The sequence below is a fragment of the Camelina sativa genome, chromosome 9 (genome assembly GCF_030686135.1).
Source record: "Camelina sativa cultivar CO46 ecotype springtype chromosome 9, ASM3068613v1".
In the NCBI taxonomy this organism is placed as follows: domain Eukaryota; kingdom Viridiplantae; phylum Streptophyta; class Magnoliopsida; order Brassicales; family Brassicaceae; genus Camelina; species Camelina sativa.
This window is the reverse complement of record NC_141888.1, coordinates 7,597,200-7,669,288: the sequence shown is the minus strand read 5'-3', so window position 1 is coordinate 7,669,288 and position 72,089 is coordinate 7,597,200. Positions and strand designations below refer to the sequence as shown.

Below are 72,089 nucleotides of genomic sequence, written 5' to 3'. Positions count from 1 at the left end.
AAACCTCTCCTAAGACTTGAAAACCAAAAGAGAAAAGGGTGAAAGAGAAAAGAAGAAGTTAAAGGGTAGCACTAGGATCATTTGGGTTTAGATTGATAGGATAAACACTTTGGGTACCTTTGGGTAGACAAGGTTTTGTTCTTGTATGTGTCTAAGTGTTCTTACCTTTAGCATTCTTCTAAAGCTCAATCCATTTTATGAGAGAACCTTGATATTGACAAGCCCCACTCTAAAAAAAGACCATCATTGTCTCAAAACCTTCATCTCCAAGCCAAATGAGTTTTAAGCATTGCATAGAATTGATTCATGTTCTTGATTAATGAATGTTAAAAGAAATGGTTGATTTGAATGCATATGGATATCCTAGGCTCAAATCAGTAAAGGTTGTGATATGCTTGTCTAAAGTCTTTAAGTACAGCTCATTGAACTTGCATCATAGTACTAGTAACTTGGACATTGATTCTAGATGGTCTATTTGCAAGTTTTAGGAGCTGAGATCCCACTTTCAAACCTCACCTACCTTCTTATGTCTTGTTTATTTGCTTGAGGGCAAGCAAAGACTAAGTTTGGGGGTGTTGATCTTCATATATTTTACCATGTTTTCCCTTAGTTTATTCACATCTTTTGCATCTTTTGCTAGCCATTTTCACCATTATTGCATAGCTTTAGAACTAATCATGCATTAGAGTTTAGTTGCATTGCATTTGCATCTTTTCATGCATAATCAGGTGATTTTGGAGCTTAAGGAGCATGGAAGCAATGCTGAGGAGAAGTGAAGCAATAATGAAGGAAAAGTAAGAGAGTTAAGGCTGAAGAACCAAGATCCAGAGTCCAACTCGACCGCACACTCGACCAGACACTCGACCGTGTGCTGAGGAGGACTCGACCGAGTGGAGGATGCACGAGAGAAGCCAGCTCGACCTGCCACTCGACCGAGCACAGGTCGAGTTGACCAAGCCGTTGACTATTTTGTCTTTTAGTATTTTTAGGGCTTCCACTTCCTCTCCTATATAAAGCCTTGTACCTGCAGCCACCAAAGGAGTCCAGCTTTTTAGATATTCTCTAAACCTAGTTTTTACCCTTTTGGGAATTCTTCCTTTTGCACTTTTATTTTTCTTAGATCTTGTACTTGTTTTTAAGGGGAAAAGACTGAATTCTTCATTATTGTTGGTTCCATAACTTTCTTAATATTGAGAATTCGAGTTTGATTCTTTCTCCAATATTATAGATCTTTGTTTCATCTTTCTAATGATGCAAGTTTCGTATTTTTCTGGGTTTTTGACTTTGTTCATCATGTGTTCTTGTTAGTAGTTCTCTAGGATCTTGAGGATGGGTTAGGCTGGATTGATCTTGTGGTTTGTTTGATTTGGTCAAGCTTGATTGTTGTAGATCTCTTCTAGGCTAGATGTTCTTAATGCTGATCCTATATCTGAGAAGGTAGGATTTGATTTCAAGCATCTTAGCATCACACCAATGTTTAAGAAGCATAGATAAGGCTAGATCTAGAGCTTACCATTAGGCTTGCTAAGAGATTAGAGGTCTTGTTTGGTTTGAGATGTATTGCTTAATGCCAGCTTGTGTAGACTCTTTACTATGTGAGAACAAGTCTAGAGATGCATAGGTTTTATTGTTTCTTGCCATGAGAGTGGATGAAACTTGTCTTAGATTTATATGTCTAGAGATTAGCTCAAAGTTTACTTGAGATTTGTTGACCAAGCTAGATAACCACAATGATTAGTTCAGCCCATGAATCCCTCCTCAGGACCTTCTTTGTTTATTGATTTTTAAGTCTTAATCGTGTTGCTTGCTTGTTGTTTGATTCGTTTCTGTATTGCTCTGTTTTTATTGTGTTGCTCTGTTTTTGCGTTTAGTTCAGCTCGACCCTGCACTCGATCTACACTCGATCGAGTGCTTGCTCGAGTTCTTCCCCAGAACTTTGGTTTATGATTTGTAGTTGTCCTGTCTTATCTCTAGTCTCATTCTATTTGCATTTCTGTTGCATTTACTTATTGTCCTGTTCATTATTGTCTTGCATTAGTTTATTTATTGTAGTTTCTATTTCTGTTCTAGCTTCATATAAGTCATAATCATTCTGTTCCATTTACATTTAGCATCTAGTTCTTGTAGTTTTACTTTCTGCGTTTTGCATTTTCATCATAGGATTGTTAGTGATAAACAACCATTACATTTGGCTTGACTTAGTCTCATATGCATGTCTTAATTGTTCACAAACACTCAGATAGGATTGACACCTCTTATACTCCAACTGCATAAGGGGAATTGAATCACCTTACCATCCATTCATTCATATCTCACCATTGCATACATTCATCATCATTCACCACCATAAGAAAAACCTTGTTTCATGAGCTGAGGATTAAGCTCTCCACCTTTAGACAAGGACCTGTTGAATCATACAAAGCTGTTTGGGTAAGGTTCGAAGCATACTAGAGAGATTGTCCGCATAATGGGTTCTCAGAGGTGCAGTTGATTAGTATCTTCTTCAGTGGTATTGATTGGAGGTATCAGATGGCTTTGGATGCTGCTAGTAATGGGAACTTCAAGACAAAGTACCCAGATGATGCTGAAAAGTTGATAGAAAGGCTAGCATCTAGCAACAGTACTAAGAATGCGGACCTAGAGCGGAAAAGAGCACATGAACGCCATGATTCAAATCAGTTTGCTGCAGTGAATGCTAAGTTGGATACAGTGCATAATCTTCTTGTGGGAAAGAAGTCTGTCCATTTTGCTGAAGATGTCGAGACTTTTGAGCCAAAGCCAGAGATTACAGAAGAAGATGTCAACTATGTGTATGGAGCTGGGTATCAAAATCAGAAATTTGTTCAGAAGAATTTATTCACAGTAAATCCAAACAACAACTTTACTAGGAACAATAGTTCTTCTTCTTACCAACCCCTCCCTCCACACAATTCAGAGAGCAAGATGGAATCAATGATTGGACAGATTTTGGAAGGTCAGCAGAAGTTAACAGTGGACTTCAATGGGAAGATTGATTCTGTATACACTGAGCTAACTGGGAAGTTCGATGCATTAAACATTCATTGATAACTCTCTAATATACTTTAAGTATCCTTTTTGTCCATATTTTGCATTTTTTATACCCTTACCTTAGCATTTTTAGGTCATTAACTGTAGGATTTCGCATTTACTCCATTTAGGGTGTTGCATTCTTGCATTTGCATATTTTGGATGAAAACAGGTGCTTTAGTGCCTAAAATGGGGAGAAACAAGGACAAATCCGAGCATGTACCCGAAGGAGCCATCGAGCAGGAAAAACAGTCCGAACCCCAACCCGATCAAGGAGGATCCAAGAGCAGGAAGAACAACCCGAAGATCTACCCGAGGAGTAACCCGACCTCATCCTCGTGCACCCCATCGAGTAGACCCTCGGACAGGACTGGGAAGCTAGCTCAAAGGGGTTTCCATATATAAATCCCCCCTCTTCTTCCTCTCGCCCTAGCACGCCGCAGACCCTCAAACCAGAGAGCGAGAGCTTCTGAGAGAGATCTAGAGCGACTCAAACATTTTTTTGCTTTTGTTAGGATTTATTTTACATCATTTTGTTATCTCTTTAGATTTCTACTTTGTACTCTTTATTCTCTACTCTATCTTTTAATTCAATGCAATCTTTGTTTATCTGTTTTTCTATGTTTTCTGCAATGATTTCCGAGTAGTGAAGTAAAGTTTCTAGGGATAGGATAGATGATTTTGTGTTCTTGATCGGTTAGGATGTCTTAGATTGATTGTTTCTGTTTTATAAATTCCCTTCTAGATTGGTGTTCTTAATGCTATCAATAAACCGAGAGGGTGAGATTAGATCTAAAGTGTTTTACCACCAAGAGGTGTAGATGAAATGCTTGAATCAATCGATGCTAGAGTTTTACCTACTTAGCCTAAGAGATTAGATGAGTAAGGGGTTTATTGACAATAATGAGTCGGTTCATATTGCCTGCTTGGTCATGTTTCTCCATCGAGAGTTGGGTAGGGGAGTGATCAAGGTTGATTGTTTCTATCACGATAGTGTTTTAACAAGGTTTTAGAGATTCATTGTCTAGGGAATATTTGGTTGAGGCATGTAAGACATTTGTATAGGTCAGGAACACTTAGGAGTCGTTTACCCCATCATTAGAAGCTTTCGTATTTTAATTGTTTGCATTTTCATTCCTTAATCGATCCATTACCCGAACAGGTACACGATCACCTGCTTCGAGTAACCCTTTGAGCTGTTCATACTCATCTTGCTTACTCGATCACCCCACCCGATCCTGTACTCGAATGCATCGAGTGGTTAGGTCGTGTGGTTTCTTGTTTATATTCTTTTCTTTTATTATTTTAGGATTGTTAGACAAAATCCCCTTTATTGCTTGGCTTGACTTGCTTGCTTCTGATTGTATCATATCTGCTAGCATAACAACCATTTGGATTGATAACCCTTTGTACTACAACTGCATAGGGAATTGATATCCTGGGTGAAAATCCTGTTATCAATTTGGCGTTCTTGCCATTTGGTTGAATTTAATTTGCTACGTTTATGATTTCAGCACTTGCTAGATCAAGTTCTCTTATCTACATTGGTTCGGCATCTGACTTTTTTGCTTTCGTGTTTGTTTGTTTTGCATTTCAGGTACAACCCGAGCACCCACCCGACCTGTCACTCGATCACCTGGATCGGGTTGACCTTCGTGTACTCACTTGGTCACGTGCTTGTGCATGCAAACACGATCCAAGGGTAGCCAACACTTGAGTCCTTTCATCGACAACATCGACAGACCAAGGTTACTCCATCCATAACAAGTTCAACAACCGCAACCAGCAACAATTGAGGAGACAATGAACGGTCCACCAGCTCCTCAAGCAAGGACCAACATAGGAGCAGGGGATGCTTCATCTACTCATACTCAAAGGAATGGCATTGTGCCACCTGCTGTCCATAACAACAATTTTGAGATAAAGAGTAGTCTCATCCAGATAATACAAAGCAACAAGTTTCATGGATTGCCAATGGAGGACCCATTGGACCATCTGGATGAGTTTGATAGGCTCTGTAGCCTCACCAAGATAAATGGAGTTAGTGAGGATGGATTCAAACTCCGGTTGTTCCCATTTTCTTTGGGAGACAAGGCACATATCTGGGAGAAATCACTCCCCAAAGAGTCCATCACCACTTGGGAAGTGTGCAAGAAGGCGTTTCTAGCCAAGTTATTCTCCAACTCCAGAACTGCAAGGCTGCGAAATGACATCTCCGGCTTTGTTCAGAAAACAATGAGACGTTCAGTGAAGCTTGTGAATGTTTCAAGGGATACACTACAAGATGCCCTCATCATGGCTTCAACAATGCTTCATTGCTAAGTACACTTTACAGAGGAGTGGTCCCTAAGATACGGATGTTGCTGGACATCGCAAGCAATGGAAACTTCCTTAACAAGGAAGTCGATGAAGGTTGGGATCTAATGGAGAATTTGGCTCAATCTGATGGACATTATAATGAGGAGTACGATTGCACTGTGCGATCTACTGAAGAGGAAGATGCCAAGTACAAGAGGGACATGAAAGCCCTCAATGACAAGCTAGATAGGCTCCTCAACCAGCAGCAACATGTTCATGCAATCTCAGAGGAGGAGCAGTTTTTACAACAAGATGGGGAGACTGTTCAGCTAGAGGATGTGAATTACATCAACAACCAAAGAGGTTACAACAAGGGGTACAACAACTACAAGCAGAATCTGAATCTGTCATACCCTAACCCGAATGTCGTTAATCCTCAAGACCAAATCTACCCATCAGCATTTCAAGGGAACCAGGTCCAGCAAAAGCCTTTTGTCCAATACAATCAAGGTTATGCTCCTAAGCAGCAGTACTCTGGCAATTACCACCAACCCATTGCACCACCTGGATTCCAACAACAACAAGGACTGCAGAACCAATCCCAAAAAGCTGACCTACACGACCTAATTCAGCAGATGATTCAAAATCAGGCATCAACTGCTATGGACACCGCAAAACGGTTTGCGGAGATGAGCAACAAGATCGATTCTGGATACAATGACTTGACTGCAAAGTATGATTCGCTCAACACTAAGCTGAGGTACCTAGAGGGCCACCACAACAACCAACCAGCTCCAAAGATCAACCAGCTTCTAGGTAAAGCTGTTCAGAACCCAAAGGATTATGCCACTGTCCAAGTCATTTTCCTTGATGATGATTATGAGGATTACCTCACTGAGGACAGTGATGTTAAAGATGGGGAGGATATGGATCACTATGGGATAAATGAGGCCAAGTACTACATATCCGAGTATGAACCCGAGCCTCTACCCGATGAGGCTGATTGAGTTGATGATCGAGCAATGGTTCGAGAATCACAAACCAAAGAACCACCGGAGGCAGAACCCGATGATACACCCGATGATGGTAATTGGATGATACATCGAGTAGATGTTCAGATTACAGATCAACCTCAACTGCCTGTAACATCAGAAGGGGAACTAGAGGAAAGGTTCAATGCTGCTCTTGACATCCAGTTAGAGGCGCTTGCAGAGCATATGGCCAAGCGAAAAGCTCCACCTCCTAAGCTCTTACCACCACACGAACTTCAAGAGGAAATCACCAAGGAGGCAGCTCAGCTGGATATTGAGGTGAAGGAAGTTGTCAAGGAGATTGGGTATGAAATTCTCAGGAGTGGAGTGTGCTTATATCCTGAGCTGCGAATCAAGGAGAAATTGGAGGATCCTGGCTCTTTTACTTTGCCATGCTCGATAGGACTTCGGATTTTAAAAATTGCTTGTGCTATCTGGGAGCTTCAGTCAGCATCATGCCACTGTCAGTTGCCAACAAGATGGATTTCAACAGTTTTAAACCGAGTAGTCTGTATTTGGTTTTAGCTGATAGAACAATCAGACATCCGATTGGGATCCTGGAAAATTTGTCTCTCAGGATTGGAAGAGTGGAAGTCCCTACTGATTTTATGATCTTTGATATGGATAAGGAACCAGACGACCCACTGATCCTAGTGAGACCATTCTTGGCAACAGTAGGATCAATGATTGAGGTGAAACAAGACAAGATCAGAATTGAGCATGGGGAGCATTTCAAGATGGAGTTTGATGTCAAGAAATGAATTAAAAGCCCAACCATTGATGGTCAAGTTTTTTCCACTAAGACAAAGCAGAGAAAAGTAACGCATCTTGAAGAAGTCAACACTACACTTGCTGTGAAACCTGGACAAGACTTGAAAAATCCATTGAATCAGCCTGCTACAGTGGAAATGATTTCAAAACCTTTCCCTCATAAATCCCATGTTTAAAGAGCATGAAGAGTCAAGCTTAATGACTTAAAACAAGCTCACTTGGGAGAAAGTCCCAAAGATATCCTTTATTTTATTTTAAATTCTTATTTATTTATTTTATCTTATTTTCTACTTTTGCATATTTACATTTATAAAAAAAAAAAAAAAGAGAAAAGTGAATAAACAAAATTTTGGGGAACCTGAGGCTCTACCCGAATCCGTACCCGACGTGCCTGATCGTGTTTCTACTCGGGTTGCGAGTGGAGTCCAAATTCCATAAACCCTAGCCCACTCTCGGAGAAGCCCAAGAAGACAACCCTCTCTATGTAAGGAGACTCGACCTCACAACCTCATAAGTTTCCTCAAAACCCTAAAACTCTTTATCTTCCAAACTTTTTTTCTCTACCTAGAAGTCGAGTTTTTCAATCTTTGTGGACTAACCCTATTGATCTCGGCTTAGTCTCTGTGTTTACTTTCAAGGATTCGATAATGGCTCCAAAGATGAAAACCTACCAAAAGAAGGGAAGCAAATCAACCTCCGCGGCTTCTAGAAACGGAGGTGACGCTGTGGAACCTCGCGAATCTCAAGGAAGAGGAGACATTCCGCATTCCGAACCGCTGGCTGGACGTTTCGCATCTCCAACCCGATGCTCAACCCGATCCCTCACTCGATCCTGTGCTCGAGCAACCGATCGTGCAGACCTCCGAGTTTGCTCACCAATCCCGGTGGAGAGTGCTGTTTGCCGATCTCCTCGACGTAGGGACATGTCTACGTCCGAGAGAACTATTAGCGACCCTATGGAGGTCTATTCTGATGTTGGAGGAGGAGAGCCGGAGGAGATCCAAACGTCACGGTTGAGGAGCAGAGCTGTTGTTGCAAGAGGGAAGAGACCAGCCTCTGAAAAGGCTGAGAAGGTAGCTGAGAGAGCAGCTGAGGAAGAGGATCAAGACACAGAGGAGGAGAACCGTGAGCGAGAGGAGGAGCACAGAGAACACACATGCCTGGCTTTGCGGAGGCTTAAGCAGAAAGAGGTGGAGCCTCTGGCCAAGCTCTTCAAGATTTTCCACAAGATGAGTTTTGTTGGTACCCGCTATCCTCACCGAGAAACGATGAAGCAGTTGGACATCGCTAGAGATGTCTAGTTCCTATTCGACATGTGCCACATGGGCCAGATGAGGCGAGCCAACCTCGAGGCTTATGAGGAGGAGACGGTTCACTTTCTCTCTACGCTGCAGTTACACTATTTTGAAGATCATCCGACCCTACTACCCGATGGGGGTATTGGGTTCATCACATTCTCCGTGCGAAACAAGGAGTACCGGCTAACGTTGAAGGAGATGGAGAAGTTGTATGGTTTCAAGGCTGGGAGTGGAGAAGGCATGGAGGTGAGCAAGGAGGAGATGAAGTCCCTTTGGCTGACAATAGGCGACAAGCTCTCCTACAAGTCTACTAGCTCAAAGTCTGCTCAAACAAGGAGCCCTGTTTTGAGGTATTTTCACAAGTCCCTCGCCTGCACTCTTTTTGCTAGAAACGAGACTGGGAATGTGAATGATCATGAGCTCCAGCTGCTAGACGTTACCTTGTGTGGAGTTTTAGACAATGTAGGGGATGGTACACCGCTAGTTGGAGATGTTGCGGATACTAGCATGGTCTTTGTGCTGCTCGATCAGTTCCTTTACCTCAAGTCATGGGCGATGAAAACTGAGAGAAGAGAGGGAGCTGGAGAGATCTCCATAGGAGGACTGGTTACACCAATTTTGGTGGCTTGCGATGTGCCTTTGAAAGGAGTAGTACATGACCCGAGATGGCTGGACATCGACTACCTCGTGCTGGCAAGATTCTTGGCCTATGAGAGGCCAAACGACATGATGCTCTTCAATTTTGTCCATGCAACTGCCGGAGCCGCCCAAATTATCCTGCCCAATGTCGTGTGCACCAAGGTCTGGTTGGGGGACAACATCGACTTTACACCACCTCAGGAGGAGCTATACAACTCGGAGGGGGAATCCGAGGCAGAAGAGAGAGAGCCGACTGGGCAAGCACAGGGAGACAACTCGGAAGATTACGACTTTGAGGAGTATGTCTGCTCACAAAAGCAACATATTGGGGTGAGAGAAGCTCACAAGAGGATCGGATGGCTGAAGAGGATGAACAAGTTTCTGGTTAGGAAGGTGAAGGATCTTAGCGGATCAGTGAAGGCGATGGGAGGTCAGATCAAGGAGCTGCAAGACAAGGCAAGCTGTGCCTCAGCTCCCACCTCGGCATATGCACCAACATGGATGGGGAGGAGCGGACCGCTAGGAGGAATTCGAGGACTGACACCTCTAGAGCCTCATAGAGCATCGTCTTACGAGTCCCAACCAGAGGAGGATGTCACCAGACCCGACAGACCGCGGAGAAGCCACTTAGATGCCTATCTGATGCTTAACCCAATGGTGTACACGATGCCTTATCCGATGCACCCATTGAGCACACATTCAGGTGAGTACTCGGGTCCATTCTCACCGACCTATCTGATGCCGTATTCAATGTACCCTGCGAGTGGCTTAATGGGTGATCACTCCGGACCTCTCCCACCATACCCATCGTACTATCTGATGCCCTACCCGATGAGCTACGCAATGCCGTACCCGATCAACCCCTCGGATGCTTGTCTGAGCAAGTTGTCCGTGCATATCACCGAGCTCTCTGATGAGCGAATCCCAGCACCTGCTGAAGCTGGTGCGACCCTGGCTACACGTTGGCGAGTATGGAGGCTGCTACAACCTCCTTCTTCACCAACCCATGAGGTACCACATTCATCCAACCTTTGTAAATAACATTGCATTTAGTTTCATTTCATTTTGTGTGATTCTTGGATTCTTTTTCAGACTTTTATTTACACAGAGGCTGTGTAATTTAAGTTTGGGAGAGGGTCCTAGAATGTATATAACATTGTGTTTTATTTTCTTATTTTCCTATTTCAAATTTTTGCATTCTAGTTTTATTCATTTGAGTTTGCATCTATGTGCATTGAAAAAACCCAACAAAAATTTGAAAAAAAAAAAAAGAGTGTTCATGTAGTTGCATTTACATATTAGGATTGAGTCTAGATTGCTTCATATAGGATTGTTGCATATGCATTTTAGGGGACAATGATTAAAACTACCTTGTTGAAAGTCAAACCTTAGGATCGAAGCTATAGCCCTTAATCACAGTTCATTGTTGCTAGATCAATCTTTGGAAAAAAATGAAAAATCTTAGTTCAGAACCTTGTGTCTTTTGAATGCTTCCTCCACTTGCTTAAACATTGAATCATCTCTATATTATTTGACTTAATCTGAACTTAAATTGTCTTGCCTATGAAATTTGAATACTTGCTCATGGTAACTCTAAACTCGGGTTAGCACTCCATTTTTACCAATCTTTTCGTTTAACCCGATTTGTTTTTCCTACCCAAACCTTTCTTTCAAACCTCGTTGTGAATTGTTGAGTGAGGCCTTTTCATTGTGCTATAGGTTGTGAAACCTTGAGAGTGTTGAGAACGACAAAGAACTGACTCTTGATTTTGCTAAGTTAGAATCATTTGGACTAGCTAATAGAATCGGTTTTGAAAGATAGGTGGTTAGCATGTTTATTTGGGGTTGGGTTGAGAAAAAAAAAAGTCCCTAAGGTTCAGTTCAATTAGCTCTAAGTAAAAAAAAAAAAAAAAGAGAAAAAGATCTTGCTAGTCTCCTAGATTGAAAGAAAGAAAAAAACATATATACATATTAGGAGTTTAGCAAAGAAAAAGAAAAAAAAAGGAGAGCTAGATGTTTAAAGTTTAGACCTTAAGGATTACAAACAAAAAGAGTTAAAATCAAGGTTGTGCGTAGTTTTATTCTAGTGGGTTTGATAAAAAAAAAAAAAAAAAAAAAAAGATGAATGAGAAAAGGGTAGATTATCAATAGTTAAGCTTTGTATGCCCAAATTGTTCTCAATCTTAGATAGTTTTCACAATTGTCTAGCATTCCTTCTTTTGAGAGAAAACCACCCAAAGAATTTGTTTGAAACCACCTTACCAAAAAGCCTTACCCTTGAAACCGATTGAGCTTGATACACCTTCCATTTGCAAGAATTCGCCAAACACTTAAATGAATGTGAAAGAGATGTTCTTTGGAATTGCAAGTCTTTACTTTTAGTTGGAGGTTGAACTAGATCGATGCATGGTAATAAGCATAAGAAAATATTTGTAAGTATGTTGATTGATCTTAGCACCATTAAACTATCTTTAAGGACTATAGCTTGAATCCTTCGCTTAGCACATAAAGGTTATGAGTCTCCATTTTTTAACTCATCCTCCTACTTCCTTGCTAGAGGACTAGCAAGATTTAAGTTTGGAGGTCAGATAACTCTCTAATTTACATGTTTTAATCATCTTTTTTTGTCCATATTTTGCATTGTTTATACCCTTACCTTAGCATTTTTAGGTCATTAACTGTAGGATTTTGCATTTAGGCCATTTAGGGTGTTGCATTCTTGCATTTGCATACTTTGGATGAAAACAAGTGCTTTAGAGCCTAAAATAGGGAGAAACAAGGACAAATCCGAGCATGTACCCAAAGGAGCCATCGAGCAGGAAGAACAGTCTGAACCCCAACCCGATCGAGGAGGATCCAAGAGCAGGAAGAACAACCCGAAGATCTACCCGAGGAGTAACCCGACCTCATCCTCGTGCACCCCATCGAGTAGACCCTCGAGCAGGACTGGGAAGCTAGGTCAAAGGGGTTTCCATATATAAACCCCCCTCTTTTTCCTCTCGCCCTAGCATGTCGCAGACCCTCAAACCAGAGAGCGAGAGCTTATGAGAGAGATCTAGAGCGACTCAAAAAATTTTCCACTTTTGTTAGGATTTATTTTACATCTTTTGTTATCTCTTTAGATTTCTACTTTGTACTCTTTATTCTCTACTCTATCTTTTAATTCAATGCAATCTTTCTTTATCTGTTTTTCTATGTTTTCTGCAATGATTTCCGAGTAGTGAAGTAAAGTTTCTAAGGATGGGATAGATGATTTTGTGTTCTTGATCGATTAGGATGTCTTAGATTGATTGTTTATGTGTTATAAATTCCCTTCTAGATTGGTGTTCTTAATGCTATCAATATACCGAGAGGGTGAGATTAGATCTTAGGTGTTTTACCACCAAGAGGTGTAGATGAAATGCTTGAATCAATCGATGCTAGAGATTTACCTACCTAGCCTAAGAGATTAGATGAGTAAGGGGTTTATTGACAATAATTAGTCAGTTCATATTGCCTGCTTGGTCATGTTTCTCCAACGAGAGTTGGGTAGGGGAGTGATCAAGGTTGATTGTTTCTTTCACGAGAGTGTTTTAACAAGGTTTTAGAGATTCATTAACTACGAATTATTTGCTTGAGGCATGTAAGACATCTGTATCGGTCAGGAACACTTAGAAGTCGATTACCCCATCCTTAGAAGCTTTCGTATTTTAATTGTTTGCATTTTCATTCCTTACTCGATCCATTACCCGAACAGGTACAGGATCACTTGCTTTGAGTAACCCTTCAAGCTGTTCATACTCATCTTGCTTACTCAATCACCCCACCCGATCCTGTACTCGAATGCTTGCATCGAGTGCTTAGGTCGTGTGGTGTCTTGTTTATATTCTTTTCTTTTATTATTTTAGGATTGTTAGACAAAACCCCTTTTATTGCTTGGCTTGACTTTCTTGCTTCTGATTGCATCCTATCTGCTAGCATAACAACCATTTGGATTGATAACCCTTTGTACTACAACTGCATAGGGAATTGATACCCTGGGTGAAAATCCTGTTATCACACATGTTAAGAAGCTGGAGAATCAAGTGATTCAGACTGCTGGGTCTGTTAAAAGACAAGAGGAATTTCTTTCTAGAAGAATAGAGTCAAACCCCAAGCATGCTTGTAATATGATTTTGGTGAAACAAGGAGACGAAGATACATTAGTTGAGCCAGCATCGATCGACACTACACAAGAGCATCGATCGATGCAAACTCAATCAAGCGTCAATCGACACAACATCAGCATCGATCGACACTCCCCACAAACAGCTCATGATTCTCTCCGAGTTGCACCATCTGATTCAGAGCAAGCTTACAAACCTAAGGTTCCTTTTCCTAAGCCTAGGAGGTCCAAGCAGGAGATTGAAGAAGCTAGATGCAAAGCTATTATGGATAAGGTGATGATAGAGATGCCTTTGATTGATGCAGTCAAGTTTTCTCATAATATTAAGCGATATGTGAAGAGGATGGTCACTAATGGTTTGAGCCCTGGGGAAGGAGCTTTGCTTACCAAGGATGTCAGTGCAATTCTGTTGAACTAGCCTGCTCAAAGGAAGAAAGAGAGGAAAGAGATAGTGGTTGTATCTGAGAAAGTGAGTGCAGTGATTCAGAGTAGGATTGCAGAGAAGTTACCAGATCCTGGAAGTTTTGTGTTAGATTGCTCGATCTGCACAAGAAGGTTTCGTCACTCTCTTTGCGATCTTGGCTCTAGTATCAATTTAATGCCATATTCTGTTGCTGTGAGACTTGGGATGACAGATTTCAAGCCGACTAGGATCTCTCTTATCTTACATGATCGATCCATAAGGATTCCTGAAGGTGTCTTAGAAGATGTTCCGATTAAGATTGGAGATTGCATGATTCCCACTGACTTTGTGGTGCTGGAATATGACAAAGAGCCTAGTGATCCTCTCATCTTAGTACGCTCATTCTTGGCTACAGCTGGTGCTATCATAGATGTGAAGAAGGGACAGATAGCTTTGAATGTGGATGATTTGGTCATGAACTTTGAGATGGACAAGCTGAGAAGAGCTCCCACTATTGATGGTCAGACATTTTCTGTGGAAATTGTTTCTAATGATGATCCGCTCATAAAGCTTCATGGAGACATTACTGCTAGGTATGTCAAAGAGTTGGAGCCTGTTTAGAAAATGAGCAAGCAAGCTGTTAAGCTTGAAGATTGGAGTGGAGATCATCTAATCAGTACTAGAGACCATGATGAGGTTCTGATCCATGACAAGTCGCTGGTAGATGATGTTTTTGTAATGGAAACACAGATTCCTGAAGAAAGTTGCAGAATCGTTGAAGAAACACGAGTTGCAGGCTCAGCATTGATCGATGTAGGTTTTGCATCAATCGACACACCTCCACGAGAACGTCCAGACTTGTCTAAAACCAAAGATTCTCGAGTTGATTCCTTAGCTGCAAGTCCTAGACCAGTTGTAAAGCTGTAATCTCACCAATCTACACTCCATAGTCCACAAGTAAGGCCAAGGTACACATCTTCTTCACCCAAACCTTCTCCTATCATCAATAAGACTTTCAAAGGTACAAAAACTGTTTTGCAGTTAACCAAGCCACGAGATTATCGTAGAGCGCTTGTTTCTTCTATTGATGATTTTGCAGGGCATAAAAGACCATCATTTAGCCGTAGCTACCTCTAAGACCAGCCTGATAGTCGCTGTTCTAACCACATGACTGTATGTCTCAAGGTAATCTACACCTTCTTCTTGCTCAAATCCATTGGCAACAAGTCTTTCTTTTAGTTTGTCTACAGTTCCATCAGGCTTTAATTTGGTTTTGAAAACCCATTTTGAGTGCAGCAAGTTCATGTCTTCTGTTGGTTCAACCAAGTCCCATGTGTGCAGCATGTTGATTCTCCCTACTTCATCCATTACAGCTAGGTTCCACCCTGGATGTGCCATTGCAGCTTCTAGATCTTTAGGTTCTTCAGTCGCGTATCTAGAGGTTAGAAGAGCATATCTCAGATTTGGTTTGTGAATTACATCTTTAGCTCTTGTTACCATAGGATGAGAATTGACTAGCTGATTTGCTTATGCCCATATTAATTTCTTCCCCATGTTTATACCAAACATAATAATCTGGCATAAACCCATAGCAAAAAATATGATTCCAAATTGTACCCCCCGGAAGACGCCTACCGTTTTTGCACTTATCACAAGGGTAGTGAAACTTACCACCATTATTTTGTGCTAAACTCTGACTATTTGCAAAAGCCATGAACTCCTCTACCCCGGTGCTGAACTCTTCTATGAAATTTCCCGTCACTTCATCAAGCCTCTTATACATCCACTCCCGAAAATGACTATAATTAGAACTTCCCGCCATTATTAAAGATCTCTCACTCTCGTTTTTTTTTCTCTTTTGATTTTTTTTTTCTCACTCTTGTTTTTTTTCTCTCTCGAATTTTTTCCTCACTCTCGAATTTTTTTTTCTCACTCTCGAATTTTTTTTTCTCACTCTCAATTTGTTTCTTATTAATGCTCTTGCTTGTGGTGTGAAAGAAATAAGAAATGAAGGTGTGGTATATATAGAGAATTTTGGCGACTGTTTACCGACTGTAAAACGACTAAAACTAACAGTCGCAACAAGACAAAGCTTACCAACCCCCACAAACGAATAAAACGTGTTTCTTTTTGGCCGACATGTTTGCGACTCACCTCAATAGTCGCTTAACAGTCGCCAAATGGCCGACTAACAAAAGTAGTCGTATTTTAGTAGCCAAATTAACGACTCGCCGCAGTTGTCACCATTTAGTCGCCAAATTAGCTATTGTTTGCTGACAAAATTACTTTCTTGTCTTTCAGTCGTAAAGTTGTCGCTAATTAACGACTACTGAACCAACTACACATTTCAGTCGGCAAAAAACGACTAACTTGCGACTAAATTTTAGCAGTTGTAACGTAGTAGTTAAACAGTCGTTATATAGTCCCTAAATTTGGCGACTACAGGTTTAGTCGCCAATCGTAGTCGTAAATTGCCTGTTTTCTTGTAGTGAACTGCTTCTGATGCTGCACATTGCCGATTAGAGAAGTAGGCTTCAAACTCCAGGTTTCTCAACACATATAGCCCTTTATTACACGGACCCTTTAGCACCACTTTCTGATTTTTTATGTCAATCACATAGACATAGTTGAATCAAAATATACACCACATGGGTAATCATCACAAAGTCTTGAGACTGAAAGAAGTGAATTTTGTATTTCAGGGCAGACAAGAACCTCATTTAAAGAAATTGTACCTGTAGATGCAGAGATGGAGGTAGAGCCGACATGAGTGATCGGGAGAACGGCCCCATCACCCACCAAGATAGCATCATTACCTTCGTAAGAGGTGACATGCGTCAGGTTACCAGGAGAGGAAGTTATATGAGCAGTTGCACCAGAGTCTGTGACCCATTCCTTGCCAGTAGCATCAGACACATGGAGGGTGTTAAAAGCCTGAGCTAAGTCTCCACCTTGGTAATTGTTATTGAACTGGTTGTAGCATCGGTCTGCTGTGTGTCCAACCTTTCCGCAGAGTTGGCAAGTGGGACGCTCTCCTGAGTTGTGTTGCGAGATTTGATGTTGAGAGAACCCTCGTCCTCGAGTTGAGTATCCTCCACGGCCATTGTTCTGACCTCTGGCACGACCACAGTAACCACCTCTGTTGAAACCTCCATTGAGTGTGAAACACAACATATGGAGAGATGGAATCAGAGGTTTCGTAGGAGCGGAGTTTGGAGTCAAAGCTGTCAACTTCAGAGACCACCTCGGAGAAAGTCGGAGGAGCTAGCTTACCAAGAGAGCTTTGAATCACTGTGGTGATAGGATCATAGTCACGACCTAACCCATTCATAAACTGGAAAATCTTCATAGACTCGTCAATAGGTTTGCCAATGGAGCTTAGAGCATCACAGATCAAGATAAACCCACGACAGTAAGCAGCAAAGGTCTTATCTTTCTTCTCTAATACCCACAGAGTGCGACATATTGAGAACGCCCTAGTAATGCTACTCTTGTTAAAGTTCTCAGCTAGAGCGAGCCAGATTTCTCTAGAGGTAGGGAGAGTGTGAACATACCCGAGTACCTCTTCAGAAAGAGTGCCAAAGAGCCACGAACGAACCAATTGGTCTGTGCAGAACCAAGCTTCAAAGCGAGAGTTGGGAGCTTTCGTGGTGGTGTCACCAGTACGAGTGGTGATGAAACGTGGCAATGCTGTGACGGCACCATTCACAAAGCCGATAAGCTTCTGACAAGAGAGCAGAGATTCAAATTGCGTCTTCCAAAGGAGGTAGTTTGTGTTGGTAAGCTTGATTGTGACAGTGCTTGAAACATGGATATTGTCTGGTAAAGGATAGGAATCGGCCATTGAAACACCTGTTAAGGTTACAATGGCTCTGATACTATGAAGGATATTTCAATACTTTGGTAAAATGATCTTATTTCTCAATAATGTTTACAATAGTCTTAGTAGTTCTTATATAGGATATAGAACAATCTAGACTTCTCTAGGGGTTTTCCTATTCTTATTTTTAGGGGACAGCTGATCACAAACCTAGTCATCACATAAGGTTAAGAGAGCTTTGAATCTGTTTCCTTATGGTTGCAGCTCCATCTGAAAGTTTTGAAGGATTTGTCTTCTTCTGTGGTTGAGTAGTTGGGCACAACTTGGAATGGGCCTTGTCTTGGATTGTTGTTGGGCTCAACTTAGGACATTATCTAACAGTTGGAGTGATTAAGGGGTACTTGAGGAGGACCTTACGGAGGAGGACCCCTGTTGGTCTTGCTGAGTATTCCATTCTAACGGCCAAGGCATTAGAATTTTCTCCATGCATGTAAGCATCCTAGCCACACAAACAAAACATTCTCATTGTCTAACCATTTGATTCAATAAACTCCTACCTCTCCATGCTATCTTTTTCCACAGAATAGGAATTTGGTTGAGTTGGACCCGTAAAGCAGGTTTTGAGGAAGCAACCAGAGGCTTTCTAATTTTCACTTTTTTTTTTTCGTCCTTGTTGTAAGGGTTTCCCTATATAAAAGTTAAATGTATTTAGTCAAACTTTCCTCAATTTTAAATTATATAATGCTCTTATTTATTATCTCTGCATGGTAATCAATTTTAATAAATAAATCCTTTTGGATAACTATAGTTGGATTTAGTCATTTAGAAACACCTCTCAAACTCGAAAATACCATTTGAAAATACCATTTAATACACATTTTTCGATCCTGGTTTCTTGCAGAGATAATAATAATTGTTTATTTAAGTTCACAAACCGTAACATAATAACCTTGCCACAATTATTGGGTTATGGTGTTGTGATTACTGTGAGTTGGAATTGTTTGTTGAACCAGACATCTGAATCCTTGCCCGGTTATTACAGTGGTTACATTATCGTGAAGTTGAATTTGGATTTTCTTAACCCTACCCAACTCATTTATTTGGTGTTATTTAATTATTGGTTCAGTTTGATTTAATTATTATACCAAAGTCGATTAATTTAATTGGAGAAACGCCAAGTCGACGTTAACTCATTCTTGGGATTTTGGTTGGGTTTAGTGGATTAAATCTTGGATTTTATTACTACGATATACGTTATCATTGACCAGTTAACTTAAGCCGATGCTGACCACAATTGTTGTTGAACCAGATTCACGTAGTTGCTAGTTCTAAACAGTTAATTCATAACCGGCTGATTAAAATGAGGACAAGTTGGTCTCTTTTTCGCATTCAAGTACAGTACTGTTATGTTAATTTTTTAGTCTAGGGATTAGCCAAGTATCGGTAATTAGTTAAATACTTCTTTCCGTGTTAAATTTCGTTTAAGATTTTTTCACACTGATTAATGAAATAACTAAATTTTTTATTTTACATTTTTTAAATATATTTTCTAATTTTTTTGATTAATATATTAAAACAGATGAAAGAAAATGGATATTTTTACCAAATTAATATATGTATTAGAAATTTAAAACTACACTATTATAAAAAAAAATACTCTAAAACCACAACTAAAAAAACGGAAGGTATCATATATAACCGATTTGTTTGTTGAATGTATTAATATTTATAACTGTATAATTAATTTTTTTTTATATAAAAAGTATAAAGAAAACAAAAAGAATTAGTATTTTAGAGATAGAACTTAAATTAAATATAAGTATTTTAATGTTGGGTTGCGTGATTCGCGAAATGCATGTTTTGTGAACAAAAATGCGAGTGAGCCACAGAAAAACCTGCAAAAAAAGATCCTTGTAGTTGTGTGGTGATTATGAATGAGGAATGCGGATCAAAATAGCTGGCAAACCGACGGATGCGAAGTGTTTAGGCATGAGGGATCCAATATGCACGGGGATGGTGTGTGTTAACAAATAACACGTTGTATTATGCTTGTCGTTGTGGTGGTAGTCATGGGATATAGTCTCATTTGTTTGATATAAGTGTGTTATCGTAAGAGTTGGGTGTCACAAACGGTTTAGTGGGTGATTTGTGAATATGACAGAGATGGATCGTAAAAGCCAGGTGGGTTATTACTACGGTGCAATAATCTATTATTTAGTTGTACTCGTCAGCACTGTTCCTGAAGATATCACGTAAAGACAGCTAACGTAACATGTATGATTTTTTTTAAAAGATATTTGTTTTTAATGTTCAAATTGGTCTTTAATAATTGTATGCATACGTGAAGATAATATACTACTATAAAAACGATTAACATAACCAGAATATTTAACTCTTCTTTTTTTCTTTTTCTTTTTGGTCACCAGATATAACTATTCTAGGATTCAGTTAAAAAATATTAAAAATTTGTACATATGGAAGCCATGTTAGATTTGGCAAAACTCATTTACTGATGTTGCAGTTAAGAAAATCAATTTTAGATTTTTTTTTTCTTTTTATCATAAAGGTTATTCTATTGAAATGCAAAAGTTTTTACAAGTACGTAAAAAAGAACAACAATTATACTAAGAAACATATTTCATGAAACTGTTTCTTTCGTTTCGGCATTGTCGCAAGCTATATAGTAAGCTTTATCTTGCTGTGGAGACTCACAATCGTAGGCTTTCCGTTCATCATTCTTCTTATAGTCCCGGGACTAATGTATGGACGAGCCCTCGTCAACATCTCAAGGAAAATACGCGAGCAGTACAATGAGGCTGGTTCTATAGCTGAGCAGGCCATATCATCAGTTCGAACTGTCTATGCATTTGGTAGTGAGAACAAAATGATAGGAAAGTTCTCAACTGCACTTAAAGGGCCGGTGAAGCTAGGGTTGAGACAAGGGCTAGCTAAAGGAATTGCCATTGGGAGCAATGGTGTCACTTATACTATTTGGGGAATCCTAACTTGGTACGGAAGTCGGCTGGTTATGAACCATGGCTCTAAAGGTGGTATCATCTTCGCTGTCATTAGTTGCATCAAATATGGCGGCGTGTAAGTAATTATGGTAATTGCTCTTTTGTTTTCTTGACATAAAAGAAATAATCATGTTTTCTTAACCTTTGGTATCTTACGTTATCCAGAGCACTTGGTCAAAGTTTGTCGAATCTTAAATATTTCTCGGAGGCATTTGTAGCATGGGAAGGTGTTGAGTAAGTTTAAGTCAATAAGAGACCTATTCTTCTGGTTAGAATGTGTCAAAGTTGTTTTGCTATATTCCCGTTGTAAGTGGAACTAGTTGAGCTAGTTGCATCGTGTCCTATCTTTTAGGTTCTGTTTCAATTTTCTTTGTATCTTTATAAACCGCATTAGAGCTAATGAGAACCAGATCATTCTGATGCAATTTGCAAGTCTTTGAAACTAGTATCTTACATTTGGTATCAGAGCTTGCGAACAAAGTGATCTAAGAGAGAGAGAGAAAATGAGCGACGACAAAACACTCACCAAAATTCCTCATTTTGATGGTCATTACGATCATTGGAGTGAGCTGATGGAGAATCTCTTGCGTGCTAAGGTATTGTGGAGTATGGTAGAAGAAGGGTACAGTGAGCTACCAGAGGGAATCGAAGCGACTGCAGCGCAGCAGAAGCAGGTCGAGGAGCTCAAGATGAAAGACCATCAAGTGAAGCATTACCTGTTCTAGGCACTTGATCGGGTTGTGTTTGAGCAGATCTTGGATCGTAAAACATCTAAGATCATTTGGGATTCGATGAAGAGAAAGTTTGGAGGAAATGAAAGGGTGAAGCGATCTGTTCTTCAAACCCTGAGAAGAGACTTTGAGGTTCTCACAATGAAGAATGATGAGAAAATTGATGATTACTTTGAGAGAGTAATGTCAGTTTCAAACAAGATGAGAAGCAATGGTGAAGACATGCCAGATTCGAAGATAGTTGAGAAGATACTTCGAACTTTAACTGATAAGTTCACTTTGTGGTGGTGTCTATCGAAGAGTCCAAGGATACAAGGAGCATGACGATTGATGAACTGCAGAGTTCTCTGTCTGTTCATGAGAAGAAGTTTCAGAAGAGCATCCATGAAGAAGATGATCAAGCTCTTAATGTCAGAGGTAGAGGTAGAGGATCCTACAGAGGTCAAGGTAGAGGCAGAGGACGCTCCTTTAACAAGGCTGTGATCGAGTGTTACAGATGCCACAAGCTCGGTCATTTCCAATATGAATGTCCAACAGGGAATAAATACAATGCACAATTTGCAGAAATTGAGAAAGAGGATGAAGTTCTGCTTATGGCATATGTCGAGTTGCAAGGAACCAGAAGAGGAGATGTTTGGTTTGTGGATTCTGGATGCTCAAATCATATGTATGGAGAAAAGAATTTGTTCTCTAGTCTTGATGTTAACTTCACACATAATGTCAAACTGGGGAACAATCACAAGCTAATGGTGTGTGGGAAAGGCGTGGTGAAAATAACGCTTAATGGAGTAAGCTATGTGATAAGCGACGTATACTATGTCCCAGAATTGAAGAACAATTTGTTGAGTGTTGGGCAGCTTCAAGAGAAGGGTTTGGATGTACTATTCAAAGGAGGAGAACGCAAAACATGCAGCATATTTCATCATTCGAGAGGGAAGATTGCAGAATATGTCATGAGTGCCAATCGTATGTTCATCCTGCTAGGAGAAACGAGTAACAAGACTGAAGAGGTGAAGTGTCTGCAGGTCGATATCACAGACAAAGCAGAGCTGTGGCACCACAGATTTGGTCATCTGGGCTACAAGGGTCTTCACACGTTGTGCAGCAAAGAAATGGTGGAGGGTCTATCCATCATCGAAGATGTAAAAATCACGTGTGAGGCCTGCATCAAGGGAAAACATCATCTTGTTCCATTTCCAAAACAAAGCAAGTGGAGAGCGACTGAAACTGCAGCTCATTCACTCTGATCTCTGCGGTCCGATCAGTCCACCATCAAACAGCCAAAGGAGGTACTTGATAAGTTTCATTGACGACTTTTCTAGAAAAGCTTGGATATACTGTGTTAGAAAAGTCAGAAGCTTTCAATCAATTCAAGACATTTAAGGCGTTTGTGGAGAAGCAAACTGGATTGTCTATCAAGTGCTTGAGAACTGATAGAGGAGGAGAATACAACTCCAATGAGTTCAAGGAGTTCTGTAGAGAGCATGGCATCAAAAGACAATTGACTACAGCCTACACTCCGCAGCAAAACGGCATTGCTGAACGCAAAAATCGTACCATCATGAATATGGTGAGAGCATCTCTTTGGGAAAAGGAAGTACCAAAAGAGTTTTGGCCGGATGCTGTTCAATGGGTGAATCACGTTCTCAACAGATCTCCTACGGTGATTGTTCAAGACATGACTCCGGAGGAGGCATGGAGTGGCAGGAAACCATCAGTTGAGCATTTCAGAATATTTGGATGTATCGGGTATGTTCATGTGTCTGATGTCAACAGAACTAAACTTGATGACAAAAGCATAAAGTGTGTTCTGTTAGGCTTTAGTAGTGAATCCAAGGCCTGGAAAATGTTTGATCCTATGGAGAGAAAGATTTACATCAGCAGAAATGTGATATTTGAGGAGGATAAGAAGTGGAATTGGGAAGCTGTTGGGTACTCAAGTGAACAGAATACAGAGCTTGAGTGGGAAGAGGAATACGAAGACACTGAAACTGCAGAAGAAGAAGAAGAAGCAGAGGAAGAAGAAGCAGAGGACGAAGGAGTTCATACTGTTCCTGTTCCTGCACCAAATGCGACTCAAAGCGATACAACAATGGGGGGGAGAGCAAGAAAACCACCAGTCTGGGCTGCCGATTATACATCAGGAGAGGAGTTGTCAGATTCTGAAGAAGAAGCAAACATGACAACAGTTGAGCACTTGGTGTTCATGGTGATTACAGATCCTACCAATTTTCAAGAAGCTGCACAAGATCAGAAATGGAGGATAGAAATGGATGCAGAGATACAGTCCATTGAGAAAAACCAGACCTGGTCATTGACTTCGCTTCCTGATGGAGCTAAAGCTATTGGGGTTAAGTGGATCTACAAGACTAAACTCAATGAGCTAGGAGAGGTGGATAAGTTTAAAGCTCGACTGGTTGTAAAAGGGTATGCTCAAGAGTACGGTGTAGACTACATAGAGGTTTTTGCACCAGTGGCTCGGTTGGATACTTTGAGGATGATCATTGCTTTAGCAGCTCAAAGAGGATGGGGAATCTATCAATTAGATGTCAAATCCGCTTTTCTCCATGGTGAGCTGCAAGAAGACGTATTTGTGGAGCAACCTCAAGGCTATGAAGTCTCAGGAAAGGAGCATATGGTCTACAAGCTGCATAAAGCTCTCTATGGACTGAAACAAGCACCAAGAGCCTGGTTCAGTCGCATTGAAACTTATTTTGTCAAGGAGGGTTTTGTGAGCAGCTCTAGTGAACAAACATTGTTCACCAAACGAAAGGGAGGTAAAACATTGATTGTGAGCATTTATGTTGATGATCTTTTGTTCACTAGTGATGATGAGGATCTGTTGAAAGAGTTCAAGCATTCCATGAAAGATGAGTTTGACATGACTGATCTGGGAAAGATGAGATACTTTCTTGGTATTGAAGTGATCCAGAAGACTGATGGCATTTTTATCTATCAAAGAAAGTATGCTGCTGAGCTGATCGAGAGATTTGGTATGCAAAATTGGAATCCAGTTTGTAATCCAATAGTTCCTGGACAGAAGGTTGGTCGGGATGAAGCTGGTGTGAAGGTCGAATCAACGAGGTATAAGCAAATGGTGGGAAGCTTAATGTATCTTACTGCAACACGACCCGATCTGATGTTTGTGGTAAGTCTTATAAGCCGTTTTATGTCAAATCCTACTGAGCTGCATTTTGCCACTACAAAAAGAATCATGCGGTACTTGAGAGGAACGTTGGGCTATGGGATATTGTACAGACGTGAAGGTCACAGTGAACTCATAGGCTACACTGACAGTGATTATGCGGGGGATAAGGATGACAGCAGAAGCACTTCAGGTTATGTCTTCTTGATGAGTGGAGGAGCTGTAGCATGGTCCTCAAAGAAACAGCCTATTGTGACTACGTCATCGACTGAAGCAGAGTATGTTGCTGCAGCTGGGTGTGCTTGTCAAGCTATTTGGATGAGAAGAATATTAAGAGAGATTGGTCACAAACAAGATGGTGAGATGATTATGTTCTGTGATAACACATCTGCAATCAAGTTGTCCAAAAATGCAGCTATGCACGGGAAGGCTAAGCATATAAGGGTTCGATATCACTTTCTCAGAGAGTTAACCAAGGAAGGTGTTGTTAAGCTGGTTCATTGCGACACAGAGGAGCAGTTGGCGGACATAATGACGAAGCCGTTGAAGCTTGCATCGTTTCAGTGGATCAGAGAGGCGTTTGGGATGCGTATTGTGAACTGAAACTCTTAGTGAGTTTAGTTCAAGGGAGGGTTTGTTGAGTAAGTTTAAGTCAATAAGAGACCTATTCTTCTGGTTAGAATGTGTCAAAGTTGTTTTGCTATATTCCCGTTGTAAGTGGAACTAGTTGAGCTAGTTGCGTCGTGTCCTCTCTTTTAGGTTCTGTTTCAGTTTTCTTTGTATCATTATAAACCGCATTAGAGCTAATGAGAACCAGATCATTCTGATGCAATTTGCAAGTCTTTGAAACTAGTATCTTACAGAAGGGACTTTAGAAGTGATAAAAAGAGTACCTGACATAGATTCAGAAAAATTGGAAGGTCAGATTCTGGAGAGAGTCAAAGGAGAAGTTGAATTCAATCATGTGAAGTTCACCTATCAGTCTAGACCCAAAACCCCTATCTTAAATAATTTATGTCTGAAAATTCCACCTGGAAAAACGGTAGCTTTTGTAGGCGGAAGTGGATCAGGAAAATCGACTATGATATCGCTTTTACAGAGGTTTACGACCCGGTTGCAGGAGAGATTCTCATTGATGGTGTGTCAATTAATAAGTTGCAAGTGAAGTGGTTAAGATCGCAAATGGGTCTGGCTAGCCAAGAACCAACACTCTTCGCCACATCAATAGAGGAAAATATATTATTTGGTAAAGAAGACGCATCCATGGATGAGGCAGTAGTCAGTAGAAACTGCCAAGGCCTCAAATGCTCACACTTTTATTTCTCAGTTCCCTCTTGGTTACAAAACTCAGGTAATATTGCCAATATAAGACAAAACTGATTATAGTTTATTTTTTAGAAAAAATGATATTAAAACGTATGTTTTCTTTTTAACCAAAAAAGGTTGGAGAGAGAGGAATGCAAATGTCAGGAGGCCAGAAGCAAAGGATCGCAATTGCACGAGCGATAATTAAATCACCAATAATTCTCCTTCTAGACGAGGCAACCAGCGCTTTGGAATCCGAATCTAGAAGGATAGTTCAAGAATCTTTAGAAAATGCCTCTATTGGCCGTACTACTATCGCTATTGCCCACCGCATCTCTACCAATCGTAATGCAGATGTTATATGTGTTATCCATAATGGTCATATTGTTGAAACTGGATCACACAAATAGCTGCTAGAGAAGATAGATGGTGTGACACCCCGGTTTCAGAGACTTACGGAGATGTTTAAAAGAATTGATTTGGCCACCTTATTACCAAAGTGAACTTATCTTTTCGGTCAAGGTTCCTGAGAGAACTCCAGAGTTAAGCGTGCATGAGCTGGAGTAGTCTCAGGATGGGTGACCTTCTGGGAAGTGACTGTCGAAACTGTGCGAGTGAGGACAAAACACAGGGAAAGATCATATGGTGATTTTTAGGGACGGTAACAAGTCTTTAAAGCCTCCCAGACGTAGCAAACCGACCGTCGGATATGGATGGGCTCACGGGCCTAGTGAGAGGACGTGAGGTCCATTAAGAAAGATGGGCCCATGGACTGGGATTGGACATGGGACCCACTAACAGGTGGCGGTCGGGGTGTTACAAGTGGTATCAGAGCCAAACCCAGATGAGTGTGGAGTCGAGTGGGCTCACACCATTGGGGGTGATGGTCTTGGTGCGTAACGAGGACGTTGCGATCTGTTAGTGGGGGTGAATTATGAAATCCCGGTTTCAAAGACTTGCGGAGAGGTTTAAAAGAATTGATTTGGCCACCTATATCACCAAAGTGCACTTATCTTTTTGTTCAAGGGTCCTGAGAGGACTCCAGAGTTAAGCGTGCTTGAGCAGGAGTAGTCTCAGGATGGGTGACCTTCCGGGAAGTGACTGTCGGAACTGTGCGAGTGAGGACAAAACACAGGGAAAGATCATGTGGTGATTTGTAGGGACGGTAACAAGTATTTAAAGCCTCCCGGAGGTAGCAAACCGACCGTCGGATATGGATGGGCTCATGGGCCTAGTGAGAGGACGTGAGGCCCATTAAGGGAAGGTGGGCCCATGGATTGGGATTGGACATGGGGCCCACTAAGAGGTGGCGGTCGGTGTGTTACAAATGGTCAATACACTTCTCTAGTCCGCTTACAACATACGGAGACTGAAGAGTCAGATGTTAACATTAATGTAAGTGGAGAAAAGGGCCATGTCTTGACTTTGAGCAAAGATTTTAAGAATAATCAACATAAATCTAGTTCATGCATTGTTACAAATCTTTCGTGTTCGATTCCTCATGATAATCAACAGGTTGTGCCTTCATTTAAAAGATTGATGGAAATGAATAGGCCAGAGTTGAAACATGCATTATATGGTTGCTTAAGTGCAGCTCTAAAAGGGGTTCTACAACCGATTTCCTCACATTCTACTGGATCATCGATTTCAATGTTTTTTCTAACGAGTCATGAGCAGATCAAGGAGCAAACAAGGTTCTTTGTGTTGTTATTTGTCGGTTTAGCTGTATTCTCATTCTTGATGAATATCTGTCAACATTATAGCTTAACTTACATGGGTGGATACTTAACAAAATGTATTCGAGAACACATGCTGTCGAAGATACTAACGTTTGAGATTAATTGGTTTGTGTTGAGAATCGCAGACAGCGATTCACCTCTATAGTGAACCACATACCGCGACTCTGCCCCTACTCCTCGTCTACTTCACATATCAGTTTGCATAACATAAACATAACACATAGATTTAACAAGTTCCCCTCATGCAGAGGGTACATCTCGTGTGGGAACCTTCTCCCACAAACATCCACTATCAATCAACCATGGTTTACACTAGAGTTTCATATACAAGCTTAGAGAGCTAACAAATACAAAGAACCTGAAGAAGAAAACACATAATAGATCTAGCTTTTCTTCTTCTCCTCTCTCTGTCTCTGGTTCAGCTCTCCCCTCCATGTATAACCTTGAAACACCTCCAGAACCCCAAAGAAGCAGCTCTACCTTCATCTCTCATCAGTGTGTCCTGAAGACACTTTAAACCTAGACAAGGTTATGTCCGGCTCTCAGCCCTTCGACCCCAGCCAAGCTTCTGCTCCTTTATCATGGTTCTGCACACAGCTTCAAGCTCCATGTATGACACCCTCCACATGTTCTCTGCACTGAACTCTGCGTCTCTGCATCTGCCCTGCATAGCGCCTTGCACCAATATACCATCAGCTTCTTTATTGCGTCTTTGTGCTTTCTACAGCATGCCTGTTTCTTCAACCCTAGTTTCCCTTTTATAGTGAAACCCTAGAGCTTATGTCGATTTACTCTTGCAGACTACACAACTCGGATCCTGTATGGGCTACACACCAATATGAGCCTAGTTCATGGTTCAGACCAAATAAGCCCATATAAAGCAATCATTTACAACAAACTCCACCTTTTGCTTCATTTGGTCCAACTCACAAAATCCCCTTTGTGTTACACTACAAGAAAACACGCGTTTTGCAAGGAACTGTTGCGACGGACAACAGCTCTCGCAAATTTGCGGTGGATTTGCGAGGAAAATACAAGAAACAAAAAATCCCTAGCAATGCCCTCGCAAAATTGCGAGGAAGCCAATCGTCGCAAATTCGCTGCTCATTTGCGAGGCATTTACGACAAATTCGCAGGGAAAGTCACCTTCCTCGCAAATAAATCGCAAAATTGCGACGCATTTGCGAAAACATTATCCATAGCAAAATTGCTATGGACATGCGAGTGATTTACGAAAGCCATAGCAAATCCATTGCAAAATTAAGAATTTTTTTTATATATAAATATTACAAAACTTAATATAATTATTCTGAAATATATTTCAATGTGTTCATAAGGTGAATTATTCTGAAATAAATTATTCTGATGGTTTTTATAAATAAGATATTCAAGATTTGCGACAAGCTTGCGACGAATTTGCTATATATAAAGCAAATTAGTCGCAAATCCATTGCAAATTACTCAAATCATAGCAATTCTCTTGCAAATGACAACTTTAAACCCTAACCCCTAAACCCTAAACCCTAAACCCTAAAGACTAATTACAATACTATTAATGATTAAAAAGATGAATTCAAGACTTATAATCAAAGATAGGGCAGTGCAACACAAAATTGTTAGAGAATTGGACAATGTTGGAATATTTGTCAAATATTTGTCTCAATGTAATGAACATATGTATGATATAGTGTAGAAGATAGTTAATGATTAGAGGAAGATGCAAAATTAGACAATTTTGGAAATTTTTATGATAGAAAAGAGTATGATGAGGCCATTGGACCTTATAATATACTTGAAAGTTTATTTGAGTAATTATTTTAAATTATTTTGATAGTTTTTATAAATTAGTTATTCAGGTTTTGTGACAAATTTGCGATTGATTTGCTAGCTTCATAGCAAACTGGTCGCAAATCCATCGCAAAACACTCAGATCATAGCAATTCCATCGCAATTGTACAACTTTAAACCCTTGAACCTAAATCGTAAAGACTAATTTCATTACTATTAATGATTAAAAAGATGAATCCAGGATTTATAATCAAAGATAGGGCACAAAAAACAATTTCTAAACCTAAACCCTAAATACTTTGCGAGGGATTTGCTACGGTCCCTAGCTAAACCCTAAACCTAAACCCTCGCAATTCTCTCGCAATGTCTGGAAATATTAATTACATATTTTTATATGCTTGCTAGGGATTTGCGAGGGGTCATAGCTAATCCATAACAATATTTGCGAGAGATTTGCGACGCTGTATTTTTCTATATAACTAGAAAACCTAGTTTGAGCTTCGTTCAAACCTCGACTAATCCGCAGCCAAAAGAAAAACCCTAGTTCCCTAATCCGATTTCTTCTCCGATTTCTTCTCTCTTCTCCGATCTCTTCTGTCTTTTCCGGTGAGTCTCCTCCTCTTCTCTCAGTCCCGGTTAACCCTTCTCGAACCCTACTCCTACTCTTCTCTCTTGTCCTCTGAAACTCTTGTCCGGTTAATCTCCAACTCGATCTCTTCTCTCTTTGCCGGTAAGTCTCCTCCTCTCCCCTTCTAAATTAGGGTTTCAAAATTGGGGATTCAATTTGGGGTTTAGGGTTATTTTTCGATTAGGTTTTTAATTCGATTTTAGGGTTTCAAAATTGGGGATTCAATTTGGGGTTTAGGGTTATGATTCGATTAGGTTTTTAATTCGATTTTAGGGTATCAAAATTGGGGATTCAATTTAGGGTTTAGGGTTATGATTTAATTTGGGGTTTTTAATTCGATTTTAGGTTTTCGAAATTGGGGATTCAATTTTTGTGTTTCTATTCAGTTTTTTTTCCTGCTTTTAGATGTCTTCTCGAGACCAAAACGTTTCTGTAAACCAAAACGTTTACAGAAACTTCATTGCTTCTCAAGGTTAAGTCCTCCAGTCTCTTCTCGAAGGACACATTCAGCTTCTGCTCCTTCCCAAAGGTTACCTTCTCCCGCATCTTCCCAAGGTACATCACCGGCGATGCATGCTGATAATCCTCATGGAAGCTCTCCGGCGATGCATGATGAGAATCCTCCTCAGCAATCAACTTCGCGTATGAACAGTATTTTTGTGTCCCAAACTTTTTTCACTTTGGAACAGTTACTTGCATGTCCCGGGCGTGCTGGCTTACCAAAACTAGATCCTAAGCGACCTCCAGATACTCTTTGGTGATTATATGTATATGTATCTAACCTATAGTTTATCTTTGTGTTTTGTATTTTCAATGATCCTCATTCCTTTTATCTTATGTTTTGTAGGTTTGACCAGGATTCTTCGGTTGCTGCTACTATCCGGGCCATTTTTGAAAGAGATTTCAAATCAGCTCATGCCAATTGGACCCAAACACCAGGTCCGGTTGTAAACCGGTGGTTTAAAACTTTTGCGGTAAGTTACAGATTGTTGATGTGTATAAATTACAGATTTTGTTTGTTTATCATTTGATTCTTGTTATGATTCTGATTCTGATTCGTGTTATGTCTTTACAAGCAAACATATAACTGGGATGCGTCCATCAATGGAAGAGTTAGAGCTGAGTTTGAAAAGAAGTTGAAGACTCGGATGTGTGATCAAGTGTCTCGGTGGAAGGGTAAGTGGAAGAAGAAAGGTAATGATGCAATGCCGCGGTGGCTTGATCCTACCGTATGGGATGGCTTGGTCAAGTTTTGGTGTGAACCAAAATCAGAAGCAAAGAGTATCAATGGCCGTAATGCTCGCTATAGTGATCCTAATGGCACCGGAATACATAAGCACCGTTCTGGTCAGACCTCTTTTAAAGCCCGAGCACGAAAGCTTATAAGTATCTCTGTTTAACACAAGTTCATTATTCATATCATATCTACAATATACTAATATAGTTGTTTCAATTCTCTGTTTTTAGTCTGAGAGTACTGGTGAGCCACTACCTGATTTCCTGCGAGTACTAGAAGACACTCATAGGAAACCTGATGGGTCGTTTGTTGATGGACTGTCTGAGAAGGTGTTCAATGAAGTGTCGTCAAAGATAGCTGAAGCTGAGTCTGAGCTAATATCAGCGGATAACATGGAGAGTAGTGCTTCTGGTGGGTTATCACTAATTGTGAAGAACCAAATTTATACCGAGGTAAAACATGCTTCATTGTTTATGTTAATGTTTGTATTTGTGTTTGTGTTTGTGTAAACACTTATGTGTGTATATGTTTATGTTTGTGTAAACACTTATGGTGTGTATATGTTTTGTTGGCAGGTTGCTCCGAAGAAAAAGAACCGGATATATGGTTGTAACATGCAAGCAGAAGCATCTTCAGCTCAGATTGTTCAACCGCCTCCTCCTTCTGAAGATCCACTTGTTCTAGCTGCGAAGCTTGCTGCTGCCGAAGCTGTTCTTGTAACTCAGGCAACTCAACTACAGGCCAATGCACAGACGATGCAAGAAAATGCAGTGAGGATGCAAGAAAATGAGCTGAGGATGCAACAAAATGATCTGAAGATGCAAGAAAATTCAGAGAAGATGCATAGTTATGATGCATACTTTGATTATCTTGCATCTAAAGATCCAGAGTTTGCTGCTAGATTTCGCCGAGAGGATTCACCGGCCAGACATGCCACCGGAGATGGAACCACCAGACAGTAAACACTGATGAACTTGTTTTTGTAAAACTTAGTGTAACACTGATGAACTCTCATCTATTTTTTGTGTAGAACAAAATCGGTTATTATGTTTTGCTATTGTAAATTTAGTACTTCTAATTACAACTTTAATTTGCTTAAGTACAAGGTTTAATTATAATTACAGGTTTAATTTTAATTACAGGTTTAATTTAATTAAGCTTACAAAATGAAAATTCTAATTTTTTTTTTCACCGTTATTATAATTTGCGACGGAAATATTAATTGCAAAAGCATCGCAAATTTGCGAGGGATTTACTAGATACACAATTGCTAGGATATTGCTAGAAAAATAGTTCCTCGCAAAATGCGTGGGATTTGCGAGGGACAACGTTTCCTCGCAAAAGTTGCGAGGGAATTGCAACGTTGACCGATTTGCGAGACGCGATTTGCAAGGAACGGACTTTCCTCGCAAATATCTCGCTTTTGTCGATTTGCGAGGGATTCGCGATATATTCGTCCATCGCAAAAGACGTGTTTTCTTGTAGTGTTAATTCTCTCTTGAGAAGAAAAAACAAAACTTTTCTTCTCCTAAAGAATCTGCAACTTCCAATGATCTCTATCTTCGTCCACCTTAGGGATTTTCAACTTCATCTTCAGAAACTCCAAGAGATTCGCGACTTTACCTCAAGCTTCCTTCTCCCGATGACTGTAATTCCACTTGCCGACAAACTCCGACCACTGAACCCGACAACTGAAGAAACTCTTACAACCTTGATTTTTGGTAATCAGTACAGAACACAACCAACATTGACTGTTCTTTTGTGTCCTCCAATGTCGTCATCTGACATTGCTCTAAAATTCCCAGCACCTATCGAGTCCTTAGACTATCTTATGATTGTCCCTCTGTTCAAACTTTCAGAAATTTCAGTCTGCGAAGCAATACAGCTTCACCTTGTTCTTGACAGCTTCTCTGATTACCTTACGATGCTCTTCTGCTATCCCAACATGTTCGTGTAACTCCTTACACAAATCATCTTCTTCAACCTTGTTTCTCCTGGTTTTAGAAACACTTATGAAGACCTTTACTTGATTCCTCTGTTCCTCACAACAGTTCCACCTAGAACCAAAACTTATGACTTACCCACAGGTAACACCTGACTTGCTTGTAGAACTTTAGTCTTGACCCTTTAGAAAAGTAAAGCCTGAGATATCAACCTCTCAACACAAACCATCACAACCTTTTCCATGGCTTCCGATAAGTACCACAGACTTGTTATCATGATTGTATATCATCTATATTCATTTGCTACCTGATTCACTTGGTCGACCTTTGATTCCCCTCATGTGCACTAAGCTTGAACCAAACTCTCTTGAATCCCATGCAGAACACATGAATCATACATGCTTCAAAGCTGAAAAAGTACCTGATTCATCCTGTAAAACAATCTCAACCCAATGCACTACTCTTGAGATTGAGTTTACATCCCATCTGTTTAACCAACTGACTCTTGAACCCAACTTGTACGATCTGGCAGTACAACCTCCTGTTCAACCTCATGTTAAAACAGATGTACGACCAACAGCTTCAAAACCTCTGCTAGTCTTCTTGTAACAACCTTTAGTGCTTCCCTCTAGAATCCCTGAAGCCACACCTACTGTTAACATAACACTGTAATAGTTCTTCTCTTTTGCAGACCTTACCAAGAAAAAACTTGATACCAGCATCATACATTTTCTCACTATTCATCAATACCAACTTCACATGTCTTCACCATTGATGAATCCTCACTTAACCTCCATGTAAGTGAATTTCCTGAGAAACTTAATGATGCTACTAGACCCACTAGTCTTCAACTAGCCTTGTCTATCATAACCTGCATCTTTGACCACTAGAGACCTACTTGAAAATCTTCCCCTTATACTCACATGCTACCTCATTAAGTGTCAACAAAACACTTAAACTTCTTGCAAGTGATACCTTCAGAAGATTCATCCACCAGATCATCTCTGTAGATGCAAACAGGCGAACAAAAAAACTTTTCAGGTTCTGATTCCCTCTTCAATGCAGAAACACAACCTCTAGTCGCCTTGAGCCAGACCTGTTAATTCTTACACTTACTTGCAAACCCTTGCACAGTCCTGCAACATCTACATAAGTCTTCTAGAGATTTTAAGTCATCTTGAAGAGCAAACTCCACCTTGACAAATAAAATCTCACTGACTGCAACTTCTACTCTTGCTACTCTCTACATTCTCATTTTTTCTGTAAACCTACCTAGATTATAGTCCTTTCAAATCTCTGACAACCTGATCCATTCCTGAGACTTAACCATTCACCCAACACCTCTCAAATCTTACCACTTCAACATAAATTGCCTGGTCAATCTTCTTACTCATCTGAATCTTTGACACAACCTGTTGACCTAACAATCCTCTTACACACAGATTCACCTCTAAGGCGTCCCTTAGTAAATGTGTGACTCCTTGTAATTATACCTTCAACTAGCCCTGCGAGTTTGGGTATTCGGGTCGGGTCGGGTCGGTTTTCTTGGTTTTTCGGTTATTCGGTTATCTAGAAAAATGTTCAAAGTAATCCGAAATTCATTTCGGTTCGGTTTGGTTTGGTTCGGGTTTCAGGTAATTTGAATTTTGGAAAACCCACTGAACTGAACCGAAAAACCTGTATTTTCATCACTTATGCTGCCTAATTCATGCTTTCATTACCTAAATGCAACTGAAATCATATCCATTCTACTCAAACAAGTCATCATAAGTTCATCATTATCCAAATCCAAAAAACTGAATCAAAAGCAAAATATTCAAAACAAAAAACAAACGAAGTCATAATCCACCATTTGATCTTAGAATAGAGAATAGAGAGTTAGAGACTAAGTAAAAGAGAAGTTTGGTGATTATGACTTCTCCATAGCTCCATCAACATCCACCATCAACATCGTCCACCGTCTTAGTTACTGCAATTAAAGATAAAAGATGTCAGCCATAAATTGTATGTCATAAGAAAGATTGACAAACATCAAACTTGCTTACCCAAAGACTCATGAAAATCCAGTTCGTCTAACATTTGAACCAAACTTCCAAGCTTCTCTACCTGAATGGTATTTCTCAGCCATTTTTGAGTACATATGAGAGCTTCAACCATGTGAGGAGATAGACAACTCCGGAAAGGATCCAAAATCCTTCCACTTGTACTGAATGCCGACTCTGAAGCCACAGACGACACTTGAATGGCAAGCACATCTTTTACAAGTTCTGACAATGTTGGGAACTTATGACTATTGCGTCTCCATCATGATAAGACATCAAAATCCATACCCAAAGGATTTTTCTTTCTTGGCACACGATTCTCCATCAAGTAAATGTCAAGCTCACTTGTAACTTCTTCATTTACTGTCTCTGTTTCCATCTCTTTATACAAAGAATCTCTGCTCTCCAAGTCATCATGATCATCCTCGAAAAGGAGAGTTGTTTCAGGCACATTCTCACTTCGAGTTCCTGTACTTTCAGCTTGAGAATGGGGACTGAATCGCTGCACATACTCTTCATACAAATTCTTCATCACTTTCCAAATTGAACTTCTTAGATGATTGCTCTCTATACTGTCCTTTCCATAGAGCTTATCAAAGCAGAGACCAAAAAATTGCATCTTGTTCCTTGGATCAAACACACTTGCGATGATCACAAGTGGATTCATATTGATGATTGATAACACTCTAATTTACATGTTTTTAGCATCCTTTTTTGTCCATATTTTGCATTGTTCATACCTCTAACTTAGCATTTTTAGACCATTTACTGTAGGAATCAAGTTTTAGAGCATTTAGGGTGTTGCATTTCTGCATTTGCATATATTGGATGAAAACAGGTGCTAAAGAGCCAAAAATGGGGAAAAACATGTACCCGAAGGAGCCATCGAGCTACAAGAACAAGTCTGAACCCCAACACGATCGAACAGGATCCAAGAGCGCGAAGAGCAACCCGAAGATCCACCCGAGGAGTTACCCGACTCAAGCCTCGTGTACCCCATCGAGTAGACCATCGGGCAGGTCTGGGAAGCTAGGTCAAATGGGTTTCCATATATAAACCCCCTCTTTCCCTAGCTCGCAAACGAGCACGCCGTAGACCCTTAAACCAGAGAGCGAGAGCTTCTGTGAGAGAACTGAGCGACTCAACATTTTTTTTCTTGTTTTTGTACTTTTAATTTGTAGTTTTTCATAGATCTTTTATCCCTACTCTTTTCTACTCTACTCTATCTTTTAAATAATGTCATTTTCGTTTATTTTTATGGCTTTATCATTCGTTTCTATGTCCGAGTAGTGTAGCAAAGTTTCTAGGGATGGGATAGATGATTAGGTGTTCTTGATCGGTTAGGATGCCATAGTTGATTGTTATGATAGATAAATTTCCTTCTAGGTTGATGTTCTTAATGCGGTCAACAGACCGACAAGTTGAGACTAGATCTAGGGCGTTTACAATACTACAGGCCGAAAGGAGTAGATAAAATGTTTGATTAGGTCAATGTTAGAGGTATACTTAACTTTGAGTGACAAAATCAGATAAGTCTAAGTATACTGACAAAAATGAATTGTTCTTAATGCCTGCTTGTTCATATTGCTAGTGCGACAGTGTGGTAGTATGTTCAGGGTTGATTGTTACTAGTGCGACAGTGTGGTGACAAGGTTTTAGAGGTTCATTGTCTAGGAAATAATTGCTTGAGGCATGTAAGGCATCCGCATCGGTCTAGAACACTTAGGATTCGATTACCCCCATTCTTAGGAACTTTCGTATTTCATTCCTTGCATTTTCCTTACTTACTCGACCACTTACCCGATCAGGTACACGATAACCTGCATCGAGTAATACCTCGAGCTGTTCATAGTTCACTTGCATACTCGATCACCCCACTCGATCCTGTACTCGATTGCTTGCATCGAGTGCTTAGGTCGTGTGGTTTACTTGTCTATATTCTTTTACTCTGTTTATATTAGGACTGTTAGAACCAAACCCCCTATTGCTTGGCTTGACTTGTTTGATTCTGATTGCATCCTATCTGCTAGCAATACACAACCATTTGGATTGATAACCCTTTGTACTACAACTGCATAGGGAATTGATACCCTTGGTGAAAACTAGTCTATCAATTTGGCGTCGTTGCCATTTGGTTGTTTCATTTTGCTACATTTAGGATTTCAGGACTTGCTAGATCAAGTTCGTTTGTTTATATTTGTTTTGGATACTGACTTGTTTGCTTTCGCCTTTGTTTGTTTTGAATCTCAGGTACAACCCGAGCACCCACCCGACCTGTCACTCGATCACCTGGATCGAGTTGATCCTCGAGTACACACTCGGATACTTGCCTATGCATGCAAACGCGATCCAGAGGTAGCCAAAACCTGAGTCCTTTCATCGACAACATCGACAGACCTCGGCTATTCAGACAATAACAAGTTCAACTGGAACTAGCAACCATTGAGGAGACGATGAATAATCAGAACGGTCCACCTGCTCCTCAAGTAAAGACCAACATAGGAGCAGGAGATGCTCCGACTACTCACACTCAGAGGAATGGCATTGTGCCACTAGCTGTGCAGAACAACAATTTTGAGATCAAGAGTAGTCTCATCCAAATGATACAAAGCAACAAGTTTCATGGACTGCAAATGGAGGACCCATTGGATCATATGGATGAATTTGATAGGCTCTGTAGCCTAACTAAGATAAATGGAGTCAGTGAAGATGGATTCAAGCTTAGGCTTTTCCCATTCTCTTTGGGAGATAAAGCACACTTATGGGAGAAATCGCTCCCTAAGGAGTCCATCACCACTTGGGAAGCGTGCAAGAAGGCATTCCTGGCCAAATTCTTCTCAAACTCCAGAACCGCATGGCTGCAAAATGAAATTTCCAGCTTTGTACAGAAGAACAATGAAACGTTCAATGAAGCTTGGGAACGTTTCAAGGGGTACACAACTGGATGTCCACATCACGGATTCAGTAATGCTTCATTGCCGAGCACACTATACCGAGGAGTGGTCCCCAAGATACGAATGTTGCTGGACACCGCAAGCAATGGTAACTTCCTCAACAAGGATGTTGATGAAGGTTGGGACCTAGTTGAGAACTTGGCTCAATCTGATGGCAACTACAATGAGGAATATGATCGCTCTGTGCGATCTACAGGAGAGGAAGATGCCAAGTACAAGAGGGACATGAAAGCCCTCAATGACAGGCTCGATCAGCTCCTCAACCATCAAAAGCATGTACATGCTATATTAGAGGAAGAGCAGTTTCAACAACAAGATGGGGAGACTATGCAGCTAGAGGATGTTAACTACATCAACAACCAAGGAGGTTACAATATAGGGTACAACAACTTCAAGCCGAATCCGAATCTGTCTTATCGGAACCCGAATGTTGCGAATCCTCAAGATCAAACCTACCCATCTGCAGTTCAAGGGAACCAGACCCAACAGAAGCCTTTTGTCCAGTACAACCAAGGCTATGCGCCTAAACAACACTACCAAGGGACCTACAACCAACCACCAGGGTTCCCACAACACCAAGGTCCACCGAACCAGTCACAAGAAGCCAAGTTACGTGGTCTTATTCAACAAATGATTCAGCAACAGGCTATAGCTTCTATGGACATCGCGAAACGATTTGCCGAAATGACCAACAAGATCGACTCAGGATACAATGACCTCAATGCCAAGTACGAATCACTCAACACAAAGGTTCGATACCTGGAAGGCCACCACAACAACCAACCCGCACCAAAGATCAATCAACTGCCGGGTAAAGCTGTACAAAACCCCAAGGATTATGCGACTTCTCAAGCCATTTTCCTGGATGATGACTATGAGGACTACCTCACTGGGGACAGTGATGATCAAGATGAGGAGGATGTGGATGACTCAATGAAGAATGAGGCCAAATACTATATATCCGAGTATGAACCCGAGCTTACATCCGAAGAGACTGATCGAGTTGATGATCGAGTACTGGTTCGAGAATCACAAACTGACGAACAACCCGAAGTGGAACCCGATGACCTACACGATGGTGTTGATCAGATGATGCATCGAGTAAATATTGAGAAAGGAGATCAGCCTCAACTACCTGCTCTGGTAGGAGGGGAGTTGGAGGAAAGGTTCAGTGTTGCACTTGACATCCAATTGGAGGCACTTGCAGAGCGAATGGCTAAGCGCAAAGCTCCACCACCTAAGCTTTTGCCCCCACATGAGCTTCAGCAGGAAGCTGCAAAGGAAGCAGCTAGATTGGAGAATGAGGTTAAGGAGGCTGTCAAGGAGATCGGATTTGAAATTCTGAGAAGTGGAATTTGTTTGGATCCCAAGGTAAGAATTGAGGAAAAACTTGAAGATCCTGGCTCTTTCACGTTGCCGTGTTCAATATGATTTCGAATTTTCAAGAGCTGTTTGTGTGATCTTGGAGCTTTGGTCAGCATTATGCCGCATTCAGTTGCTAACAAGCTGGGATTCACTGACTTCAAACCAAGTAAGCAGTATCTGGTTCTAGCTGATAGAACGGTAAGACATCCGATTGGCATTTTAGAGAATCTGCCCCTAAGGATTGGGAGACTGGAAGTGCCTACCGACTTCATGATCCTGGATATGGATAAGGAACCGGATGATCCACTAAATTTAGGAAGACCATTCTTGGCAACAGTTGGTGCGGTGATCGAAGTGAAACGAGGCAAGATCAGGATAGAACATGGTGAACACCTCAAGATGGAGTTTGAGGTGGAGAAAGGGGTTAAGAGGCCTACCATAGATGGTCAAGCTTTTTCCACCAGGACCAAACAAAGAAAAATGCTACATCTTGAAGAGGTCAACACCACATTTGCCATGGAACCTGGACAAAATCTAGGAGATCTTTTGAACCAACCTACTGTAGTGGAGAGGATTCCAGAACCTCTTCCACATGGATCCCATGCTTAAGGAGCATGAAGAGTCAAGCTTAGTGACTTTAAACAAGCTCACTTGGGAGGAAGTCCCAAAGGTATCTTTTAATTTTAGTCTATTAGCTTTATTTACTTTTATTTAATTTTTCTATTTTTGCAATTTTATAAATAATAAAAAAATAAAAAATAAAAGAAAATTGGGAAGAGGAAATTGGTAAACCCGAGGGTCAACCCGACACCGTACTCGACGCGCCTGATCGTGTCCCTGCTCGGGTAGCGAGTGGAGTCCGAATTCCACAAGCCAAGCCCACTCTCGGGGAAGCCCACCAACCAAACCCTAGCCTATTTAAGGGTCTCGACTTTCTCTCCCCAAGCATCACCGATAAGTTTCTCTCAACCCTAAAGCTTTTGTGTTTCATAGTTTCGATTATCTCTCAACCTCAAGTCTTACTCGATTTTCTTTGGAGACTAACCCTATTAATCCCAAGAACTAGCTTTTCTTTTTCTTCTCAAGTAATCGATATGGAGCCAACCGCTATAACCTACCAAAGGAAAGGAAGAAGATCCACCTCCGCCGCTGCTACAATCGGAGGAGACGCCGCCGATGTTCAACAACCCCAAGGAAGAGGAAACGTTCCACATTCCCAACCGTTAGGTGGACGTTTAGCCTCCCAAACCCGATTCACAACTCGATCCACCACCCGACCAGATGCTCGAGTAACCAATCGAGTAAGCCCCCGAGTTCGCTCACCGAGTCCAATGGCGAGTGCTGTCCGCCGTTCTCCTCGACGTAGGGACCTTTCTACATCCGAAAAGACGCTTACCGACCCTATGGAGGTCGATTCTGATGCTGGAGGAGAAGAACAAGGTGAGATCCAAACCTCTTGATCAAGAAGTAGAGCCGCAATAGCAAGGGGGAAGAGACCGGCTTCGGAGAAGGCTGAGAAGGTGGTTGAGAGAGCAGTGGTTGAAGAAGATCAACACGCTGAGGAGGATGAAAGAGAAAGAGAAGAGGAGCATAGAGAGAGGACCCTCCAAGCCTGGCGGAGGCTAAAGCAAAAGGAAGTCGACACTCCGGCGAGATTGTTCAAAGTCTTCCGGAAGATGAGCTTCGTTGGTACCCGATACCCTCACCGTGAGACCATGAAGCAATTGGGCATTGCTAGAGATGTTGAATTTATGTTCGATATGTGCCACCTGGGCAATATGATGCGATCCCATCTAGAAGCTGATGAGGAGGAGACGGTCCACTTCCTTTCAACCCTAAAGCTGCACTATTTCGAGGACCACCCGACCCTACTACCCGATGGGGGGATCGGGTTCATTACCTTCTCCGTTCGGAACACGGAATACCGGCTGACTTTCAGAGAGATGGAGACGCTGTATGGCTTCAAAGCTGGTAGTGGGGAAGGTATGGAGGTCAGCAAGGAAGAGATGAAGTCCCTTTGGCTGACAATAGGAGACAAGCACCCCTACAAGTCCACGAGCTCCAAATCTGCTCAAATAAGGAGCCCTGTTTTGAGGTATTTTCACAAGTCCCTCGGATGCACTCTTTTTGCTAGAAAAGAGACTGGGAATGTGAACGACCACGAGCTTCAGTTGTTGGATGTTGCATTGTGTGGAGTTTTGGATAGTGCTAGGGATGGAACACCGCTAGTAGGAGACATAGCTGATACTAGTATGTTGTTTGTGCTACTCGATCAATTCCTGTAATTGAAATCTTAGGCTATGAAAAGGAGAGAAGGAGGCGGAGAAATCTCCATTGGGGGACTAGTTACACCAATCTTAGTGGCATGCAATGTGCCCTTAAAGGGAATTGTCCATAAACCAAGGTGGCTGGATACAGACTACCTCGTGCTAGCGAGATTCTTGGCCTATGAAAGGCCTAATGACATGACATTGTTCAAGTTTGTCCATCCAACCGCCGGAGCTGCTCAAATGGTTTTACCCAATGTCGTATACACCAAGGTTCGGTTAGGACACAACATCGATTTCGCACCGCCGTTGGAAGAGCTGTACAACCTGGAGGAGGAGTCCGAGGCTGAGAAGAGAGAAGAAACCAAGCAGAGACAAGGAGATAGCTCGGAGGAGTTCGATTTTGAGGAGTATACATGCTCTCAAAAGCAACCGGTTGGAGTGAGGGAAGCTCACAAAAGGATCGGGTGGTTGAAAAAGATGAACAAGTTCCTGGTGAAGAAGGTGAAGGATCTTGCCGGTTCAGTGAAGGTAATGGGAGGTCAGATCAAGGAGTTGCAAGACAAGGCAAGCTGTGCCTCAGCTCCTACCTCGGCACAAGCACCTACATGGATGGGGAGAAGCGGACCACTAGGAGGAACTCGAGGACTGCCACCTCCTGAACCTCAAAGAGCATCATCATACGAGCCCCAAGCTGAGGAGGACATCACCCGACCAGAAGCATCGAGGAGAATCCACTCTGACGCTTACCTGACACCCAATCTGATGGGGTACACGATGCACTATCCGATGCACCCATCGAGCACCCAATCGGGTGATTATGCTGGGCTTTCTCCTCCACCATACCAGATGCCATTCACAATGCCGTACACGATGCACCCTGCGAGTGGATACACTGGTGATCATTCTGGGCCTCTTCTGCCATTCCCGTCCTACTACCCGATGCCCTACCCGATGAGCTACGCGATCCCACCCTCGATCAACACCTCGGATGCTGGTCCGAGTAAGTCGCCTGTGCACATTACTGAGCTCTCTGACGAGCAAACACCGGCACCTGCTGACGCCAGAGACGACCCTGACTATACATTGGCAAGTATGGAGGCTGCTGCAACCTCTTTCTTCACCAACCAATGAGGTACCAAATTCATCCAAACTTTGTAAATAACATTGCATTTAGTTTAATTCATTTTGTGTGATTCTTGGATTCTTTTCCAACTTTTATTTACATAGGGAATGTGTAATTTAAGTTTGGGGGAGGGTCCTAGAATGTATTTAACATTGTGTTTTATTTTTTTATTTTTATTATTTCAAATTTTTGCATACAAGTTTTATTCATTTGAGTTTGCATCTATGTGCATTAAAAACCCAAAAAATTTGAAAATTTTCAAAAAAAAAAAAAAAAAAAAAATAGAAGAGTGTTCATGTAGTTGCATTTGCATATTAGGATTGAGTCTAGTTTGTTTCATTTAGGATTGTTGCATATGCATCTTAGGGGACAATGATTAAAACCACCTTGTTTAAAAATCAAACCTTAGGATTGAAGCTATAGCCCTTAGTCACAGTTCATTGTTGCTAGATCAATCTTTGGAAAAAAATGAAAAATCTTTGCTTAGATCCTTTGTGTCGATTGAATGCTTCCTCCACTTGCTTGAACATTAGAACATCTCTATATTATAGGATTTAATTTGAACTTTAATTGTCTTGCTTATGGAACTTGAATACTTGCTCATGGTAACTCTAAACTCGGGTTAGCACTCCTCATCTTACCAATCTTTTCGTTTAACCCGATTCATTTGTCCTACCCATGAACCCAAACCTTTCTTTCAAACCTTGATGTGAATTGTTGAGTGAGGCCTTTTTCATTGTGCTATAGGTTGTGAAACCTTGAGAGTATTGAGAACGACAAAGAACTGCCTCTTGATTTAGCTAAGTTAGATTTGAACTATCTAATAGATTCGGTTTTGAAGGATAGGTGGTTAGAATGTTTATTTGGGGATGGGTTGTGGAATATAAAAAAAATAGAGAGAAAAGTCCCTAAGGTTAGAATTAATTAGCTCTAAGTCTCTAAGTAAAAAAGAAAAAAGAAAGAAAAAGTTCTTGCTATAGTCTCCTAGAAAGAAAGAAAAGAATATATGTATATTAGGAGTTAAGCAAAGAAAGAAAAAAAAAAAAAAAAAAGAGATTGCATACCTGGTTGCATTTCTAATGCCTAGAATGCTCTTATTTACCTTTGCTAAACCATCCTTGACTATCAAGTTCAGTATATGCGCACAACAACGCATATGGATCAATGAACCGTCTCTGATTAATGCATCAGGCCCCATCATCTTACAAGCATCTGTGAATTTCCTAAGTGCTTTATTATTTGCCGTAGCGTTATCCATTGTCACGGTGAATACCTTTTCAATGCCCCATTCTTGTAGACATGCACTCGGATGCTCAGCAATGGTGTCCCCTTTATGATCTATCACAGGCTTGAACCAAATAATCCTTTTCTGTAAATCCCAATTCTTATCAACCCAATGAGCAGTCACAACCATGTAGCTGCAAGCAGTTGTAGGAGCTACCCATAGATCAGTCGTCAAAGATACTCTCTTCTTCTCGGCGCAAAACAGGTTCTTCAATGCAGCTTTCTCTCTAAGGAACATAGCATATATGTCTTATGTTGCTGTCCTCCTACAGTGAACCGTGTACATTGGAAGCATATTTGCACAGAACCTCCTAAAGCCTTCTAATTCCACAAATGCAAATGGCAACTCAGACAAAACAATCATCTCATTCACTGACCTCCTAAACAAAGCTTTATCATGCTTAACTGCAACAACTGCAACTGCACCAGCGGTATCACTTGCGAAAACTTTCTGAGTATCACTCTCTTGATATGCCTTGTACAACTTGCATCTATCCAGATGATTCTTCATGGAGCTTGTCCCATGTAACTTAGTATCATAACCAATCTCTTGGTTACAATACCGATAGTAACTGTAACCTTCGACTTCATCTTTCTCCAAAAAATGTTGCCAAACCTCAGCCCTATGAACTTGCTTCTTCTTCTTCTTTGCTATCTTTGGAGGACCTTTACTTCTTGATCGTGCTGTATTTGTTCTTTTCTCTCCGACAGATGATTCTGGGTCTCTAACTTCATCTTCTTCACCCAAAAACATTGGGAGTGTTTTCGTCTGATATAGACATCTACACAAACAAGAGTACAAAACATTATAAAGCAATTGAATTAAAGCATAACCAAATGCACAAAGTGACAAAACCATAACTCTAACCCTAGATTTCGAGTCTCAAACCCAACCATATGGGTCTCTCAAACTGAAAAATTGTGCCATCTCTAACAGAAACTCAATCCCTAATTCCCAAATCAACACAAACTCAATCCCTAATTCCCAAATTAACACAAACTCAATCCCTAATTATCAAATCAAAACAAACTGAGAAATTTTACCTTACGAAACGAGGATAGATGAAGAAGACGAGAAGATGAGATGATATTGAGCTTCATCGGTGGTCGTGAGTCGGTGAGAAACTGTAAGAGAGTGGTGGTGTCGGGGTGATATTAGGGTAAAAAATATTTAAGAGGTGTGTTGGGGTAAGCTTATATAGGTAGGTTAAAATCTCGGTTAACTGATCGGAATACCCAAAGAAACCCGACCCAAAGTGATACCCGAATCTCATTTGTAATCCTTCTGATCGGTTTCTCAGCCATAGCCGAAGTTGAACCGAACCAACTTTTTTTGGTTCGGGTCGGGTTGGTTATTTATCCCAGGGCGAACTTCAACCAATTCCTGAACACCACCACACATACCTTCACCAACCAAAAACTTACTTTTCAATAATTGAAGACTTCTACATCCTTATGTTCTTCATGTGTCTAGTTTCCCAAAACTGAAACAGCTTTGAGTATTCAGAAGCTTCAAAACAGAACATCACATGTACCTTGTGACCGCATCGAAAATTTGAACTCCTGTGTTGATAAGTTTGAGCCTTTTGGATGATGCTTTGATTCCTTCTTCACAGCAATGTGCAAATCACCTTCACAAACCTGAATCAAACACTACAGAAACTCCAATTTAAACCAACCCCATAATTGATTTAACCGTCGAGTCTTCTACAACAGTCTTTGGATCCTCCTTGTATGCTTACAGTGTCATGCTTGAGTCTGTGAAATCCTGAGCCCGTGCTGTGATACCACTTGTTGAGAATTGCAGACCCCGATTCACCTCTGTAGTGAACCGCATACTCCGACTCTACCCCTACTCCTCGTCTACTTCACAGATCAGTTTGCATAACATAAACATAACACAGAGATTTAACGAGTTCCCTTCATGCAGAGGGCACATCTCGTGTGGGAACCTTCTCCCACAAACATCCACTATCAATCAACCAAGGTTTACACTAGTGTTTCATATACAAGCTTAGAGAGCTAACAACTACAAAGAACCTGAAGAATAAAACACAAAATAGATCTAGTTTTTCTTCTTCTCCTCTCTCTGTCTTTGGTTCAGCTCTCCCCTCCATGTATAACCTTGAAACACCTCTAGAACCCCAAAGAAGCAGCTCCATCTTCGTCTCTCATCAGAGTGTCATGAAGACACCTTAAACCTAGACAAAGTTATGTCCGTATCTCAGCCCTTCGACCCCAGCCAAGCTTCTGCTCCTTTATCATAGTTCTGCGCACAGCTTCAAGCTCCATGTGCAATGCCCTGCGCATGCTCTCTGCACTGCACCCTGCGTCTCTGCATCTGCCCTGCACAGCGACCTGTGCTGTGCCCTACAGCCTTCACCAATGTACCACCAGCTTCTTTACTGCATCTTTGTGCTTTCTACAGCATGTCTATTTCTTCAACCCTAATTTCCCTTTTATAGTGAAACCCTAGAGCTTATGTCAGTTTACTCTTGAAGACTACACAACTCGGATCCTGTATGGGCTACACACCAATATGGGCCCAGTTCATGGTTCAGACTAAATAAGCCCATATGAAGCAAACATTTACAACAGTTCGATATAGATGGTAACTCAAGTGGTGAAATTTGGTCAAGGCTAGCTAAAGATGCTATTGTGGTATGTGTTCCACTCTGTTATTATATAAACTTTACTAAACAATATTTTTTTCACCACTTCCTGATGTTGGAATGCGTTTATATATATGATAGGTGAGATCAATGGTTGGCGATCAAATGTCATTGTTAGTACAAACCATGTCAGCAGTGATCATAGCTTGCATAATTGGTTTGGTCATCGCTTGGAGAATAGCCACTAATTGTGTTAATTTCAGTGCAGCCACTAATTGTTGTTTGCTTCTACACCCAACTTGTTCTGCTCAAGAGTTTGTCCGAAAAGGCAAGCAAAGCCCAAGATGAAAGTAGTAGCCGTCGAGGCTGTATCAAACATTCGAACCATCACTTCCTTCTCGTCACAAGAACGAGTAATAAAATTACTAAAAAAGGTCCTAGGAGAGAAAGCGTCTACCAATCATGGTTAGCAGGATTTGTTTTGGGGACTCCTAGAAGCCTTATAACATGTACTTCAGCTTTAAATTTTTGGTATGGTGGTAAACTAATCGCTAATGGGAAGTTGGTGTCAAAAGCATCTGAGTTATTGCCGATGCCGAGAGCATGACGACAGATATAAGTATATAACCAAGGGCTTGGGTGCAGTTGGGTCAGTGTTTGCAGTGTTAGATCGTCGCAAAACTATCGAACCACATAACTCAGATGGATACATCCCCGAAAAAATAAAAGGACATATTATTTTTTTTGAATGTGGACTTTGCTTACCCAACACGTCTTGATGTAGTTATATTCAAGAAACCATTGAGATCGATGAGGGGAAGTCAACAGCGATCGTAGGTCCAAACGGTTTAGGTAAATCCACAATAACTAGCTTGATTGAGCGGTTCAATGACTTGTTAAAAGGAATTCTGAAAATTGATGGCCGCGATATAAGGTCGTATCATCTCAGATCGCTTCGTAGATACAAATCTTTGGTTAGCCAAGAACTAATTTTATTTTCTGGGACGATCCGAGAAGACATTATGTATGGAGGAACATCTGACAAGATTGACGAGTCGGAGATTATTGAAGCAGCAAGGGTAGCGAATGCTCATGATTTTATAACCTCACTATCCGACGGCTATGACACAAAGTGCGGAGACAAAGGAGTACAATTGAAGAGTCCATCAGTATTGCTCCTTGATAAAGCAACGAGCGCTCTTGACTGTAAATCAGAACATGTGGTGCAACACGCGCTCGAGGGTGTAATGGGTGGAAGGACTAGCATTATAATCGCACGTAGGCTTAGCACAATCCAGAGCTGTGCTAAGCCTGTGATAATACAAATTAATTCGTTAATTAAAGAGCATATTCTTTCCATATGTTCTGTCTTTGTTTCTTCTTTTTTGTATTGTGTGCAAATGTTACTGTAAAAATTAGTTTTTTGTGTGCAAATATTAATGTGTTTTTTTTTTTACATTTTTTCATTAATAAAAGAGTCTACCAAATAGGCTTCCAACCTGTGAACTAATATTGGATGCGAAAACTTTTGAGATGTTTCGCAACAATGGTGTGTCTCGAACACTTTGCTCCCAATGTGGGTCACGTTACATATTCCAGATTTTCTTGAATATCGACTGCCAAATTTTACTTTAGATATTTATTGCTCCGATAACTGTTGTGAGCAGTATGATATACGTTGTTTTTGAATTTGCCGTGTTGTGTAGCAAGTTTTGTTGAAAGTGTATCAAAAGCTTTTAACTTCGTTATATATGCTGATGTATTGTTGTTTCGCAATTTTGATCCTTTCACTTCCTTTCTAATGAGAGTTCAATTATTTTTACATGTATAGGCACGCTTACATATCTCCTATATAACAAAACGAAAGTAAACAATCTTTTTTGTATAGACTATATAATTTTCATAACTTGATTACAATATATGTTATAGATTAAATATAGGTTGGTTACAAAAAAAGGTTATAAATTAATTGGTCAATATACACTTAAGTATTTTTTTCTGGCAACAGGACCCTAAACATTCATCTATAAAATTGATTACTATGTAGAGATAATAATAATTACAAAAAAAAAATGTTCAAAGTATTGTATTTATGAAACATTATGAGAATTTTTTAAAAAGGCAGTATATAATTTAAAATGAGGAAAGTTTGACTATATACATTAATTTTTGAATATTGAATGTATGAGTACCATAAAAAGTCATATGGATGTACATTAACCCTTGCCACATGTTTATCATTCTTTGGTTTCAATGTCATATAAATCATTTGATTGGAAAAATAAGACCACTCTGAAAATAATATCATTCTTTGGTTTCAATGTCAATTAGATTATATCATATTCTTGTGTTTGCAGATGTTTTTTCGATTTCATCGTAACATCTAGCAACAAACATTTTCTTAAAACCTGAATTTGTTTTTAAAAGTTGTTTCTTTTGGCAAGAATCTAGTTTTTGTTTTCTAATGTATTAGGAGTTTAAGTTGTTTTATGAATTTCGGTGCACAAACCATTTGTTCAATTATAGCATGCATGCATGTTTTATCGGCTTTCCATGTAGTTATGGTTCACAAGTTTTCGGATTCAAATTTTTAATATTATGAGTCTCTTTCTCAATGCCCTAGTCCCGCCACCCAATTCAGGTGCTGGTATTGAATTTGTTTCTAGGTTAGAGATTAGAACAGAAGAAGAAGGTAGTACCTCAGATTAACTTAACAGCACTTGACTAGGATTGCAAAGAAAGCTGGAAATCTCTAGCTTCAGTTTTTCTTTGCAATCCCATTCAATTTCTGTTCTGTCAATCGAAGTGCTACCTTCTTATTCTTGTTTTTCAATCTCTAAACCAGGAAAAATGCACCATCATAACTTGAATAGATGGTGGAACTATGATGATGAACAAAAGATCAATGTTAGATCAATGTTGCTTTCAAATATCAATGTTGCTTTCAAATTACTTTGTTTGTTTCACGATAATCTTTTCATATAATTTTGTTTTAGAATTAGTAATTACTAGGACTCAGACCTCTACGATGTCGCAGGAAAATCTTTCAAAACAAGTTAACTTAGATTTCAAATTTAAAATTATATATTATAAAATAATTTAAAAATATATGCTAAATAATAAAATAAAAATTGTCTCAAAAGAAAAAAAAATAAGTAGGGGTAAAACTTCATAAATTTTTTTAAAATATAACTGTGAGTTTAAAAAACAAAACCATCAAAATAAAAGTAAAATTATAATAAAAAAATAATGTGGTAAAAGACTCAAGTCTAGTTTATAAATATTAAATGATAAGTCATAATGAATCGAGACAACTCTAATTATAATTTGTATGTATTATATATATAATATATTGTATGAAAGATTATTGTAAAGTATAACAAGCATCATAACAGTTATTAATATTTATATTAATCATAAACAAATATTATGACGAAGTGATCATAAGTGAGAATATCAAACAAACGATTATAATAAGTAAATGCAATTTATGAATAAATAATTTTAAAAATAAAAAATTTTCATCTTGAGTGAAAATTATCAACCTATAATTATAATACACAACTTCTAAATTAAAAGATGAAACAGTTAAATCATAAAAAACACATATTTTACGAAAAGTTACGATACATAAACAGAATTGTAAGTGACATAATTAAAGTTGATTAAATTTCTATATTACTATAATCATTTCTAAAATCTTTAGTTATATTATAGAATAATTTTGGATATTGAATATTAAAATTCATATTATTTAGATTCAGCATGAAACAAAAAATTTGTGTCAGCGAACAACGATTCATTGATTTCTTAGTTATCTAAAAAGAGACGAATATATATATAACTATTAGAACGAAAAATTGTAAATAAGATATGATGAAAAGACATAACTGTACAACGTGCAAAATCAACCGTATGATTTTCTTTTATGGTAAAAGACACAACTCTACAATGATCAGACGCAACCGTATAATTTTTTTTCTAAAAAACTATTTAAAGAAAAAGTACAACGAAAAATCGCAACTATTACTGGTATTTATTCTGACTGGTATTCTTATATAGATTTTTATTGTAAAAGACACAACTTTACAATAAACAGACGCAACCGTATGATTTTTTTTTCAAAATAAATATATTATATAGATATTTTATTGTAAATACACAACTCTACAATGAACTGACACAACTGTATGATTTCTTAAAAACAATTATTTAATGAAAAGGTCCTCCTTTTATATTGAAATGATGAAAATCAGAATCATTGTTTTTCTTCTAACGGTTGAAATTTTATCTAGAGAAGAATACCAATTAAAACGATTCATTTCACGTTTAGTACAATTCAAGCATCCAACACCAACAAAAAATATACAAGATAACTAGATATGGACTTTGTAGTAATGTTAATGCAGCATTCAAATCCTGATGTATGCAATCCATATAAACTGCTTTTAAATATATAGTAGGCATCTTTATAGCATATTCAAAAGTCAAATAAAAAAACTCAATATATATAATCCATCTAAACTCTTGGAAAAAAACTATAGGTATTTTCATTAATTTTTTTTTTAAAATTAACCAAAAGCTGTAAATTAACCAAAAATCTTTTGTGAAATCAAGAATTGGAGGAATATCTTTACTTTTAAAAGAATGAATGCTAGAGAATAATTTAGAAAGCTGTAAAAACTGTAGGGATTGAAATTTTATATTTTTTGTGTCATGGGAAAAAGTGAAAACAGTTCAAACAGACAAATATATATAGATTTCAAAAATACAAATATTGGAATAAACACAACTCTACAATGAACAGTTGCATTTTACAAAAAAAAAAAACTATTACAATGAACAATCACAACTTTTCGTAAAATACACAATTGGAATTTTTTATAGTTTTTAAAAGGTACAATTGAAGAAACACAACTTTTGGTGGCATTTATTCATATTCCTATTATACATAGATTTGTATAAATTTCCCACATAAATATTTCTACTATCACAAAAAACAAACAATTTCATATCATATACCAAAAAAAGTTTTATTCCAACAATACAAATTAATCTGTTAATTACAGAGCATATCCTTTCCATATGTTATGTCTTTGTTTCTTCTTTTTTTATTGTGTGCAAATGTTACTGTCTTTTCTTTGTTTTTTGTGTACGAATATTAGTGTGTTTCTTTTTTACATTTTTTCATTGATAAAAGAGTTTACCAAATAGGCTTCCAACCTGTAAACTAAAAGTGGATGCGAAAACTTTTGAGATGTTTCGTAACAACGGTGTGTCTCGACCACTTTGCTCCCAATGTGGGTGACGTTACATATTCTAGATTTTCTTGAAAATCGACTGCCAAATTTTACTTTAGATATTTATTGCTCCGATAACTGTTGTGTGCAGTATGATATACGTTGTCTTTGAATTTGCTGTGTTGTGTAGCAAATTTTGTTGAAAGTGTATCAAAAGCTTTTAACTTCGTTATATATGCAGATGTATTGTTTTTTCGCAATTGTGATCAATTTTGATCCTTTCACTTCCTTTCTAATGAGAGTTCAATTATTTTTACATGTATAGGTACGATTACATATCTTCTATATAATAAAACGGAAGTAAACAACCTTTTTTGTAGACTATATAATTTTTATAACTTGATTACAATATAGGTTATAGATTAAATATAGGTTGGTTACAAAAAAAGTTATAGATTAATTGGTCAATATACACTTAAGTCTTTTTTTTCTGGCAACATGACCCTAAACATTCATCTATAAAATTGATTACTATGTAGAGATAAAAATAATTACAAAAAAAAAAATGTTCAAAGTATTGTATTTATGAGACATTATGCCAATTTTTTTAAAAGGCAGTATATAATTTAAAATGAGGAAAGTTTGACTATATACATTAATTTTTGAATATTGAATGTAAGAGTACCATAAAAAGTCATATGTATGTACATTAACCATTGCCACATGTTTATCATTCTTTGGTTTCAATGTCATATAAATCATTTGATTGGAAAAATAAGACCACTCTGAAAAATAATATCACTCTTTGGTTTCAATGTCAATTAGATATATCATATTCTTGTGTTTGCAGATGTTTTTTCGATTTCATCGTAACATCTAGCAGCAAACATTTTGTTAAAACCTGAATTTGTTTTTAAAAGTTGTTTCTTTTGGTAAGAATCTAGTTTTTGTTTTCTAATGTATTAGGAGTTTAAGTTGTTTTATGAATTTCGGTGCACGAACCATTTGTTCAATTATAGCATGCATGCATGTTTTATCGGCTTTCCATGTAGTTATGGTTCACAAGTTTTCCGATTTAAATTATTCATATTATGAGTCTCTTTCTCAATGCCCTAGTTCCGCCACCCAATTTATGTGCTGGTATTGAATTTGTTTCTAGGTTAGAGATTAGAACGAAAGAAGAAGGTAGTACCTCAGATGAACTTAACAGCACTTGACTAGGATCACAAAGAAAGTTGGAAATCTCTCAGTTTTTCTTTGCAATCCCATTCAATTTCTGTTCTGTCAATCGCAAGTGCTACCTTCTTATTCTTGTTTTTCAATCTCTAAACCAGGAAAAATGCACCATCATAACTTGAATAGATGGTGGAACTATGATGATGAACGAAAAATCAATGTTAGATCAATGTTGCTTTCAAATTAATTTGTTTGTTTCACAATAATCTTTTCATATAATTTTGTTTTAGAATTAGTAATTACTAGGACTCAGACCTCTACGATGTCGCGGGAAAATATTTCAAAACATGTTAACTTAGATATACAAGATAACTAGATATGGACTTTGTAGTAATGTTAATGCAACATTCAAATCCTGATGTATGCAATCCATATAAACTACTTTTAAATATATAGTAGGCATCTTTATAGCATATTCAAAAGTCAAATAAAAAAACTCAATATATATAATCCATCTAAACTCTTGGAAAAAAACTATAGGTATTTTCATTAAATGTTTTCATTTAAAATTAACTAAAAGCTGTAACTTAACCAAAAATCTTTTGTGAAATCAAGAATTGGAGAAATATCTTTACTTTTAAAAGAATGAATGCTAGAGAATAATTTAGAAAGCTGTAAAAACTGTAGGGATTGAAATTTTATATTTTTTTGTGTCATGGAAAAAAAGTGAAAACAGTTCAAACAGACAAATATATATAGATTTCAAAAAATACAAATATTCGAATAAACACAACTCTATAATGAACAGTTGCATTTTACAAAAAAAAAAAACTATTACAATGAACAATCACAACGTTTCGTAAAATACACAATTGGAATTTTTTATAGTTTAAAAAAAAAATGTTTAAAAGGTAAAATTGAAGAAACACAACTTTTGGTGGTATTTATTCATATTCCTATTATATATAGATTTGTATAAATTTCTCACATAAATATTTCTACTATCACAAAAAAACAAACAATTTCATATCATATACCAAAAAAAGTTTTATTCCAACAATACAAATTAATCTGTTAATTAAAGAGCATATCATTTCCATATGTTATGTCTTTGTTTCTTCTTTTTTTATTGTGTGCAAATGTTACTGTCTTTTTTTCCATATGTGTGTTTCTTTTTTACATTTTTTCATTGATAAAAGAATTTACCAAATAGGCTTCCAACCTGTGAACTAATAGTGGATGCGAAAACTTTTGAGATGTTTCGTAACAACGGTGTGTCTCGACCACTTTGCTCCCAATGTGGGTCACGTTACATATTCCAGATTTTCTTGAAAATCGACTGCCAAATTTTACTTTAGATATTTAATGCTCCGATAAATGTTGTGAGCAGTATGATATACGTTGTCTTTGAATTTGCTGTGTTGTGTAGCAAGTTTTGTTGAAAGTGTATCAAAAGCTTTTAACTTCGTTATATATGCTGATGTACTGTTGTTTCGCAATTGTGATCAATTTTGATCCTTTCACTTCCTTTCTAATGAGAGTTCAATTAATTTTACATGTATAGGTACGTTTACATATCTTCTATATAATAAAACGGAAGTAAACAACCTTTTTTGTAGACTATATAATTTTTATAACTTGATTACAATATAGGTTATAGATTAAATATAAGTTGGTTACAAAAAATGGTTATAGATTAATTGGTCAATATACACTTAAGTATTTTTTTTTTTGGCAACATGACCCTAAACATTCATCTATAAAATTGATTACTATGTAGAGATAAAAATAATTACAAAAAAAAAATGTTCAAAGTATTGTATTTATGAGACATTATGAAATTTTTTAAAAGGCAGTATATAATTTAAAATGAGGAAAGTTTGACTATATACATTAATTTTTGAATATTGAATGTAAGAGTACCATAAAAAGTCATATGTATGTACATTAACCATTGCCACATGTTTATCATTCTTTGGTTTCAATGTCATATAATACATTTGATTGGAAAAATAAGACCACTCTGAAAAATAATATCATTCTTTGGTTTCAATGTCAATTAGATTATATCATATTCTTGTGTTTGCAGATGTTCTTTGATTTCATTGTAACATCTAGCAACAAACATTTTGTTAAAACCTGAATTTATTTTTTAAAGTTGTTTCTTTTGGTAAGAATCTAGTTTTTGTTTTCTAATGTATTAGGAGTTTTAGTTGTTTTATGAATTTCGGTGCACAAACCATTTGTTCAATTATAGCATGCATGCATGTTTTATCGGCTTTCCATGTAGTTATGGTTCACAAGTTTTCGGATTTAAAATTTTAATATTATGAGTCTCTTTCTCAATGCCCTAGTTCCGCCACCCAATTCAGGTGCTGGTATTGAATTTATTTCTAGGTTAGAGATTAGAACGCAAGAAGAAGGTAGTACTTCAGATGAACTTAACAGAACTTGACTAGGATCGCAAAGAAAGTTGGAAATCTCTAGCTTCAGTTTTTCTTTGCAATCCCATTCAATTTCTGTTGTGTCAATCGAAAGTGCTACCTTCTTATTCTTGGTTTTCAATCTCTAAACCAGGAAAAATGCACCATCATAACTTGAATAGATGGTGGAACTATGATGATGAACGAAAGATCAATGTTAGATCAATGTTGCCTTCAAATATCAATGTTGCTTTCAAATTAATTTGTTTGTTTCAAAATAATCTTTTCATATAATTTTGTTTTAGAATTAGTAATTATTAGGACTCAGACCTCTACGATGTCGCGGAAAAATATTTCAAAACATGTTAACTTAGATTTCAAATTTACAATTATATACTATAAAATGATTTGAAAATATATACTAAATAATAAAATAAAAAATGTCTCAAAAGAAAATAATAATAAGTAGGGCTAAAACTTCATAATTTTTTTAAAACTATAACTGTGAGTTTAAAAAACAAAACCATCAAAATAAAATTCAATTTCTAATAAAAAAAAATAATGTGGTAAAAGACTCAACTCTAGTTTAAAAATATTAAATGAAAAGTCATAATGAATCGAGACAACTCTAATTATAATTTGTATGTATTAGAAATATGATATATTGTATGAAAGATTATTGTAAAGTGTAACAAGCATCATAACAGTTATTAATATTTATATTAATCATAAACATATATTATGACGAAGTGATCATAAGTGAGAATATCAAACAAACGATTATAATAAGTAAATGTAATTTATGATAAAATAATTAAAAAAAAAAATTCATCTTGAGTGAAAATTATCAACCTATAATTATAATAAAAATACACAACTTCTAAATTAAAAGACGGAACAGTTAAATCATAAAAACACATATTTTACGAAATGTTACGATACATAAACAGAATTGTAAGTGACATAATTAAAGTTGATTAAATTTCTATATTACTATAATCATTTCTAAAATTTTTAGTTAGACTATAGAATAATTTTGGATATTGAATATTAAATTTCATATTATTTAGATTCAGCATGAAACAAAAAATTTGTCTCAGTGAACAATGATTCATTGATTTGTTAGTTATCTAAAAAGAGACGAATATATATACATATATATATATATATATGTATTGGAATGAAAAATTGTAAATAAGATATGAAGAAAAGACATAACTGTACAGTGTGCAAAATCAACCGTATGATTTTCTTTTATGGTAAAAGACACAACTCTACAATGATCAGACGCAACCATATAATTTTTTCTAAAAAACTATTTAACGAAAAAGTACAACGAAAATCGTAACTGTTACTGGCATTTATTCAGACTGGTATTCTTATATAGATTTTTATTGTAAAAGACACAACTTTACAATAAACAGATGCAACCGTATGATTTTTTTTCAAAATAAATATATTATATAGATATTTTATGGTAAAATACACAACTCTACAATAAACCGACACAACTGTATGATTCTTAAAAACAAATATAATCAATTATTTAATGAAAAGGTCCTCCTTTTATATTGAAATGACGAATCAGAATCATTGTTTTTCTTCTAATGGTTGAAATTTTATCTAGAAAAGAATACCAATTAAAACGATTCATTTCACGTTTAGTACAATTAAAACGTCCAACACCAACGAAAAATATACAAGATAACCAGATATGGACTTTGTAGTAATGTTAATGCAGCATTCAAATGCTGATGTATGCAATCCATATAAGCTGCTTTTAAATATATAGTAGGCATCTTTATAGCATATTCAAAAAGTCAATTCAAAAAAAACTCAATATATATAATCCATCTAAACTCTTGAAAAAAAACTCTAAGTATTTTCATTAAATTTTTTTATTTAAAATTAACTAAAAGCTGTAAATTAACCAAAAATCTTTTGTAAAATCAAGAATTGGAAGAATATCTTTACTTTTAAAAGAATGAATGCTAGAGAATAATTTAGAAAGCTGTAAAAACTGTAGGGATTGAAATTTTATATTTTTTTGTGTCATGAAAAAAAAGTGAAAACAGTTTAAACAGACAAATATATATAGATTTCCAAAACACAAATATTCAAATAAACACAACTCTACAATGAACATTTACATTTACAAAAAACAAAAAAAAACTATTACAATGAACAATCACAACTTTTCATAAAACACACAATTGAAATTTTTTACAGTTTTAAAAAAAAAAAAAATTAAAAGGTACAATTGAAGAAACAGAACTTTTGGTGCCATTTATTCATATTCCTATTATATATAGATTTGTATAAACTTCTGACATATAATTTCTACTATCCATAAACCAAAAAATTTCATATCATATACCAAATACCAAAAAAAGTTTTATTCCAGCAATACAAATTAATCTGTTAATTAAAGAGCATATCCTTTCCATATGTTATGTCTTTGTTTCTTCTTTTTTTATTGTGTGCAAATGTTACTGTCTTTTTTTTTTTTTGTGCACAAATATTAGTGTGTTTCTTTTTTACATTTTTTCATTAATAAAAGAGTTTACCAAATAGGCTTCCAACCTGTGAACTAATAGTGGATGCGAAAACTTTTGAGATGTTTCGCAACAATGGTGTGTCTCGACCACTTTGCTCCCAATGTGGGTCACGTTACATATTCCTGATTTTCTTGAAAATCGACTGCCAAATTTTACTTTAGATATTTATTGCTCTGATAACTGTCGTGAGCAGTATGATATACGTTGTCTTTGAATTTGCTGTTGAAACGATCAGACCTTTTTAAAAAAAAAATAGAAAAATAAACAATAAATATATAAATATAGTATATTATAAATAAACTATAACTAGTGGTCTCATATCCACTAGCCACCTAACCACAATCACAAACATCACCGCAATAACCAAACTCAATTACCAACAAATATCCAATAATATAACCAATAAATATAACATCAACAATAACCAATAATCAAATAACAGGAAACATAGAACCATCAACCCGTCAATGTTCTAATGACCCAACTCTAGCAACCTAGCAATGCCAGACAACATCAAAACAAGTCCTTAGAACATCCTCCTCTTTATTGCCTTGAATCCACGATCACACTTTGCATTTACCTGCACCACAAACACAAATAGAGATGCATTAGTATTTGATAAACACTCAGTGAGGCAATACTACCATCTACTGGGCTATACACACAAGCAAAACGATCTCTACATGCCACCATTAACAATAAATAAAACAAACCAGGCAATATACAAGCCATGCAACATCCATCGTAGCTGAAAGAAGGGTGTCGACCGACACCAGATGTCCGACACTCCCAAAAAACCTAGTTTGTGTCGACCGACACATCCACATTGTGTCGATCGACACTCGCCAAAGTCTCGAGCCGTCCTCGCGTTGCTGTCGACCGACACCCCAACAGGTGTCGACCGACACCGATGCCGAGCACCGATTTCCTTCGATCAAAAACTCCGAATCTCACCTCCAATCTTCTCCAATCCGCTCCATGCATTCCCAGAAGCCAAAACCCAGCCATAGCAGCGACGAAATACCATAGAGAACTCAAAGAAACAACCACATAAGCACCAAATAACAGAAAAACTAGAGATCTTAGCTTAGATAAGCCATGGTCATGCACTTCCCTCTTTGCAGGAAGTTTCTGACCAACAATGGACGAATCCACACTCCCACCGACTTCCCACATGTTCCTAGCCTTGAATACTCACTCCCACAGCAAGATCTCACCCATAAAACCTTGAAATCTCACAAAAACTCCCAAAAACTCAAGAACAATATTTTCTCCTCTTTCTCTTTGTTTTCAGCAGCTGGACAACCACAAAACACGACATAGGTCGTTCCCCCACTTAAATATCACGGTTTAATGGTTCTCCTCAAACCAAACCGACCAAAAAATTGATAATTAAATCGAACCGGTCGAACCAGAAAACAACCAGTGTCGATCGACACCTCCTGTGGTGTTGATTGACACCCTCACCAAACTACCAAAAATGGTTTGCGGGTGTTACAATTCTCCCCACCAATCTAGATTTGTCCTCGAATCTCGATTAACCATCAGCCAAGGACTCCCGTGCAACCGTCTCCTCGGCCCGCACTCCTCCAACCGATCTACAGAAGGTCACCTCTAGGCGATAGACTCACGCTCCAGGCGTCATTTGCTCTCGACTTTTGGACTTTCCTTTACTCACAGGCCTAAACCTTGAGTTTTTATTGGCTCCTCATCAGACCTAAGTCTGCATGCCATAATATTGGCTCCTCATTGGGCCTAAACCCGCATGCCGTAATATATAAGGAAAATCCAAACTCGTCTCTCGGGTTGCCACCCTACAGCGCGCCCCTGGATCGTCATCCGAAGTCGATATACCAACCATATTCCCAAGCCACAAAGTCTCTGAATATGGCAGTACTAGGAGAACCTAAGTCGTCCAAGAGCCGCGAGCAAACAATTCTAAACACGTCTAAGTCCTATCCCTATCAAGGTTTCCTTCCTATGGCTCGCATAAAATATCTCAATGTCCTACCAACCACATATCCCCTCACTGGAATACCTCATGACCACACAAAGATCATATACATGCCACAAGGGCCGCCACAAAGGCCAAACAGATGTCCTAAAGAGGACCGCCACCAAGGCCAAAGAAATGTCCTAAACAGGACCGCCACCAAGGCCAAACAAATGTCCTAAACAGGACCGCCACCAAGGCCAAACAAATGTCCTAAACAAGACCGCCACCAAGGCCAAACAAATATCCTAAACAGGACCGCCACCAAGGCCACTCGTCCTGAAGGACCATCACAAAGACCATCTGTCCCGAAGGACCGCCTAAACAGGCACTCTGGCTAAACAGCCCGCCGCAAAGGCCACACAATTGGCTAAACAGCCCGCCACAAAGGCCACACAATGGCTAAACAGCCCGCCACAAAGGCCATACAATGTCTAAAAAGACTGCCACACACAGGCACACTGACTGGAAAGTCCACCACTAAGGCCCACAAGCCCCTCCAAGGCTCTTCACCGGTAAAATGGACAAATTCTAACTCTCGTAAAACTTTCCATATTTAGCACTTCCCTTTTTTGGAAACTTTCCACATTTGGAAACCTCTATTTCAGGAAACTTTCCTCCAAAACTCCGCCTCACGGAAACTTTGTACACCGAGTACCACCTCATCTTGTTACTGAGTCGCACAACCAACCACCCCAAGCGATCGAGTAACAAGAGAGATGAGCTGGAATACTCCTGTAACGCCCATGTCCCGAAATAAATGGAAAAATTTGTGTGTATGTCGGGAATTGGAGTGAAGCCGGTTTAATTTAGTTGGTTTATTAAGTTGGTTTAGTAACTTGATTGAGTTATTAATTAAATTAAAACTGGTTTAATTAATTCTTGGTTTAGCTAAATTGTGGTTTAATCGAATTAAACCAAGGAAACCCTATCGTTCCCTTTAAAAAATGGTCTAGGCCTATTTTTCTTCTCCTCTCGGGGGGACGTTGGTCGCAGTGCCGTGCTTACAGGCAAGAGGAAAGGGTATTTGCCCTCAGCCACCAAAAATTAAAAATTTGTTAGGCCACATTTTTTTCTCTCTAGGCTTATGTATTTTAATTTATAAGATAAATGTGTATGTAAAGTGGGTTTTTTTTAGAAGCCAATGACAATATTAATAAATCTAATACATAAAGAAATTTCTACACATGACAATTATTCAGATGTTGATGGGAATGATATATATTATGAACTGAAAGTTCTACAAAAGGTTTTACGAAAAATACTACAAGAGATCTATTGTAAGTGTTAAATTTTCTGAAAACAATGGAAAGTTGTTATTCTAATTCTTGGATCGCTTATCGGATATTGTTAACGGTTCCTGTCTATGTTGCCTCTGTAGAAAAATATTTATCAAAGTTGAAATTGATAAAGTCTTATCTTCGATCAACTATGTCACAAGAAAGGTTAATTGTATTGGCTATCATATCTATAGAGAGAATTGGTTCGAAAGCTTGATTATGTGAGTTTGGTGAATGATTTTTCAGGAAAAAAGGATAGAAAAATTGTTCCTTATAATTTTTTTTTCTTTACTGTTGTTGTTTTTAAAACAATATTTTTTATTTTAATATTTCTAATAACAAAAGCCACATTTTTTTTACCCGTCCTAAGCCACAATTCGCCTTAGCACGGCACTGGTTGGTCGATGGTCGCCACCAGAGAGATGAAGGAAAGAGAAGCTCGATGGTGGTAAGAGGAAGAGAGGAGATGAGTTCGGTTTTGGGGTTAGAGAAAGAGCTAAACTATGGGTCATGAGAGGAGAGAGGGGCGAGGTGGTGTTGGCGTGTGATGAAGAGAGGATCGAGACTGGACCCTCGTTGCGTACAGCTTGTGCCGTCGTGTGTAACGTTTTCACCGGAGAGCAAACCGGTGATGCCGAGAAAGGTAAATGGCTTAGCTCGATTGTGTTGCCGTTGTGGTTTGTTACGTTGTTCGTGTTGGTTGTCGCCGTTTGTGAACCACGAGACTCTCGTTGTGAACAACCTGTGTCTTCGCGTGTCACGTCTTCATCAGAGGGCAAACAATTGTTGTTGACAAGGTATCGGCTACCCCTTAACTCTCGTGTATGTTGTTGTGTTATGTGAGTCGCTGATTTGTGAGTTTGGTGGTCATGGGAGAGGATCGTATTTTATTGGTTGCGTGGATTTGTTTATTGGATTGATCTTTAGAATCGATTATTAAAGTGATTATGTAATCGTAAGAGAGAAAGTGTTTTGTCATGATTGTTCTAGTTGCGATCACCGTTGTTGTTGTGGCTGGCTCGTGTTTGTAATAGTCAGTGTATGTAATGGCTTACGTTGATCAATGTTTGGGTAAAGAGATAAAAGGCGTAGAGCCTGGTTTGGTGGTGATGTAAGGAGGAGAGGGATGAGCCGTGTATATCAGTATATGCATACATGTAAGCATCTCCTTCTCCATGGAGTTGTTTGTGTTCGTGTTGTCTTCTGACTCAAGAGGAGGAGAAGCAACGTGAGTCCTAGAGCAAGGGATGTTGTTATCAAAAAGGAGAGAGAGACGCGATGGAGACATGGCGGATATGAGAGAGAGAGAGACGCGGCGGAGGTGGGGAAGCCTCTTGTGGGTCTGGATAGTCATGTTATGCCTGTGTAAAGCTTCTCTAGTGATGGGAGAACAGAGCAGAGTGAACAGAACTGAAGAGGAGAAAGAAAGTGAAAGAAGGTTGGAGATAAAGGCAGAGTGGAGTAGCCGACTTTGTAGGCTCGCCAGAGCCGGATCTTATATGGGTTCGGAAATGTGATTATACTGGCGTGATCTACATCAAGCCAAGAGTCCACAGCATCCGAAATAGCTTCATTCGGAGTTGATCTTGAGGAGTTATGTTCGTTACTTCCTGGACAAGTAATTCGCTGAAACTGTGAAATCTGGGCTAAGTATGAACCTTAGAAACTGTTCCGAGATAGCGCTTTCTAGGCGGAATTTGGCGGTTCAAAACTAGTCTGATCGTGACGAAATTTGGTAGAGAGACTCGTGATAGTCCAGGCTTCATATCCAACGGTGGAACTTCGATTTCAACGGTTAGTTTATGAATTATTCGAGTGTTTATATAAGCTTTTGTATGGATTGAATTGTGTTAAGTTGTGTTGTTGGTTGAACCAACCAGCTCGGTTCGAGCTAGAACCTCCGTAAGCTTATGGAGCAAGGTCATGGTGGTTGTAGAACCAAGTTACAGCTCAGGAGTTCCAGGTTAAAGCTAAGACGGTGAATCGATGGATTCGTCGGAGAAGTGTTTCCGTGGCTGGACGGAATAAAGTATTCCAGCCCACCTCTCTTGTTACTCGGTCGCTAGGGGTGGTTGGTTGTGCGACTCAGTAACTAGATGAGGTGGTGTTTGGGATACATGCTTAAGTGGTTTGTTCGGGTGGATCACGAAGTGGCCAGTTGGAGGAGTAATCAGAGTCTATAACTGTTAAATGCTTGTTGAGCTGAAGTACGTTTGTATGATTACTATTAGTAGCTGGAGAGTATGAAATAGTTTGTTTTAGCTAGTATTTGTGGAACTTTTTGTAAGAATCGGTTAACGCCGGTTGTCTTATCGGAATTATGGTGTTTGGATGAGAATGTTTTCCCGTGTGTCCGGTGTAAGGATTGGGAATCAGGGTGCGGTTGTTTCAACTCCATTCCCGCTCCAGCCACGGATTACAGATGGGACCAGGCTAGACAAGTTCAAGTCGCGGCTTGCTTCTCATACCACTTCTTAAACCTTGCCTTCATCTTCGCCTCAGGCTCCCAAGTCTGCTCCTCAACACCATCACAGTCCCATAGGACTCTCATCAAAGGAATCTTCTTCTTCCGAAGTTCCTTGGTCCTCCTTTCAAGAACCCTCACTGGTCTTGCCTCCAAAGTCATGTTAGGCTGAAGATCCTCAGGAATCTTAGCCAACACCCTCTCTCCCTCATGGAGACACTTCCGCAACATAGACACATGGAAAACCTTATGGAAGGCATGCATAACATCAGGTAACTCCAGTCTATATGCCACTGGTCCAACTCGCTCAATCACTCTGAACGGATCCATATACCTCGGACTCAACTTAGTCTCAGTCAATGACCTGTTCGGATCCCACAACATGGCCATCTTGAGGTACACTCTGTCTCCTAACTGAAACTCAAGATCTCTCCTCCTCCTATCAACATAACTCCTCTGCCTATCCTGAGCCTCCTTCATGTTCAGCTTGAGAACCCGAATGTTCTCTGAGGTCTCTTGAACAAAATCTGCCTCGAAGATGCTCCTCTCCCCACTTGACTCCAGCATAATGGTGTACGACATGGTCTCCCATACAAAGCCTCATAAGGAGCCATCTTAATACTCGCCTGATAACTGTTGTTGTAAGAAAACTCTACTAGGTTCAGGTGATCTTCCCAATGGCCACCCCAATCCAACACACACATCCTCAGCAAATCCTCCAGCGTCTGGAGCGTCCTCTCAGACTGTCCATCTGTCTGGGGATGATAAGCTGTACTCATATGCACCTTAGTGCCCATCTCTGCCTGAAATGCCTTCCAGAACACCGAAGTGAACTTAGAATCTTGTCAGACACAATGCTCGCTGGTACCCCATGCAATCTGACTATCTCTCTCACATACTTCTTAGCCAAGACCACTGCTCCATCAGTCTTCTTAATGGCTAGAAAATGTGCTGACTTAGTCAACTGGTCCACAATGACCCAGATAGCATCAAACGTCTTGGACACTGGCAAACCCACCACGAAATCCATAGTAATCATATCCCACTTCCACTCAGGAATGGGTAAACTCTTCAGCAAACCGCCATGAACCTGATGCTCAGCCTTCACTAGCTGACACACATCACAACTCGAGACCCAACTAGCTACATCCTTCTTCATCCCCACCCAGTGATAGTACCTCTTGAGATCACGGTACATCTTAGTCGCTCCTGGATGAATAGAAAACGTGCTCGCATGAGCCTCTCTCAGGATCTCCTGTCTCAACTCCTCATCCTTGGGCACACAAACCCGACCGTGCACCAAGATAGTACCATTATCAGAGACCTGATACTCTGAATCCACATCCTTTGAGGCATTCACCAGCCCCAAATCCTTCTCCTGAGCCAACCGCACCCTACTCAGAAGATCTGCTCTATCAACTACTTCCAAACCCAATGGTTTCTGTGAAACAGCACACAAGCTCAAAGCACTGATCTCTCCTACCAGAGAATCCATCTCCTGCTCCTGAGCTGAGGCTACCCTCTTCCGACTCAGATCATCTACAACCGTGTTAGCCTTACCAGGGTGATAGGCTATCTCCACATCATAATCCGCCACAAGCTCCATCCACCGCCTCTGTCTCAAGTTCAACTCAGGCTGAGTGAATATATACTTCAGGCTCTTATGATCTGTAAACACCTATACCTTTGCACCATAAAGATATAATCTCCAAATCTTCAGGGCAAAAACTACAGCAGCCATCTCCAAATCATGAGTAGGATAGTTTCCCTCATGCTTCCGCAACTGCCGCGAAGCATAGGCAATCACCTTCCCATGCTGCATCAGCACACACCCCAAACCAACTCTAGATGCATCAGTATAAACCACATAGGGTTCTCCCTGCTCAGGCAAAGCCAACACTGGCGTAGTAGTCAACATCTCCTTAAGGCTTTCAAAGCCCTCCTCACACTCCTCTGACCACACAAAAGGAACATCATTTTCTGTCAACTTGGTCATAGGGTGTGCTCTACTTGCAAAACCCTGCACAAACCTCCTGTATTAACCTGCCAGACCAAGGAAAGTCTTGATCTCTATGGCATTCTGCAGTCTAGACCAATCCCTGATAGCCTTAATCTTCTCTGGATCTACATAAACCCCCTCTGCAGAGACAATGTGACCCAGAAAATCCATCTCACGCTGCCAGAAACTACACTTGCTCAACTTTGCAAACAACTTCTGCTCCCGCAGCTTCTCCAGAACTGCCCTCAAATGCACTGTATGCTCCTCAGGACTCTTAGAATATACCAGGATATCGTCGATGAAAATGATGATAGACACATCAAGAAACACCTGAAACAGGCTGTTCATCAATCTCATAAACGCTGTTGGCGCGTTAGTCAACCCGAAAGGCACTACCACAAACTCATAATGCCCATATCTTGTCCTTAAAGCAGTCTTTCTCACATCTGCCTCATCTATCGGTATATGATGGTAACCCGACGCCAGATCTACCTTAGAGAACCAAGTAGCACCCCTTAACTGATCCAACAATTCATCAATCCTGGGAACAGGGTACTTGTTCTTCATAGTAACCCGGTTCAAACTCCGATAATCAATACACAACCTGAAACTCCCATCCTTCTTCTTCACAAACAACACCGACGCTCCCCACGGTGATACACTACGACGGATGAATCCCTGACTCAACAAATCCTCTAGCTGCTTCTTCAGCTCTGCCATCTCTGCTGGAGCCATTCTGTAAGGAGCCTTGGATAACGGTGTCGTCCCCGGTTCCCGTTCAATGGCAAAAGGATCCGACCGAGATGGTGGTAATTCCTGCAAAGACTAAAACACATCCTCAAACTCCTCCACTACCGGAATCCCGCTAACCGTAGACTTCCCCACTAACTCTGGCATAGATATAATAACCAAATAAGCCTCAAGGCCCTTCTCCATCATCTTCCCAGCCTGAATGGATGGAATCACGAGACTCTCCGAAGTCGGTCTAATACCCTGAAAAACCAACTTCCCTCCTGGACACTCAAACTCCACTCTACCCCGATGGCAATCCAAATGCACCATATGCCGATGAAACCAATCCATCCCGAGAATAACATCATATAACTCCACTGGACTGATAAGCACATCCGCTGGCCATGACTCCCCTGCGATCTGAATATCAACTCCTCTAGCTCGTACAAGAACTCTTAGGAACTTGCCTCCCGCAACTCTGACAACTCATGTACGCTCTCCGGGATCCCCTCTGATTCTCGCACTCTCTACACACTCCAGAGTAATGAAGCTATGAGAACCTCCAAAATCAAACATAACATGGGTCTTAAACCCGCCCACCAACAAGGTCCCTACACAAACCTCATGTGTTGAGAACCTAACACTTTATCACATGAAAACATAAAATCTGAACCTACTAAAATTCACAAAGTTTAAGTATTAGAGATTATACATGTGATCGCCCCAGCACTGGTTCCACCAGTCTCTGCTGTCGTGTAAACCTGTGGCGCCTGCTCAATCCATGCCACCTGCTCACCTTCAGGCTGCACCTGCTGCAACGCTGCCACTGCTGCTAGCTGTAACTTGGGACAAAAGGGCCTGATGTGCCCTGTCTCCCTACAATGATAACATTCCCGAGGCCCTGCCATCGGAGCATTCCTCTTGGGACAACTAGAAACCTTGTGATCCTTTCTCCCACAACTGAAGCAACTCGCACCACTCGGCTTCTGCGTAGCCTCCCACCTCCTCTTGGTTCCCTGTTCAGGCCTACCGCCCCTGCTCGAACCACCCTGCTGCTGAGCCTTACAAGGCTGAACAGTTGGACCTACCGCCACTGACTGTGCCCGGATATCCTCCTCAATCTCTACTGCAGTCTCAACCAGCTCTGCACGCGTAGCATAACTCCGCCCTCTAGACTGAACTCTCAAATCATCACATAGAGCCCTCAAAAACCTCCTGATCCGAGCCTCCTCAGACTCCATAGCCGACCCCCATAACACAGAAGTCGACTGAACTCCAAGTCCAGCTCTCGCACTGACCGCGTCCCCTGAAATAACTGAAGGAACTGCACCTCCAACCGGTCCAATGCCTCTCTAGGAAAATACTTGCGGTTGAACTCCAAGACAAAGTCAGCCCAAGTCATCTCCCGCTGCACTCTCCTAGCAGCCACTGATCTCCACCACAACTCAGCATCACCACTCAAATGGTAGACCCCTATGTCCACCCAAAACTCTTGAGGACATCTCAGAGTATGGAAGTTACGTTCCACACTCGTCCTCCACGCATCCGCAACAGCAGGGTCTGTACCACCCAAAAACTTCTGAGTGAAAAGACCCCTCATCTCCTTGAGCATAGACAAATAACGTCCATGAACTCCTGCATCTGCAGCTACTGGCTGCCGCTCCTCCGCCACCACTGGTGGCACTACCTGAGCCTGAGCCGGTACCACTAGTGGTAACCGCTCCAACACATGTGCTAGCATAGCCGCAAAGTCAACACCAGGACTCCACCCGCTGGGACTCCCACACTCGGGACCCTAGCATCAACGGCCACTGGAGCATCAACACCGCCCCCTCCGGCCACACTCACTGAATCCCCCGGAACACCCTGCAACTCGCCAACACCCTCAGATATCACACTCTGGTCCTCGGTCTCACTAACCTCTGGGACTCTGCCCCTACCACGACCACGTCCGCGTCCATGACCACGACCAAGAACAGCACCATCTCTAGCCATCTGCACTACCAAGAACAGAAGACTAAGCAAACAATTTCTATTATAACACAGAACATAAATTCACCGTAGAATCACACAGTCGGCTCGAAGAGTATGTTCTAAGACTCCATGGCACACACAATTGACTAACTCACATAATTAATCAAGACATGCAATCCCAAACAACACAACAGAAACCTAGTGAACCCAAACTTAGACCCGTAAGGGCTCTAATACCAAAATGAAACGACTAGACCTTTTAAAAAAAATAGAATAATAAATAATAAATATATAAATATAATATATTATAAATAAACTATAACTAGTGGTCCCATATCCACTAGCCACCTAACCACAATCACAAACATCAGCAGAATAACCAAACTCAATATCCAATAATATATCCAATAAATATAACATCAACAATAACCAATAATCAAATAACAGGAAATATAGAACCAGCAACCTAGCAATGTTCTAATGACCCAACTCTAGCAACCTAGCAATGCCAGACAACATCCAGTCGAGTTCCTAGAACATCCTCCTCTTCATTGCCTTGATTCCACGATCACACTTTGCTTTTACCTGCACCACAAACACAAATTGAGATGCATGAGTATTTGATAAACACTCAGTGAGGCAATCCTCCCATCTACTGGGCTATACACACAAGCAATAAGATCTCTACATGCCACCATCAACAATCAATAAAACAAACCAGACAATATACAAGGCATGCAACATCCGTCATAGCTGAAAGAAGGGTATCGACCGACACTAGATGGTGTCGATTGATACTGACAATCTGGTGTTGACCGACACCATACTGGTGTCGACCGACACCATGCCCGACACTCCCGAAAACCCTAGTTTGTGTCGACCGACACCTCCACATGGTGTCCTCGCGTTGGTGTCGACCAACACCGATGCCGAGCACCGATTTCCTTCGATCAAGAACTCCGAATCTAGCCTCCAATCTTCTCCAATCCGCTCCATGCATTCCCAGAAGCCAAAACCCAGTCATAGCAGCGACGAAATACCATAGAGAACTCAAAGAAACAACCACATAAGCAACAAATCACAGAAAAACTAGATATCTTAGAGGGGGTATTGAACTTGTATTTGGTAGGATTTGATAGGATATTAATATTTTAGAGTTTTAAAAGATTTCATTTAGTTTTTAGGAGATTTGATTATTTTTAAAGTTTTTATATTTAAAAAACATGAAAATGAATGTGATTCTATGAGATTTTGTTATTAAACTTTGGGTGATTTTAGAATATTTCGCAATACAAAAAAAAAAAAAATTGTTAATAAATGGCACGACTACAGATTTTATGCTCGACTAATAGAAGACACGACTCACAACATATGTTTCTGTTGAAGATTTTATGATAGTTATAATAAAAGGCAAAGTGATCATGTTCCGATGAGAATGATCAACAAGATCAATTTGCTAACGAGATCACATTTGATAGTTGTGGTGCTTGATGAGAGAGGCCGTGACATTGATTCAGAGCAGATGGCTGAGTTACTTGGGGATGCAGGAAATAGTGTAAGTTTATACTTTTCTCTCTGTTCTCACATCAGCTAGAATCGTCTTGAAACTAATCAAATTGATTTGAAGCTCATGTCATCTTTTACTGTGGCTATCTCTGTTTTTAGGGAGCTTCGAGGGTATCGTTTTGTATAGGTGGAGCTTATGGACATGGAAGAGAAGTGAGGAAGTGAGGAAGCGAGCTAATGTGACTATTAGACTGTCCTCTATGGTTCTGAATCATCAGATAGCTCTTGTGGTACTGATGGAACAGCTTTACAGGTGAGAACATTGATGCTTCCGTCTCTGCATCAAATTACGCTTTCATATGCTGAAATGGGTTTCTGTTTTCAGGGCATAGACTATTCTCAAGGGACAAAATTACCATCATTGATGATGCAGGAACCTGTTTTTTGGGTTCCTCTTTTGCTTTCTCTTGTATAAAGAAACTACATTACCAAATAGCTTATTTGGTGGTAGTTGTATTAGAGATTGTTTATTGAACGTCGAACTTTTGCAATCCAAATTTGCTTGCTTCTTATTTATTTCAGATTCGGCTCATTGAGTGGGACTTTTATTCTTGTCTGTTGTATTACTATTTTTTGGTCATATAAATTAAAAATGAATGTAGAAGCAATAGTGATTGTTCAACATATGATTCTGATCCATGCATTCCAACCAGTGGAAGGTGAGACGACCCCCTTCATGGTATATAATACTCTGCTTCTGCAGGTTTAGCGCCAAGAAAGTACCTAACAGCCCATACACAAAGAAAGTAAGTTCTTGATTCCATTTAGGTAACCCTTTGTGTGATGTGATGTCAGTATAAACTTACACTATACCTGCACAATTTCTCACATCTTGAAATCAGATATGAGAGAGAGAGAGAGAGAGAGAGAGAGAGAGAGAGAGAGAGAGAGAGAGAGAGAGAGAGAGAGAGGAGATGATGAAGGAGGGAAGAAGAGGAAACCTGTAGACATTACAATTGCCGAGAGAGAAACGACAGAGGAAGCCTAGTAGTAACTGAAAATTCTTTTAAAAACTACCTCAGAAGGTGTGATTTTATTAGACATATTTTTCAACTAAAAACCAGAAAAAAGTCTCATAGAATCATGCAAAGTACTAGTTTTAAAAAAAGTTATGAAATTTTGAATAACAGTAGATTTCAATTAAGTTTTATAAATCATTGATTGAATAACAAGAGATTCTATAGTAGTTTAAATAAGTTTACATAAATCCAAGTTGAATAACATAGGATTTTAAAAGATTTTTTAAAATCATCAATGGAATAACATAGGATTTTAGGAATACTCTAAAATCTTTTAAAATACCAAGTTTAATACCCCCCTCTTAGCTTTGATAAGCCATGGTCATGCACTCACCTCTTTGCAGGAAGTTTCTAACCAACAATGGACGAATCCACACTCCCAGCAAGCTTTCCACACGTTCCCAGCCTTGAATCCTCACTCTGTAACATCCGCGAACCAGATTTTGTGATTTTGGGAGGAGTGTCGATCGACACCCTAGTGGCATCGATCGACACCACTAATTTCTGGGTTCGACCGGTTTGTTTTAATTCGCGATTTTTCAATTGGGATGGTTTGGTTAGTGGTTTAACCGGGTATTTAAAGGGGAAATCGACAAAATGAGGGTTTAGTCTTTTTCCTCTGTCGCCGTTTTGTGTTTTTGGAGAGAAAAAGGGAGAAAAGTGTGTTCTTGAGATTCCTAAGAGAGATTTAGTGAGATTGCTGACTATTCTTGAGTTTTCTGTTGCTGGGAACGAAGGAGAAGCTTCCTAAGGAGTTGCTCCACTGTTCTTCGACCTTTTCCTTCTGTATTTTGAGGTGAGTGCTTGACCATGGTTGATCTAAGCATGAGATCTCTTTTGTTTTGGCTGTTTCCTTGTCTTTTGTGGTGTTTGCTTGCTTGGGTTCTTTGTTTTTCGTGATTCCCAGTGATTTCTGAGGCATTTAGGTGAGTTTAAGACGATTTCGAGGTGGATTGAATCGGAAGATCGTTGTTCGGATTCGCGCAGATCATGTCTGCAGAAGAGGCATCGATCGACACCTTGGGTGAAG

At 39.5% G+C, this 72,089-nt stretch overlaps 2 non-coding genes and 1 pseudogene across 2 annotated transcripts; 1 reads left to right on the top strand and 2 right to left on the bottom strand.

Moving 5' to 3' along the window:
- Nucleotides 1–5,244: 5,244 nt before the first annotated feature.
- Nucleotides 5,245–5,350, bottom strand: LOC147937881 (small nucleolar RNA R71). The gene has a single exon (XR_015567588.1). It is a non-coding gene; the product is annotated as a small nucleolar RNA R71 (small nucleolar RNA).
- Nucleotides 5,351–20,111: 14,761 nt separating this feature from the next.
- Nucleotides 20,112–48,047, top strand: LOC104715091 (ABC transporter B family member 17-like; annotated as a pseudogene).
- Nucleotides 37,884–37,989, bottom strand: LOC147937880 (small nucleolar RNA R71). The gene has a single exon (XR_015567614.1). It is a non-coding gene; the product is annotated as a small nucleolar RNA R71 (small nucleolar RNA).
- Nucleotides 48,048–72,089: the final 24,042 nt, after the last annotated feature.